The 72,089-nt window shown below is 43.6% G+C and overlaps 1 protein-coding gene across 3 annotated transcripts; it reads left to right on the plus strand.

Moving 5' to 3' along the window:
• The first annotated feature begins 7,075 nt into the window (after positions 1-7,075).
• On the plus strand, positions 7,076-49,420 carry LOC147612802 (pfkB-like carbohydrate kinase family protein). 3 transcript variants are annotated; one of them, XM_086783437.1, is made up of 8 exons: positions 7,079-7,296; positions 10,097-10,360; positions 10,494-10,565; positions 10,686-10,724; positions 10,841-10,951; positions 48,362-48,459; positions 48,629-48,740; positions 48,886-49,420. In XM_086783437.1, exons 1-8 carry the CDS (start codon positions 7,138-7,140, stop codon positions 49,192-49,194), a joined length of 1,164 nt encoding a protein of 387 aa, XP_086639563.1. In that variant the 5' UTR covers positions 7,079-7,137; the 3' UTR covers positions 49,195-49,420. The 3 variants fall into 3 exon arrangements, with proteins under 3 accessions (XP_086639564.1, XP_086639565.1, XP_086639563.1); XM_086783439.1 differs by lacking the exon at positions 48,629-48,740 and having other exon boundaries at positions 7,078-7,296; positions 48,886-49,025; XM_086783438.1 differs by lacking the exons at positions 48,362-48,459; positions 48,629-48,740 and having other exon boundaries at positions 7,076-7,296.
• Positions 49,421-72,089: the final 22,669 nt, after the last annotated feature.

Below are 72,089 nucleotides of genomic sequence, written 5' to 3' on the forward strand. Positions count from 1 at the left end.
TATGGGCCCCCACTCCCATTTCCTCACTTTCTACTTTCAGCCTACCCAAACTCTTGCAAAATTTTCTCTTAAACGTTCACTTCCTGTCCCCCATCCTTCACCCCATGGCTGAGACTTCCGACTCCTCCCTGGAGGTTCACTGGTACCCCACCCTCAAAAAGAAGCGCCTAGCAAGGGGATGCTTTGAGGAGTATGGCCACCATCCAACCCAGTTGTCACATCTCAAGGAGAACCTAATGAAGCAGGTCAACGGTCACACGGTCCACTCCCTTTTGAAGAACAATCATTAGGTGGAGCACAAGATCCTATATACAAAAATGGGCCATGCTACCAAGCTTTTGCTGCCGATCCAGCCATTGCAGCCCACCCGCCTAGTAGCAGCTTAGTCTCGGTGGGGTATTAATTTTGGAACCTTGGGGCCTCAACCTCTACAACTACCTCTACTTTACAGAAACGTATGATGCAATGAGGCCACAGGTCAGGTGCTCGATAATGATGGCTAGGTCCACACCGTAAATCTGATGAGTGTTAACCTGGTCTGAGAAGCCCTCCACCTCCCAAGAATGGAACAAACTTACATGCACCTCACCAACTCCCCATGTTTGACTCTTGGCACCTTCCAAGGCAGCACCACTAAGGACAGAGTAGAGTGGACCAACATAACCCAAGAGGAGCTTGTGATGCCAGCAGCCAAGGCCCTCTCCTTTTTACTCACAACCAGGTGGCCTCTCACAACACTAGCCAAGGTCCACCAAGGCATGCCTATAAATTGGGTGGAGTACCTTCATAAGGAGCTGCACCGAGTATGTGCCAACCCCCAAGGAAAGCTCGCAGTAACATCCCTCCTCACCAAGGTACTCTACCACATGGCTGGATGGGAGGAGCTCCCCAAGGCAATACAGCTAACATGGCATGATTCCGTGCCAATATCTCTCCCTCCCCCCCCAATCCTCTCCCACTTCTCCACCCCCAAAGGGCCATCACCCGGAACCCGGAACCCAACCAATAGGAGCAACTCCCCCCCAAATCCAACCACACAGGAGCTCAAAGTCACTGAAGCCCAACACAAAGCCGCTGAGGAGGAGGTGCAGCACCAAGCCTTCTATGATCAAAACCTCTATGAAACCCCACCAGCCGGCGGGATCCTCTCCTTACCCTCCTCATCACTCAGAAGCTAGCCCCTCATCTCCTGCCTCTTGACACAAAAATACTGTGGAAACTCTCCATTGGGCACAAACTAGAAGCTTTAGATCTCGTAAAGCCTACTCTAAGAGCATCCATGAATCACATGTGGAAGTCCTAGACTTTGCACAAGGCTTCTCCCACATGGCCCGCAAACTCATCACTCAGACAACTTGCTGCATCTATTGGCAGCGATAGGAGATCGCTACAGTGGCGCAGCAACAAATGTTGCTTACGAAGGCACATGAAAGGTAATACATGGAGGACCCTCTCCTCCCTTTTTGAGCCCTAGAACCAGCTCTACAGGCAGCACCACAGGAGGCTGAGCAGCATGCCCTCCGTGAACTCTCCCTCGCCCAGGCCGTAGCACATGACTTCCAACAAAGAGCAACAATAACTGAAGGAGCCCGCACCCAAACCACCCTCAACTTCCAGTGCTACCGCGAGGTCACAGAGGAGGCTCTACATCACAAAGTAGTGCACTTGGAAGCCGCTGAAGCACGAGCTGCCCAACCACCACCCACACCATCTGGCCCTGTCTCCAATGTGATAAAAAAGAAGGTTGACACATTGATGGACACCACCACAGTGCTCCCTCTCCTCTTCGCCATTCCTCCCTAAAGCCCATACCAACTCCTCGAGCTCCATTTTTGAACCGTCCGCCTTCAATTTACTCCATTTTCGAACCGTTTGCCTTCAATTTACTCCATTTTCGAACCGTCCGCCTTCAATTTACTCCATTTTCAAACCGTCCGCCTTCAATTTACTCCAACATGATATATTCCTCAATGATACCCTCTCCCGGACCACCCACTACTCCTATATCCTCACCAAGCTACCACTTCGTAGCATCGCCCTCCTGGCATCCTTCTTCTATCAGGGGAATATTTCATTCACCTACCCCACCATCTTATTTAACTTCAATAATCATCCCCTCCAAGCTAACCTCCTCAACTGGTCCCATCTCCTCCACTTTGGGTAGCCCACTGACCCCACACAACGACACCATCAACCTCTCCATCCCAAATGGGCTATGCCCTTACCCCTACCCCCCCCACCGAATAGCCGAAGCCCTCTGCTACCTCCACCACTGCACAGGTTGGGAGATAGTACATGCGCGACAAGCTCCCACCGTACTCAGGAGCAGGCCTCCTCATACTCTACCAACGTGCATCTATAGATGGAGGTAATATAGGCCACTGGCATCATACAATTTGATAACTCACACGTGGCATTCCCCATGGAGTTCACCCCTGAAGAAGCGACGGAGGCCAAGGCATTCTTCCACTCCCACGACCCTAACTACTCCTCAAATGGGGATGATAATGTCATGACAACAAAAAGAGGAGGAGCCCCAGGTGGCAAAGAAAGAACACCAAGATCTAGCCGGACTTTAAGCTAGTACTACAAAGGTAATGAACATGTATGTTACAAGTCTTGTTTCCTTCTTGTCATCCTATGTACAATGGACTTTTAATTACACCAAACTTGCTGGGTTTTTTCGGAGGAAAAGGGGGTTTTGCCTGGATCATAATATTATCCTGAATTGAACGTAGGTTTTTTAATTTAAAAAATAAATTTTCAACCAATTGTGGATATAAAAGTTTGATGTTCTGATGTAGGAAGGAATTCATCCCCATAGTGGTTTAGTTCTTTAAAAGAATGGAGCAAGAATCATGAAAAGAATGGAGCAAGAATTTGTTAGCCTACAACACTTATTCTTTAAACAAGAACTTGATTTATGTCTTCAAAGATGTTGAGCATTATAATAACCCAATATCTTATTATATTCACACACCATTACCAATATGTTATATATATATATATATATATATATATACATGGCACCAAAACACCATGCATTCATTGTTCTCCTTAGTAGGAATGCTTATTAAGAAGTTATATAATTCAAAGCTCGCATGCTTCTTCTTCTTCTTCTTCTTCTTTTTCTATTTTCTGAGGGGTGGGTGCACAAGGTTCTTCATCATCTTGGGCATCAGCTTCAGCGACGTGGGTACCTTGGGATGCCTGATCAATTACAGTAGGCGGTGCCTCTTCAGGGGTTGGGGCTATGGGATCCAAAAGTAATTTCTGCTTGTCTAATTGGAGGCCAAAATAATGGCTTTTAATGCTTTTATGATATTTATTTCATAGGGAAATTATGAATCAATCCATAATTGGATAATGATCCAATTAGTGTCATTCTAATCATATCAATAATATTAAACTTCATTCTTTCAATTAAATTGAGAATTATCAGTAAATAGCAAGGAGCTATGGCAAAATTTCTGTAAAATAAACACATAAAACATTTTCATTCATAATATGAAAAGAGGACTTCCTACCATATTCTAGGAATTATCATCCTAGATTAATTGAATGATTCTCATTGTAATCATGGAGAAATTGATTTTTATGTTTATGCATAATTAGTAAATTAGAAAAAAGAGAAATTTCTAGTAATTTATTTTTATGTTAAAAGAGTAATCCCCATGACATTGGAAATCCATGTATTCCAATGATTTAGAGAAAAAAATTGGAATGCTAAAATAATGTATATTTTATAAAAGATTTTAGTTAAATTTATCTTTTTGTATAGATAATTTTTTATGATGAAAAATTCCCACCATATTGAAATTCAAATATTTAAATAAGGAAAGTATAATTCCTAGTGCAAAGGAATTAATGAAGATTTTTATTAAATTTTTAAGAGAAAATATAGTTAAGTTTATCTTTTTGTATAGATAAATTTTTATGATGAAAGAGCCACCATATTGAAATTCAAATATTTAAATAAGGAAAGTATAATTCCTAGTGCAAAGGAATTAATGGAGATTTTTATTTAAATTTTAAGAGAAAAATTTAGTTAAATTTATCTTTTTGCATAGATAAGTTTAAATGATAAAAGAGGAATTCCCACTATATTGGAATTCAAATGTTTAGATGAGAAAAGTGGAATTTTAAACTTAAAGGAATTAATGGTTATTTTTATATAACTTTAAGAAGAATTTTAATAGATTTAAGTTATGGAAAAGAGAAATTCCCATGATAATTGGATTGCACACATTGAAATGAGAAAAAGAAAGATTTCAAGTTTATTCAAAAAAATAGGTATTGATATTTTAATTAAAAGATGAATTTCCATGATATTTGAGAAAAGATGGATTTGAATTAAATTCTAATGTCAAAAGATGAATTTCCATCATAATTCTACCTAATGAATTAAGGTTGAGAATTTATGTGGGAAAAAGAATATCTTGGATATTTGAATTAGTAAAAACACTAAATGGATATTTACCCAAAAACTAGATGTTTAGTTGAAAGGAATCGTGGTAGAACTAAACTGAATGAATTTAGTTAGACTATGTGAGGTCGGACAATAAACCTAATTGTCCTTCTCTCGAACTGAATGACAAAAACTTCGTGACCAATTCCAGTTACTAAATCCAAAGAATAGACTACCGAAACTAATCTAGTTTTTCCCTAACCAATCTCACCAAGAATCTAGTTGGATAAATGAATAAAATGACGAGTAGATTACCCTCACGAGAGATCAAGGATCCTCATTATGAAACTGGGAATTATTGGAAAAAGGGTCTTTGGAACCGATCTCAAACTGGAATCTCACTTGCATTGGAAACTCTGTTTTTCATTCAAAGGATTGTTTTACGCCAGAATACTGGAGGAAGTATTTGGCTTATGTTTTTCTAAGAGGAGGTTCGTTTGGAACAATTGGCAGACGGGGAGTCGTCAAGGGACATCGCCCATGGCAAAGCTTGTCGAGGTCTTGACCAGCTTTGGTACGGTTAAAATGGTGCGCTTTCGGTACGATGGGCGAGGCCCCAAGTGTGCAGGACCCCCGCCCCTCACGGGAGACCGATGCCGCTTTCGTCGGCCGGCAGGAGCCCCGGAGCGAGCGAGCGGGCGGGGACCTCACAGAGCTGGTATCAGAGCGTTGTTGAAAGCTAGTAAGGATAAACAAATTCTTATCAGAAATTGATAATAATAATCTCAGAAAAAGCATTTTTCATAATGTACTTTCATTTAGTAAGCTTCTTTACTGAAGAATTTTTAATCAAAGAAATTGTTTTTATAGATGGAAGTTCCATACTTATCTCGTATTCCCGACCTCACCCAGTCACAAGACATGACTGCATTCGCCTTTGAGCATCTCATCTCTTCTGCTTCAACTTGAACAAGTCGAGCAAGACTTGCACGCCATTTTGAGGATTTATATTTTCGTGACCTAGCGGAGAGACGGCAGCATAAGTGGTTTGCAGGGCAATATGTTCCATACTTATCTCGTATTCCCGACCTCACCCAGTCATGACTGCGTTCGCCTTTGAGCATCTCAATGATTCTCATTGTAATTAGTTGTTTCTTGATTTAACGAAATAAAATCAAAGCTTTGTGGGCTTAAAATTACCAAGAATCATGATTTAATCACAAATTCTAAGTTGTTTCTTGATTTAACGAAATAAAATCAAAGCTTTGTGGGCTTAAAATCATGCAAATTACCAAGAAAATCATGGTTTTCTCTTTCCAAGTGTGCAAATAGAATGACCTGGCTTCAAAACAAAATAAAACACAACAAAACTAACACATCCGAAGCTCCAAAACTATATGTTGAGAGTGACCTTCTAATCAATGGTTTACCACAAACATACTTTTAGAGGGTTGTATGCACTCAATTCACCTTGTCCATGCTGTCAAAATGCAAAAAGTTGGGTGCCCTATGGTGGGGGCTTCTATGGTTCGTCGCCCATGTTCTTTGCACCCAATTGTGTATGAACAAATAGGACATGGATATGAGGTGGAGGAGCCCATCTCGGAAGTGGCATGGAGTAACTCGAGTAAGGGATGACGTGGTTAAGTGTAGAGGAGTAGCTAGGGGAGTGGGTATGGGTGGAGGGAGGCAGAAGGGGGAGAGGGCATGCTTTGTGTTGGTTTGCATTTTGGGGGGGAAGATGATGACCTCCGAGGGGTGGGCATTGCCACCTGTAAAGGTCTAGGCCTTAGGCATTAATAAATGCCCATATGTGATGCTATCCTATTCGTTCTTTTTCATTTAATTAATTTGTGATGCTATCCTATTCAATTTTCAATAAAGTTTTACTAAAGTGTAGAACCTTAGTTCCTACCCTCTCCCCTAATGTGGGTCCTCGCCCAACTCTCCTCCTTGTCCTCACCCAGCTCTTCTCCCTGCCTGAGGTGGCTACACACCCCACCATGTTGAGACTATAGCCTAGTTGAGCACAATCGAGACTTGGTCGAGCAGAACAGAGAGACATGGAGTAGAGATTTGATGTTGTGGAGGGAAACATGGAGAGACACCGTGGAGAGAGACAAGCAAATAGACGTAGAGTAGACATTAGAAAGTAAGCATTGTGAGATTTAGGGAGAACAAGGAGAAGGAGACGAGATGTTTGTAAAGGAAGATGCAGATGGTCGAGAGAAGTTTGATTTTTTTAAAAAATGCAAAAATTTGTTTTTTCATTATGAGCATTAAATATGTTGGAATCCAATTAGTCATGAACATCGTGAGGTGCTACTTTTCGCAAATCCCAGCATACTCCCGGTTGGGATAGGTAGGCCCCTGCTACTTTTAGCAAATCCCATCATACTCCCGGTTGGCATAGGTAGGCCCCTTCGTCTGCTTCCCCGCCTTCTACCAAACCTCATGATTAAAAAATCTTTACAATGATAACAAAAATCCTTTTTTACCTAAGGTTTATGGCCACAAAACCATACGTCCCTCTTTTCGTTGCTAAGCTCTTCCTTAATATAGCAAAAGTAAACGTTGGGTGCTTTTTACGGTTACATTAATTAAATAAAGGGTTTTGTTTTGCAAAATGTAAAGGTTGTTTTTACAAGGCAATAATTAGGTAGCCTAGGGTCCTTGGCTAGTTGCAAGCCCACGCGATTTCAGCTTGTTTGCGAACGCGGGGAAGCGGCATGGGCGTGGAGGCCGGCTTGCAGCTGGACAACAGCAGGAGCAGGGCAGATGTAGCTCTGGTGGTTGGGCTGCAGCCTCTTGCCCTCGTGGACCAAGTTGCCAGAGTGGACTGGTCCCTCCTCAATTCCATCCCTGGCGAGCGCGGAGGCTCTCAAAGGGTAAAGTGCCACCAACATTGTGTGCCTGATTATGTTTAGGGTTTACATAGGTGTGGAGGCTCTCTCAGGGGTATTTCTCACCCCTCTTATCACGTTGTCGTCGCTGTGTTGCGTCCATGACAAGTTACAGGAAGGAAAGTTTCATTTTCCAAAGGAGGGGGGACTCAACCTCCAAACTGAAAGCCTAGAGACACTGACGTTGATGAGGTAGCCTTTCTATTGCTGAAAGCTTTTTATGTATAGTGGGGAGTTCTGGCAAGGCTGCTGGAAAACTGAAGAGATAGACCACCGGAGTCTTGAGCTAATAGGTGATGTTGTGTTAGAAATGTGTCCTGGTTATTACATCGCACGCAAGGGTTCTACATTCTCCCTCTTTCATAAACAAAAAGTAGAACTTTTTATTCGATGCCTATATGTTTGTGTGTGTATAGTCCTAGACTAATGCACAAAATGAATGGCAATTAGCCAGGATCTATGAGCACATTGGCGAGGTAGAACTTGTCAGTTTTGATATCATATCCACCAAGTTTTGAAATCTTTGCATCCCACTTCATTTTGCATTCGCCAGGACCGCAACAGTCTTCAAACTTTTTGACTACGAGCTTCCTTCACCTGAATACTATTAGCTTTGAGCTTGATGATGAGATTAGATGAATATTCTCCCCTTCATATAGAAGGGAAGGAGGAGGATCCTAAACATTCCGACGAGCCTCCGATGGAATCGAGAAGACACCCAGCAGCATTTGCATCATAAAACAGTCTGCAAGCACCAATAATGTACCACAAGAGTGCAACACCCAGCAAAGACATAAAAGACTTGAACTGAATGCTGACAACTTACTAAGGTTTGCTTTGTTTTTTGAAGAAGAGAACTGTCAGCATGATTTTGAGCATCAATTGTACCATAAACTGGAACACAATCTAGAGTAAGAGCAGCATCAACTTGATCAGGTTGATAGAGTCCCAACCATGTGGGCAGGCTCAATGGGTGCCAAACAGCAAGTAATCTTCAAGGATCCCCCTTTTCTTGACTTTGCCACGAACAGAAGCCGATTGAGAGACATGTTTCACCTTCATTTCATTTGCCTTCAGTTGAAATTGAGCTTTAACTTGAATCTTCCCGTTCACTTGAGAGACCATCAGCATGAACGAAACCATGCCAGCATACGCATGATTATCAGCAAGGTCTGCATGAATATGAGAATGATCTGCAACAGTAGATCTGGGGAACATAACAGGCACTAGGGGTGCCTGCATCAGTGGGTGAAAGGAGTCATCGATCACTCCTAACTGAATACGAAGGGCGAAAGCTGAAACTGCCTTAAGAACGCCTGCAACAAGATCCAGAGATGCCCTTTCTTCAACACATGACACTTGTCTGGGTCGAGTCAAATTTGGCAAGTGCATCAAGTTAGCATTGCCTAAAATTAGTTTGATGCCAGCAACTTGAACTGGAGCAGGGGCCTTCAAATCTGCTGCATGCCTGACCCTGTTTGCAATAGTGCTCTCAGTCTCATGCCTTGTATTCTTGCTTAAGCACTATTTAAGCAAGAGTTTGGGCATATATATATATATTCAAGCAAGCATGATATCTCTGATAACAAATTGAATATGATGGTTGCTGATTTTGATACACAGGCTTTTTCCACTCCAACAAGGGAGACTTAGAATTTAAATTGGTGGAATATTGTTTATAAGTACTTCTGCAAGGCACTTGTTTTCTGGTGTATTAGCTTCAGAGTGTTGAGTCAGACTTTTAGTCCATGAAGTCTCGTCCTTCTTGGCATTACCTTGAGGAATCTTATTTCTAAACTATTCAGGAATGTGCATTTGATCATATCTAGATGTCTTCTCAGGTGTCTTCCTGTATCTCATTTGTCTTCTCATCTTGCTCCCTCATTTCACCTTGAAGCATAATGAATGTTGTCATCCTGATTCCTCATCATAGGCTCCATGGCTAGGTAACTAGGGTGAGAATGCACTGTCCTAGGGTAGGATGAAGAATAGATAAGTTGGAAAAGGTTGTGTTGCAAGACCATGAGCTGAACTGATCATGTCTCAGCTCCGTGAACAATGCCTAGAAAACAGTTTTGAGTCTGTGTGTGTGGGTATGTGTGCTCATGTGTGTCTGTGGTTCCTGATTGAAGGGTGTCGAAAATATCGCAAGCAATCTTGTTGCTTAGCTCACTGTCTATGGTATTTCCTCATGATTTATGAATTGCCCTTAGCTCAATTGTGTAGTACCAATACTGCAGGAGCAATCGTGGAGTAAAAGTCAGCTGCCTGTGTACATTATGCACTTCAACTGGGCAGTATATAATGCTGCAAGTTAACAGGCTTAACTGTTAGCTAAACATGGTGGAGTTGAATCACTGTTTTGTCTAGGGATGCTTTGCTTTTGCTTTTGTCTGATTTTTTTTTTTGGTGCTGCAGCACTCCTTCCATGAAACTGGTCTCACACGTGCTAGCTTCTCTCGTGAATTTCTTGTGCTATGGAGCCTCAGTACATTCGTGTCACAAGATCTATTTATTTACCCCCTTCCCTCACCATCTAGCATTGCCTAACCAAACCTTATGTTATAAGTCAGGTTGGATGTGTATCCCATGTGTTTTGGTTTGTGTATTTTTTGTATCTGCTCTATTGTCTCTAGTTTTTCTTTGTGATTTTGAACTTCGTTGCTTGAGCTTCTAATGGTTTTTCTGCTTTTGGTTGGAGTGGCTTCTGTTCTGTTCGTAGAAGGTCCATTAATTGATCTAAACTACTTGTGCCATTAGTCTAATAGATGTGAGTATTTTTCAGGTGACTTCAAAGGAGTTGGAACAGATTTTGGCGGAGGTCAACTTGCACACCTTGCCCCAATGCGGTGAGGCTGTCGCTGTTCGCACTCTGGCAGGTGGTAGTGTTGCAAACACGATCAGGGGTTTAGCTGGGGGGTTCTGTGTTCCTTCTGCAATTGTTGGGACCAGAGGTGATGATGAACAAGGTCAGATGTTCAATGACAGCATGAAGTTGTCAGGAGTGCACCTTGACCACTTGAGAGTTAAAAAAGGGCCTACTGGTCAGGTGTAATTCCGGTTCTAATATTGTTATTTAACTTTTGCATCTAGTCGATCAAAAAAAGCCTGAATGTGTTCTGGTCAGAGAATGTATATTTCAAGCATGATAGGTTGCTTGGAATCCTGTGTGTATGCTACAGTGTGCTTGCTTAGTGGATGTCGAAGGTAACCGCACAATGCGGCCTTGTCTATCAGATGCCGTCAGGCTTCAAGTACCTTCCTTACCTGTTAACATTTTATCAACTCGTGTACTCAATTAGCAAAAGTTTTTATGCTTTTCAAGTTGTTATACCGTGTTAATGCAAAGACTTAATCAACCAAAATTATTGCAGGCAATTGAACTTAATCAAGATGATTTTCGAGGAGCCAAGGTATCTGATTGTCACATGAAGTGTCTTTTCTCTTTCCATGAATGAGTGGCACTTTCTCTGATTGTTCTGGCACAATTCTTTTTACTGAAGTCATTTCGTGTTAAATCGTGTCACAGTGGATCGTACTTAATGGCTATGGCTTATATGGGGAAGAGTTGGTGGAGAGAGCGGTGGAGCTTGCCAAGGAAGAGGGTGCCCAAGTGGCAATGGATCTCTCCAGCTTCGAAGTAAGTTAAGATCAGATTTGATACCTGATGGCACCCTGGTGAACTCTGATTTGTGAAATTCTTCAATTTCCCCTTTTTGAGCTGTTGCCGTGGTCCTATCATCCTTTTCTTCTTCAAATTTCTCAAGGCGGCGTCCCCCCCCTTTTTATTTTCTTCCAAATTTAAAAGCTTTTACTGAGGTTATTAACCTTAGTATTAATATTTTTATCAAACAAATAGTCGACTTATTCCAACGTTTCTATATCCAAGACGACTTTATCAACTTTACGTGCACGAAGGAATTGACGATCCGCTCCTTGCACAAGAATTAACGACCAGCTGAGAATACACTTTCATTGTGTATTTTCTCTTCTGCAAATAGTCTACGTAGCTCTACAGGGATTTGAAGGCCTGATCCCGACAACAAGCTCTGCAAACAAAAATCAACAAGTACCCTGCTTTTATTCTGCTTGCTAATTTCAGCATTGTTTTGCATTTCTTTAGTGCAATAATGGCTTCTCCAAGAGAGAGGGAAATAAGCTCTTTGTCTGCATCAGCTAGACGTATTTGGAAAGAAGCAGGTAAAGAGGTAGAAGCTAGAAATGTTGAATATAGAGAGCGGGAACTGACGATTGAGAAAGGTGAAGCCCCTGTGGAGGCTGTGGAATAAGATGAATTGGTGAGAAGCATAATAGGCGAGCGTGATGAAGAAATGAAAGAGTCTATACACTTTCTTGACCAGGAACTAGAGAGAATTGGGTTTTCCAAGCTGACCATAAAATGTTACAAACGTGACTGGAAAATTCAGAAGTCGAGTAATCTCTTTAAAAAATTTGATGGATTCCATTAATAATTTAGGTGAACCTCAAATGGAGGACATTCTACACCTAGTGTCTGAATTTCCAGACCAAAACCTGCTCAACAAATGTGTGCAGTGGAAGCAACTCTCTGGAAAAAACTTAGTACGAAGGCCTTTGTGTGAATATATGCTCTTATGTGTGTGTGTGTGTCTGTGGAGTGCGCGTGTGAGAGCATATCTTGATACAAAGTTCTACACCCACTATTGGGCATTGATGACGTTAGTGGGGATGTAGTATCTAGTCCATACTATGCATAATGGAGTTGATAGTTATATAGTCTTGTGGGTTGACTACCATGAGTATATAACATGCACGTTCCTAAAAGGTGAATTTGGGCATGTTCTTGGATTCATATAGGTGTATATATATATATAATATACATGGATTTGAAACCTCCAACTTTTGATAGGGAAGAAAAGGATATAAATAATGATACTATGTGTTGCTCGTCATCCACTATGTGGGAGTCTACTTTTGGATGTCATGATCTACTTTTAGGTTTACTACTCATCATTCGTTATGTGGGTGTCTACTTTTGGACCCCATGATCTAATAAAGACGCATGGTAAGGTCAAAGGTTAGAATGTTAGGATCATGGTAGATGGCAATGCTATACATAACTTCTTGAATTATGCATTGGTCAACAAGTTGAAGTTGCCGAAATGCCAAGTGCTTATTAGTATATAGTGTCTCTGGTAAAGGGCATTGATAGGAAGGGGTGGGACACCATGATTAATGGTGTCCATGTGAAAGTTCAAGGGTATAACAATCTTATTTAAACAACTCAATTTCTTTCGAGTTTGAAGGAAGAACAATCCAGCTCCAAGCTAACATGATGTACCGAGCTCACTTGAAAGTAGAGTGACTGATAGACACTGAGTACATAGAGGTCGTTCTTTGTGACCTTGTCATGTGCATGCACATGGACATGCCCATCCCATGCTAATCCCTGAAGGGCAGTGGAAAAAGAGAGCATTTAGGGCTTGAGTAGGGCAGAGGAGGACACTGGATTAGATTCTTTTAGATTAGGTTTTGGTCGGCCAGGTGTGAGGACCACCTTGGGCTGGTCAGCTGTATTTGTGGAATTTATGTCCACAGATGCTGGCCAACAGCAATTGGCCAGCAGATGGAGGTGTCCCATGGCCTATAAAAAGGCTCAGCCAAAGAACCATTAGATCATTCAATCCTCTAGGGATTTGGATCATAGCATAGGATTCTTTAGAGTCAAGATTACCTTTTCATGGGGAGCCTAGGGCTTGTCAAAGATTGTACCTTTTTCTACTATATTGAATATATTGAAAAGACAGCTATCTCTCTTTCTTCTCTCCATCTCTTGTTTGCGTTTTGCATCTACATGTTCTTGGAAAGGTGTTTAGGGCTGAAAGAAGACACAAAGCTTCCGCGCATGTAACATTGGTATCAGAGCTTTAGGTTCAACAATGCTAAGTACTGATGGCATCCTAGATGAAGGTGCACAGTCCAAGAAGAGTAACACATATGTCAAGATCCCTTGAAGCTGGTTGGTGTCGGGCAAACCCAAGGGGAGCGTATCATGAGATGTAAATTTCCTGTACCCACGGAATATGCGATCCATCATTTTATTGAATGTAGCCAGGGCATTTGTAAGACCAAAAGGCATAACAAGATACTCATAAAGCCCAAATGCTATCCTGAAAGTAGTTTTGTGTACATCCTGAGGCACTACACGCACTTGATGATATCCACTCTTGAGATCAATTCGGCTAACTCTTGAGATCAATTTGGCTAAAGCATGCCGATCCATCCAACTTGTCAAGGATGTCGTCTATGCGTGGAATCGGAAACCGATTCTTGATGGTAAGCTTATTCAAAGCTCTATAATCCACACACATAGGAAAGGATCCATCCTTCTTTTGAACTAAGAGGACGGGTGAACAATATGGGAGTATTCTCAGTAGAAAAATATCGCTGCTATTTTCGTTGTTGAGTAGCGATCTCGTTGTAGCAAAAATAGCAGCATTTCTAGTAGCAAAATAGGCCCGACATCTCCATACCCTTCTAGTCATAAACGTGTTACTATTTTTGTTGCTAGACCCTCATTCTGTTGTAGTAACAGTGCAAGGAATTTCCACAAGCAAAGACTTCTCTAGAGATCTATAGCGTACATGATGATCTCTGTGGTAAGATATCTACTACTAAATTAGGGGGATCTTCTTACTTTATGCTATTCGTCGATGATTATAATAGAAAGATATGGGTTTATATTTCCTTTAGGAATCTTTTGGTAAGTTTAAAAAGTGGCATGAGTTTGTGGAGAACTCATTTGAATAGAATTTGATAGCTATTGTAAGGAGAATAGTATCAAGTGTCAACTCACCACAGCTCACACACCTTAGTAAAATGGTGTTGTAAAATGTCATAATTGAAGTGTTGTGGAGACGATATGATGCATGCCAAACACCTTGTAATATGCGGAAGCTTCGGAGAAGGATCGGTACTTCAAAACTCAGAAATCAGCACTCTTTTCGCGACGGAATTAACGCACAAACTGAAAGACGATGTGCAGAAAATAGAGAGAGAAAGGGGAGATGGAGAAGGACACAGTATTGGGTCCCAATTACCCTCTGTAGGGCCCCCACCACGGATGGTGTATTTGCTTTATTAGAATGATGTAAATCTGAAACAAATACAAAGTACTTGACCTTTTCTTGGCTGGAAAACCTGCCCTTGACCTTCAGTCCTTCACCCCTTAGCTTTAGCAATGTTCTTGGCTGTCCTGGCCCTTGGTTGCTTGGAGCTCTTGGTGAATTATGAGATGAGATGAATGAGATCTTGGCTGGGCTTTTATACCCCTCCCTTCATGCAGTCGGCTGGCTTCAGGACAGCCTCACGACTGAGTTTAATCATTAAAGTGTTTTCACACTATATTAGACACTGTCCAGCCTGCGCATGCTTCTGGGCAGCACCCTGGCTGCTGGACATGCTGCGCAGAGGTGTGGGACAACTCCCTACACCTGGCCGACTAGGAGGGTAGGGTACTAGACCTGGTCGGCTGCCTGTCCAGCAGTAGTACTGCTGGCCGACAGCCCCTCCCAGCCCTTGCCTTGGCTGGTGGGCAAGGCTTGGGCCCTCCTGGCCCCTTGGGGGTGGTTCTACATCTCCCCCATGCCCATTCTACAAGTGCAAGTGCAAATCCTCACATTGGGGTAGCCCTATGGCTGGCCCCATCTCTACATGCAAACCTACATGCCTACAGAGGCCTGGCATCCAGTTGCAAACCAGATACACAGCACATCTGACATCATTCCAGAGGGAGACTCACAGCGCGGACTGGCACTGCTTCATGTGCAGGACAATGCACACCTGACCTTGGACTCATGTGCAGGACAATGCACACCTGACCTCGGACGACTGAGATGGATCCCTGGCTGACTCGTCCCGGACTGGGCTCACATGGGACCAGTTCACCATCCCAGGTCCTGCACCTACTGTACAGAAATGTCTACGTGGCATCCAAGTGCGGGATGCACGTGACATCCCCTTCTGCTTAACTTGACGGAAGCTGCATAGCACTGAATAAGTAATGACAACACATTGTCCAATTAGCTTACCAGTCTTCATAGAAGTTGTTGCAAGCGGAAGCCTTCGCGTTGGAAGCTTTAGAAGTGTTGATATCTTCGATTTGCCGCAATCCTTCGCGACAAAAGTCTTCAAGAGGATGAAGGGAACCTTGGGAAAGCTTCCCCTATGGTTCAACTTGAGAAAGGAAGGCTGAAATTAGGGTTTTCAGCAAAAAGACGAGAAATTACAGCAAAAATGAGAGCTGTTTTGCTGAATTTCAGTCATTGGGAGTGAGTAGGAGAGTGATTAGTACTTGGAAACACTCCTTCCAGGAAGCTTGGAAAACACCCTAGCAAGTTGGGTATGGCTATGGAGAGCTTGGAAATGGAGAGAAACGGTGGAAAAACAGAGTTCTCAGTCTCCAAAAATCCTCATGAAGAGAAAACACGAATTTTCTCTTAATAAGTAAGTGAATTGGGGTCCAATCAGGTGAAGGGTTATGGGGAGATGCCCATTTATGAGTAAAAAGGGAGGATCAGGTCCTGGACATTGAGTCTTGTCTGCCTCGGACTTCAGTGAGTGTGAACTTGGAAGCGGTCATAATTTTTAAGTGACTTTTGGGCGCCCAAACTTTAATGAAGTGGGAATGCACTCACTTATAAATATTGGCTAAGTTCTAAGGGCTATTTGAGCCTAGATTGGGTAATACTTACCACCTGTTCACATGCCACACAACCATGTCAGCAGACAGTTTCACACGCATGGTTCACGGGCGGGCGTCTCCTAGCCCGGAACTACACATAGGTCATGCAGGCATGAAAACAACATGCAATTTCATTTGCAGGCAAGCACATAAAGATGCTATGCAATGAAGCATTGGCATGAGCAATTTCCGTTCATGAAACCATATAAGGCTAGGTGTTTCCAGGCAAGTATATGCGATACCAGACCCAGTGGAAAGCCAATCCTCCAGGCGTTTCCGGGCATGTACACAAAGGCACAAGTCCGAGCGGAAAGCCAAGTTCTCCAGATATTCCGGGCATGATAACGTCAAGTCCCAGCGGAATATCATATCCAACTATACAGCATGACACGTGTCAATCACATGCATAGGCACATTCCATAAGCCATGGACACCAATCCAATATGTACATAGTGTGAAAGCAAGAGTGAACCATTCGGGTGGCCAAATGGTGACAGCACCACATAGGGAAATATACTAACCACACCAGGAAGAATTTCCTGAACATGGTCAGCATATACATGTCATGCTTTTGCACCACACAACTTAAAGCATTTTCTGAATTTAAATTAGCAAATTTCAGATTTATTCAAATGAGAAAAAGAATATGAGAGCACCTGGTACGGTGAGTACAATCCAGATACAACCGGTACTACTTGTAGCAGCTACAATCAAGCACTTTAGGTACTTCACACATGTGCAAGTACAACCAGCCAGGTACTATGCAGGTACCTATACTTGCAGCAGGTACAGCACGTACACCAGGGGCAGCCAGCAGGTATAGTAGGTATACCAGGGGTTGGTACAGGCAGGTACAACAGGTACTGCAAGTTCAGCAGCCAACAGGCGTGGACAGCAAGTATACAAGGGCTGGTACAGGCATGGACAACAGGTACACCAGGGGTTGGTACAGGCGTGGACAGTAAGTACACAAGGGCTGGTACAGCCGTGGACAGCCTCACGCGGATACAGGCGATGGGGAGTAAGCTGCATGCGATGGAAAGAAAGAAACCACCAACCCACCACGTGGGGAATTTTCAATAAATGTTCCATGCAAAAGCCTTATCAAAGGTTATAAAACCTAGGATTCAATTTAATACTATGGGCACCATCAAAAGGAAATGTCCAGCCCTTCTTTTAAATGTGTGTGAACACATTAGCTTATAAACATTAAAGTTAACTATAGCTTATGGATTTTACATTTTAAAAGGGGCAAAATGACAATACTTACCACCTGTTCACACGCCACACCACCAAGTCAGCAAACAGCATTCCATGGTACACTGGGGCGTCCCCGTCCAGTGTATTGGCACGGCATAATAGGCAGACACACGCAAACAAGTCATGCAAAAACAAATTTATGCATGCAGGCATAAATGCATGTGCACAAATAGTGGACGAAATCTCCCTTTCATGAAACTTGTACAAGAGGTTCTTGTTGGGCACAAAACTGGCGTGACAAATATAAATAAATATGTCCTGGTCTTCCTATGGAGTGACAGTCCCATAGGTAATACACCATCCTGGCTATATAACACGGGTGGCACCAACAGGCTCCCGTCCATACAGCACGAAGCAAATCACACAGGGGTGACACGAAGGTTCCCGTCCATGTGACGCAGCACTGGTCGCACACGGGTGGCACTGATCTGGTCCCGTCCATGTGACACCACAAAACTGGCCCTTTCACATGGGACACTGGCCTGCCCCATGTGAACATGGCACAAATCTGGCTGCTCTATGGAGTGACAATCCCATAGAAGTGGCTCCAGAAATGGAGATGGATCAAATGGTGAGATCCCCCCGGGCTTCTAAACAGTTGACCTCAACTGAAAAGCCTCAAGATATGCCTGTAGAAACTGAGGGTAGTCAGCAAAATAATCCTCATCTACTCACTTTGCATCAATTGGTAAATAATTTTTAAATTTCACAAGGTATCTCTTGGAAAGTTTCCCATGTGGTAACTTTCTCTCCTTGTGAAATACAATCTGCTCTGGCTGAAGGATCTCCTCAAGCTCATCCACTTCTGGCAGATCTTTTGCGACGGGCTCCTCTGGATCTGGCCCCACATACTTCCGCAAAAGACTCACATGAAAAGCATTGTGAATCTTCCGATGGCTGGGTAAAGCAAGCCTGAAGGACACTTCATTGATCTTGTCAATCACTTGGAAGAGTCCATAATATTGAGTAGAAAGCTTTGGATATGATCCCTCGCGTCTTGGCCTCTTCCGAAGCCTAGCTTTCTCAAATTTCAGCAATACCCAATCACCTTCCTCGACTTGCATGTCTCTCCTATGCTTGTCATTCAGCAGCCCTTTTATGCCTATCTTGTGACCTTGCAATGGTTGTCCGCACCTGAGTATAGGCTACATCCAAGCTACGCACATCAGCTGCAAAAATCTCATCCTTTGTACGAAGGATGCGTGGCAAGACCACTCTGCCATAAATAATCTCAAACGGGGCCTTTCCCGTAGAGGCATGAACTGTGTTGTTGTAGGCAAACTCTACAAGTGGAAGATACTTCTCCCATGCAGTCTTTTGATTTGCCACATAACACTTCAACAAATCCAACACGGCTGAATTTGCAGCTTCACTTTGGCCATCCGTTTGGGGATGATAAGCTGATGAAAACTCAACTTTAGTGTCCATGCTACTAAATAAAGCCCTCCAGAAGAGGCTCGTAGTCCTGGGATCTCTATCCCCGACAATGGACTTAGGAATACCATGATGCTTGAAGATGTTAGCAAGAAAAAGCTTCACCATATGATCAACTTTAATGGTTTTCTTGACGGGCAAGAAATGAGCTTGCTTGCTAAACCTGTCCACAATGGTCCGAATAGCATCATTCCCATGCTGGGATCTAGGCAAGTCCAAATAAAGTCCATAATAATGCTTTCCCATGGTTGCGAGGGAATAGGCAATGGCTGAAGCAAACCTGGAGGCTTTTGCTTGTCAAATTTCACCTTTTGGCAAGTAAGACATGCACGTACATATGTCTCAATGTCTTTACGCATGCTTGGCCAAAAGAAATCTCTCTCAATCATGCGTGTAGTAGGCATGACATCTCTATGACCAGCATAAGGTGGAGCGTGACATTCTTCCATAACCTTTGGACGCATTTCCTTCACCACACATAAGCAGTTATCCTTCATAAGATAACCCTCTTTGATCACATAAGAGGCATGCGAGTGACCAGTCATCAAATCAGTCCATATATGGCAAAAATCAGCATCCAAATAATACAAATCTTGCATGGCAGATAAGTCCCCATGAGAGGCCACTGAAACTGCAGCCACATAAGGCCTCTTGGATAATGCATGTGCCACCACATTTTTCTTTCCCGGAGTATGTATAATCTGAAAATGAAAATGGAAAGAAAGTTTGCCATTCTCATTTGCTTCTCCGAAAGCTTTGTTTGAGATAGAAAGTATCTCAAGCTTTGATGATCTGTCTTGACTACAAATTCAGCCCCAAGAAGATAATGTTTCCATATCTTTAAGGCATGAATTACAGCCAAGAGCTCTTTCTCATAGATATCCATATGAAGCTCAGCATCATGCAATCGATGGCTCTCATATGCAACTGCATGACCTTCTTGATTTAGGACACCCCCTATACAATCGCCACAAGCATCACATTCCACTATGAATGACCTTTGCAAGTCGAGAACAATCAATACGGGAAGAGTTTATGCTTCCGCAACTCTTCAAATACTGTGGCCAAATGAGTTCTATGCTCCTGCTCTCATTCTTGGAGAAAACCAAGATCCTGTGAATTTTCGATGGGGTCGGAATATCCTATCCATCATGCAATTGAATGTGGCTGGGGCATTGGTGAGACCAAAAGGCATCAGCAAAAATTCATACAATCCAAAAGCTGTCCTGAATGCAGTTTTGTGGACATCCTGTGGCATCACTCGTATCTGGTGATAACCACTCTTCAAATCAATACGGTTGAAACAAGCTGAGCCATCGAGCGTATCCAAATGTCATCAATATGCGGGATTGGAAATCTATTCTTAATGGTGAGCTTATTTAGAGCTCTATAATCCACACATATGCGAAATGACCCGTCTTTCTTTTTAACAAGAAGCACGGGAGAGCAATAAGGTGAGGAACTTGGTTGAACCAAACCTTTCTCTAAAAGCTCATTAACCTGCTTCATGATCTCTTCTTGTTGTGCGGCACTCACACGGTATGCAGGTTTGTTAGGTGGAGAAGTACCTGGCACAAGATGTGTGTCAACTATAAAAAGTTGAAGATCAAGAAATGATATCCCCTTCCTAGAGCGGATGATTTGATTGATAGGTTGTAGGGAGCTTCCTATTTTCTGAAGATTGACCTTCGTACTGGGTATTACTAGATACGGATAGCTGAGGAAGATGTCTTTAAGATGGGATTCCGCACTCGGTATGGCCATTACGAGTTTCTCGTGTTACCTTTTGGGCTCACGAATGATAGAATGTGCAGCGGAAGAAGGGAAAGTGGAAACACAGGAGGGAGAGAGAGAGAGAGAAAGATGGAGAGGAAACACAGGTGAGAACCTGCTCTCAATATCATCATCAAAAGGAATACATGTCCCAAGCAAGAGGGGAGAACCTCGTAAGTGAGGGACTGCAGCTAGACATGCTAGGCAAGCAATGCAAGCAGTAGTGAAAATATGAGGGAAGCATGCCGGCTATATATACCTCTACATGAAGGCAGCCGACTAGGGATAAATACCTCCACGACTGGGAAAAATCCCAAGACCATAAAATGGGGAATAAATATGGGTAAAATATGAGTGAGGGGTGACCAGCCCCTCTGACTAACATGGTCAGCCCTAGAGGCTAAAATAGGACACCAAATAGGAAGCCAGCAAGTAGGGGATGATGTCTAACACCCCCTCTCAGTACCGGATGCTGAGCAAACTCCAAGAAGCCAGAGACGCCGTCCTCGATCAAAGATGAAAGACTGCAGAAACAGGTACCAAGAAAGCTCCACAAGCAATCTCCTCAGCAACTCAGCTACAAAAGCAACAGAACAAGCTGCCATGTACACCGTTCCTCTGGAAGAAAACAACCATATAGGTTGCGACGTGCTGCTCCAAATAATGGTTCCAAACCCAAGTGTAAGAACACTCCCCGAAGTCGAATGTCGTGTATCCAGCCTGGAGAAGGTATGAAGAACCTCAAAACCAACCAAGATCAGATCCTGTATATAATCAATCCTGGGAGAAGCAAACTGCTCCTCACTGGAACCCTCAAAAGAAATAGAGTGAATCTGCTCCAACTCTGTACCAAGAGTAGCCAAATGCTGTATAAAAGCATCCTCTGAAAAGGTCGGCATCGCAAGATGTAAAGACTCTGTAGTAGAAAATATGAGGTCCATCTGCTCAAACTCCATAACATGAGTTGCCCAATGCTGTACATAAGTACACGCCATTGAGGTGGGCATCGCAAGATGAAAGGACTCCATATCTCCCTCTGAAAAATGATATCGTCGGACTGGTACAAGCCCAACCTGATTCTGATCCAAATCCAAAAAACTCTGGAAGTACCACTGTGCCCCAGGCACGGTTAGCAACCACAGATCCAACGCATCCCATCGGGTCCAAAAAACCATCCTCCAAAACAACAAGCCATCAGAACTGGCAGGGGGAGGGGCATCCTCAGAAGCATCACAAAGAGAGGCAGAGGTAGACTCCTCACAATAAGGAAGGGAAGCAGGAATATAAACTGCAGTGGCAACAAAGTCCTCAAAAGCATCACAGATAGCAGAAGACTGTTCCAGAAGTAGAACCAAATCCCAAGAATCAGCAACAGATAAAAGATCCATGTGAAAGGATCACACCGCAAAAGGGAAAAACACCCTCCTTGTTCTGCAAATACTGCAAAGAACACAAGCTCGGACAAAATAAACTCTGCTCAGGATCTTTGAAAAGATCACTGCTCTCCTCCAAATAACTGTAAACTCCTGTCAAAGAAGAATGTCTCCACAGGTACAGCACAGCTCCCGAAAGTGATCCTCAAGTGAAGTAGCTGGAGAAAGGTCCCCTCTGAGTGTAGAAAACTCCTATGGGAAGCAAAACGCAGCCAAAACACTGCTATCCAGCAAAAGTAGCACTCCACCGCCAACCGAAGGCAAGGAACATGTAGAAACTGGGAAACCGTGTAGGCCAGGAACAAAACACAGGTATAGATGCTCCAAAATCAGCAAAACGCTGACTGAAATCTGAAATTCAGAATCCTCCTCAAGTACCAAACTGCCTCCAAAGCCACAATCCAATCAAGAAACCCCCTCTGCAAGTGATCTGTGTCCACTGGAGAAGAAAACGCAGCCAAACAAGGGCTACAAACCTGAAAATTCAGGCCAACCAGTGTCCACACCTCCTATGAGGAAAAACGCTGAAGAGAAGGTACCTTCGGGTCCAACAGATGAAGCCCAGTTGAAGGTAGAGCTACCAGCAAGATCGGTTCAGAAAAAACGCAGCAACCATGGCTGCAAATCTGAAAAACGCAGAGGTATAAGGGGCTGTAGAACGGGCTGAATCTGGAAACGCAGAAGAAATAGGTACACCCAAGCCTCAGATCAGCAAATCAGCATCAGAAACCTGTAGGAGAAAAAAATGCAGCAAATATGCTGCTACTGGCCTGTACAAAACAGGCGACCAGCACTACAGGGGGGGTATGAACGCTGAGAACTGCTGCAAACTGCTGTAGACAGCCACCTGAAGAAAAACGCAGCAACCTATGTGCTGCTGTCCTTGCTGAAAACGCAAAAACGCAGGTCTGTCCAGGGGCAGAAAAAACGCAGATATGAAGAGGTATAGGAGGGAGCATCCAACGCTGAAACTCACCGGCGCTCTGATACCATGATAGAATGTGCAGCGGAAGAAGGGAAAGTGGAAACACAGGAGGGAGAGAGAGAGAGAGAAAGATGGAGAGGAAACACAGGTGAGAACCTGCTCTCAATATCATCATCAAAAGGAATACATGTCCCAAGCAAGAGGGGAGAACCTCGTAAGTGAGGGACTGCAGCTAGACATGCTAGGCAAGCAATGCAAGCAGTAGTGAAAATATGAGGGAGGCATGCCGGCTATATATACCTCTACATGAAGGCAGCCGACTAGGGATAAATACCTCCACGACTGGGAAAAATCCCAAGACCATAAAATGGGGAATAAATATGGGTAAAATATGAGTGAGGGGTGACCAGCCCCTCTGACTAACATGGTCAGCCCTAGAGGCTAAAATAGGACACCAAATAGGAAGCCAGCAAGTAGGGGATGATGTCTAACAACGAATGCTCCTGCTACTTTCCAACAGATGATGAATGATCTCTTTAGAGATTAGTAAGGGGAATTGTTTTATTTGTTTTCTTCATATTTTGGATTTGTTTGGTGCCATTCTGTGGAGTGTTTACTCTTTGGCACCCGTTCTCTTGTGCTGGACCATTCTGTTGGTAATAAAGATACCTCGACCGAAAGAGGGAGGGGGGAGGACTTCAGCCCCTAGTGCTGTAAGAGAAGGGCATTTGTAACATGGGAATCTTATCAATCATGAAAAACTGAATAAACACATAAGCATGCCAGATAAAAGAAAGATGTCAGCTCTGCACAGTACGCCACACTAGGGGCCAGAAGATGGGCTGAACCCCCCTCCTTTCCCTCCTTTATGGTTAGATTACCAAAAAGGAGTCTGCTTCCGAATACAACTTTGCGGGTGCCCAGGGATTCTCCATTGGTTAGCACCTATTTCTTCCAGTACAGTATGAAAACAAAACAAAACAAATGCTGAATTTTGATGTCAATCTTCACCACCAGAGAGCATTCCGAGCATTAAGCACATGTAGGACAACCATGGACAGCCCATAGAACTCCCACATCAGCCCAGGACAGCCTTGCATCTTCATCTTCCTCCTGTCTGGATCACACAGCAAGTCGATCAGCTCTTAGAAGCCACAAGGGAAGTTGACCAGCAGCAGTTCACAAGCCAAATGGTCTCCGATCAATAGAGGATGTCTCTCCCCCACAAATCGGCCAGCACTTCCTTGCCTCCGGATGCTCTAACCAGCAGCTTCTTAGGGTTGTAAACAGTCAACCAACATCAAAAACAATCACCAGATGAAGTTGACCAGCCTTGGCCACACCCTATGTCACCAATTGACCGACCATTTGGTCCATCTTCAGTTTTTGTGTCTCGTTCACTTGAGGCCAGGCCGGTGTCTCATGTGAAGAGGCCAGTATTTTGCTGACATGGACGGGAGCCAGACTGGTGCCACCCGTGTGTTAGCAGGATGGTGTCGTATGGACGGGAGCCAAACTGGTGCCACCCGTGTATGACCTGGACTGTGTTCGATCCATGGGATTGTCACGCCATGGAAGGGCCAGTATTTGTGCCGTGTCTTACTTATGGGACTGTCACTCCATAGGGAGGCTCGTGCTTGGAACTGTGTCTAACCTATGGGACTGTCACTCCATAGGAAGACCAGGATTTATGTTTTACGTTGTGCCATTTTTGTGCCGACAGATATTTTGTACTTGTTCCATGAACAGGAGATATGTCCATGATACTATTTGCACATGCACTCATGTTCTGCATGTTTGAAACTGTTTTCGCATGACTTGTATTTTTGTGTTTGCCTGCTTGACGTGTCACTTACTGAGCGGGGACGCCTGCCAGTGAGTCGTGAAGTCTGCTCTGTCTTCTGACAAGTTTTGGTGCATGTGAACAGGTGGTAAGTATATTGCACATGCTAGTTTAATACTTTAATCTCTAACCTTTTGATTTATAAGGTTATATGTTCACACACTTAAAAGTGGGCACCCCCTTTGGGCACCCACTTAGGGGCCAAGGTGGGGAGCCCCACTTAAGTGTGTGTGTGTGGGGGTGGGTGCATGGTCACCTACCCACACCCCCTTGGAACTGGCCACCCACATGCAAACGTGGGGAGCCAGCCAACACTATAGTTCTAACTCCCTCTCCAAACCTTACAAAAAAGAAGCTCCACGACCACCCTTGGACAGATGATTTTGTGCGCCTCCATCACCCTCAGTTTTGCTGCGCTCCAACTCTTGCTGACGGCTGAGCCATTTCAAAGGCGGCTGTGCTCTGCATACAGCCGGCGCATGCTCTCGAGTGGTGCTATCTCCTCCATCGCTGCTGGCGGCTGTACATGCTACAGGTGGCTGTGCTAGTCCTCCAATGGGCGGCTGTACTCTCTGCACTACAAGCAAGCGCAGGCTGCAGGCGACTCCTATCATCTGGCTGCACTTCAGTAACCTCTGCTCGCGACTGAACTTGCTGCAGGCGGCTGCCATCTCCTACTATACTGCTGCGCATGCTCTCTCCCAGGCCTGCGTTTCCCCCCACTGCAGGTGATTGTACGCTTCATCACCTGCAGGTTGTGCTTCGCAGCCAGGCGGCTGTCCCTTCTCCATCTCATGCAGGCAGCGCTCCAACTTCTGCAAGCGACTGTCCACTGTGTGTCTTCTCCCACAAACTGTGCGCTACAGGCCGGTGGCTGCCTGCAAGCTGCCATCCCTTCTCCACTGTAGCCGGGCAACCATACAGGCTGTGTGTCACCTCCATACAGCAACTACTCCTCTCGACATGCAGTGTCTCGGTGTCTCTCTCAAGTAACTACACACAGACACCATGAGTGTTGGTCTTCCATATGCCATTCTCAAGTAAGTGAATTTTTCAGATTTAAGTATTTTGTGATAAATCTGATAAGGAACTCTGTCCACGGCAACACCCGTTCGGTGCCGGGTAGTCCAAGCTATTGGAGGACCTCGGTCCAAAGGTGCTGAGATCGGGAGAGCCAGGCGTTAGTACGAGAGCGCCTGTTTGTGCGTGGTCTTGGAACACCAGTTGGGCGCTCTCCGTGGAGTCGAGTGAAAGCACAGGACCGTAGAGATTGAACCATGCTAGTGGTCGTTCTACTTCGAATATCTACTTCGAGCCTATTTGTTTGGTACTGTATTCATCTTGTACATGGACATCATGTGGTTCTTGGAACCCATGGAGCATTGTATTTGTTAAATACTCCCAATAAATATATCATATATTGAGGGGGGGGGGTCGGCCCGTTCCGGCCCCAGCGCTGGTGTCCATTTATCTCATTTCATTTCATTTCAATTTCAAGTTGTTATTAAGTTGTCCATTTCAAATTGTGGTATTAAGTTGTGCTATTACGTGTGTGGGTGTCCAACGGAGTCTTTCCCACTTGACGGGATCGGTTTCACCCTTGGTTGAATTCTGTCGCGGTAGGTAGTGGTAGATGGTTGTAGGAGGTTGTAGAACTAGTTGACCTGCTCCTCCTATGCACGAGAAAGCAGGCACGTCTCCAAAACTGGAGTTCTCCCCCTTTAATAGAGTTCCATTCTTGTAATAGAGTTCCACTGCTGAAAATAGCCCAGGCGTGTTCTTTTCTAGTCCAGAAGGGGGCACCTACAACAGATTGGTCCAAATCTTGTCCAGTGTCCATCTATTGGCCGCCATGTGTAATAAATTGGTCCTACCCAGTGTGAATAACTTATAATTTGTTTGGTCACTTATAAGTGAATGTGGACCTGCACCCATAATTATTAGTATGTGAAATCATAAAGTTGTAAATTGGTTTTTTGGTGACACTTACCACCTGCAAAACACATGTAGACCACCTGTCAGTTCCAAAAAGGTGTGCACATATATGTCCACAGGGTGCCTAGGCATCCCCGGTCCATGGACAGCACAGGCAATAATCTCAGGCATTGTCCAAGCAAACAAAACAAGTCATCCAAATATAAAATCAAAGTCAATGCACACACGAGTGCAGCTAGATTATTGGAAGAAACACCCATCTACTTAGTTGTATCAGTTAAAATGTCTAGGGCTCATGATTCTTCCAGAACATAAATACATAATATCTATAGGATAGCTAGTCCGAGAGAATCACATCATGTCAGGTTCCATGAGCCATACATGTACACCATGTCAAGCCCCACAAGTCACACATTTACTATCATGTCAGGCTTCATGAGCCATACACGTACTCTCATGTCAGGCTCCATATGCCATATAGACGCACCATGTTAGGCTCCACCAGCCATACATGTATGTCATGTCAGGCTCCATATGCCACACGTGATCCGTAGAAAACAGAAGATGTGAGAAAGTTTGTGACATTGGCCTTCTATGCCACACATGATTAGTAGAAAATAGAAGCTGTGAGGAAGTTTGTGACATTTCCTCCGGGCTTCTAAGCAGTTGACCGCAACTGAAAAGCTTCTAGATAGGCCTTTAGAAGCTCCGGATAATCCTCTAAATAATCCGCGTCCACTTGTTTTGCATGCATAGTCCAGGAGTTTTAAAACTTCACAAGATACCTGCGTACTAGCTTGCCACCTGCATGCTATGCTCCTTATGAAAAACTATCTGCTCAGGTTGCAATACCTCCCCGGGTTCATCCACCTCTGGTGGATCTTCCAAAAGTGGTTCCATTAGAGGTGGTCCCACATATGACCTCAACAAGCTGACATGAAATGCATTATGTATTTTACAGTGATTGGGCAATACCAATCTATAAGCCACTTCATTTATCTTCTGCAAGATCTGGAATGGTCCATAATACCTGTTTGAAAGCTTAGGAAATTGGCCTTCTTTACCTTGCCGCTTTTGAAGTCGTGCTTTCTCAAACTTAAGTAACACTCAATCACCTTCCTTGAAAATAAGCTCTCGCCTGTACTTGTCAGCTGTCTTTTTTTGCTTAGCCTGAGATCTTTCTATCGCTGTCCGAACATGTGCAAATGTAGTATTTAAATCTCGGACATACTCATCTGTTGCAAAGATTTCATCTTTTGTTTGTAAGATAGGTGGAAGAACTACCTTGCCATAGACTATCTCAAATGGAGCCTTATTAGTTGAAGAATGCCTTAGACTATCTCAAATGGAGCCTTATTAGTTGAAGAATGCATAGAGTTATTGTAAGCAAACTCAACCAATAGCAAATACTTTTTCCAATCTGACTTCTGCTTAGATACATAACACTTCAGCAAATCAACTACGGCTGAATTGGCAATTTCACTTTGACCATCCGTTTGAGGTTGATAAGTTGATGAAAAACCCAGCTTTGTGCCCATATTATCAAACAATGCTCGCCAAAATAAACTAGTGGTCCGAGGATCTCTATCCCTCACAATAGATTTGGGCATGCCATGATGTTTGAAAATTTGAGCCAAAAACAACTTTGCCATGTGCTCTGGCTTGATGGTTTTCATCACAGGAATAAAATGTGCCTGTTTGCTAAAACAGTCCATATTGCATTATTACCATGTGCCGATCTCGGCAAATCCATAATGAAATCCATGGCAATACTTTCCCATGGTTCCTGTGGAATGGGTAAGGGCTGAAGCAAACCAGGTGTCCTTTGCCTGTCAAACTTGACTTTTTGACACACTAGGTACTCACAAACATAAGCTTTAATATCCTTGCATTATGCATATAGCTGGTCAAAAGAAATATCTTTCCAAAGTCTATGTAGTAGCCAGAATACCACAATGACCTGCATATGGAACTCTTCCATAACCTTTTGGCACAATTCTTGGACCACACAAATACGGTTTTGTTCATCAGAATACCATCTTGAATCAAATAAGATGGGACAACAGTTGTAATGATTTGGTCCTCCATGCTCTTTTCACATGATAGAACTCATGCCCGGACACATGGACATGATGATGGACACATGGAAACATGGTTCCTAATGCTGGCATTGGAAAAAGCATCAGTCTTGGTCAAAAAACAGGGAAAAAGCAAAAGTCAAACTCTGTTGACCAAAAGCTAAGGGCACCATTGGGCATCAAACTGAATCAAAAAGCTAAAAGTCGCTTTTGCAAAAAGCTGCTCCAAGGCCAAAAAGCAAGGCCCTAAAGATTCTAAAAGCATAAATAAAGAACTTTGACTATTATTAAAACAAAAGCAAGGAGGCAAAGCAAAAGCTAGAAAATAAAACAAAAGCCAAGTGGTAAAAGCAAGAGCAAAAGCAAAACATGGCAAAAGCAAGCACCCCTTTAAGTATATAAAGAAGCATGCACCCTGTTTTGGAGGTTCATAGAAGAAGTACGTGTGGAGAACTCCCTCGGGAAAAGCAAGAACATCATCATTATCCTTCTTGTGCACTACCCCTACAGCCATACACCGCCGCCACCTTGGGAAGCTACCATCGGTGCTCTGCCCAACACCGCCCTCCTCAGCCAGCGCTCCCTACAGCAGCACTCAACAGATCAGTCGCCAACATCATCGGTTGAGACACTCTTGCAAAGAAGAAACCTGAGCTATTTTGGATCCAGCCTCCTCTATCAACATCACTACCTTCGCAGTTGGGCGGTCAATTCGACTAGATGGTCTAGATGACTGTATTGGATTTCGTAGTCGGGTGGTCATTGCGACTAGATGGTCCATATGATTGTATTGGATCTCATAGTCAGGCGGTGACTGCGACCAGATGGCCCAAATGACTATGGAAGAACTCTCGGGCGGTTCTAGTGACGAAACGGCCTTGAGGATAGTCTGAGAGGTCCTAGTGGCCAGATGGTTGCGATATAAGAGGGAGGGAATGTAACTATTTGGCCCTCCTAGCTCTTTTCACATGATAGAACTCATGCCCGGACACATGGACAAGTTGATGGACACATGGGAATAGGGTTCCTAAAGTTGGCATTGGAAAAAGCACCATTCTTGGTCAAAGAGCAGGAAAAAGTAAAAAATCAAATAGGTTTGATTGCGAGCCAAGGGCACCACTAGAAAGACCGGACCAAAAAGCTAAAAGACACTTTCTCAAAAAGCAGCTCTAAGGCCAAAAAGCAAGGCCTTAAAGCCAGAAAAGCAAAGCACCAAAACTTGAGTAATATTTTATTATTAAAGGTCAAAAAGACAACAGCAAAGTCAAAAAGATAAAAGCAAAGTGAAAAAGAGAAAAACAAAAGCTTAGCCAAGCTTTTTGAAAAAAAGCAAGACCTCCCTTGGGTATAAAGCTAGCATGAAGTTATGAACCCCTCCCTTTTCATCATCATGGGGCTCTTCATCAACCTCACCATAAATGGTGGAACTCTTCATCATAAAGAAGACTTTGGGAGAGTGAAGTTTTTTTTTTTTTTCCGAGAAAAGATCCTTTCATTAGTTATATAAAAACGCCCGTAGGGCTACAAAAGATCTCTCCTGCTCCTAAGAGAGATAGAGCAGCGAATACATCATGGCAGCCTGGGAGACTCTCCCTAGGTGCTGCAGAATACAAACATCAGTACAAAGAACTGAGCGGCTAAATCATACAATAGGGGGGGGGGAAGCCACACAGGTGGCCTGTAGTGCCAGCGGGGGGATCCCGTGTGTAAGGTGTAGAAAGGGCCACAGCGCCAAGTGGTGTGAAAGGCCTGGCGCTGTAAGATCGCCTCAACCGAGTCTCCCCGGATGCGGTCGTACTGTCCTCGCAGGGTGTGAATCAACTCCTGCCAAATCCCCCGTACAGTCTCTGCTGGTGGCTCCAATCTCCCCTCAAAGGCCGTAAAGCACCGGGCCCTCCAGGTGAACCAGATGGTGAGGCTGTTGAGGAGCTCCCATCGTAAATCCCTCCTGAGTCCAGCTGGCGGACGAGAAATCCGGTGCCGGAACCAGGCGAGGCTGGCCCCTAATAAATCTGATGGCCTGACTGCCCTGCTCCATCTCATAGCCCATAGCAGGCCCTGACGAAGTCGACCAAGCAGCGGCACCCTACGTAAACATACCCTTTGAAGAGAGGGGAGCCAGAATACGCAGCATCCGCAGATAAATCTGCTGTGCCTGAGGGCAGTCCTAAAGGCAATGTCTCTGTGTCTCCATAGGGTGGCCGCATCGGACGCATGCCGCCGGAAGACCGCTGTAAACAAGCCAAGTGCCAACTGTTGAGCCCCTGTGGTGGGCGACCAGCCACTGAAAAGCCGAGATCCTGCGGGCCTGTCGACTAGCCCAGAGCGGAGCCCAGAAATCCTCAAGGAACTCCTGTGAGAGTCCCTGGAGATGCCAATGCCCCGCTGCCGCTGGAGAAACCGTCCTCCTCGCCGTCAAAATATGCCGCCCCAGCCGAACAGTATACTGGAAAAAGGTGATCTCTGTGGCCTCAAGGGATGCATAAGGATCATGCCACTCGTACTCCCCGGGGTCCCACTGTAGCCGGGCCAAGGGGCGCGCTGCATATGCCCATATGCGCCAATCCGGGAGCACATCAGCAGGGTCGGGGTCAATATGCCACTTCCGAGAAGCGGCGGCCACTACCCGAATCCTCTGAAAGGTGCACTCTGCAACCAAAGGCGACTCCACCTCCACTCTCTGGAGTCTGCCCTCATCCTGGATCTCATAGTAGAGGCATCTGCCATCCTCAGTGCTAGCTCTGACTGCAATCAGGATCTCCAACTGTGTAAAGGCTCCCATCCACCGTGCGGCCACTGGCTCGAGAGGCGTGAACCACTCCTCTGTGAGTGCCTCCTGTATATCATCCCTCATAATCAAACCCCCTCTGAAGTGACTCAGCCTCTCCACCTGGATCTCCTCTGGTAGACTGCAGAAAGCCTGCCAGTCTCCAAAACTACGAGCTGGGCCTGCCGCTAAAGGTCCCCAGGCTAGACGAGGCCGAGAACCCAGCATATGACCCTGCTCCGTGCGAACCGCTGGGCTCCAGATGAGCGGCTGTCGGGCCCGCTCCTCAACACAAGAAGGAGGCCGCTGAGAGAGCCCCGGTCTCAGCAGCTCCCAAGCTCTTAGGATGCTCAAAGCAAATCTGTCCTCCCATCCTCTACTGAGGCTTGTCCTCCTCATCTCTATGAAGATCCAACGAATCTCTGGTGCCCAAGTACCCCCTGCTGGGGGCGCCCGAGCCTGTAGTCGCTGCAAGAGAAGCTCTTTCCAAGGCTCAGCGCCTGGAAGCAACCCCCGAACAATAAGCTTCCCCAATAAGGCTCTACTCTGATCGACTGGATCTATAATGCCTAAACCGCCCTGAGCCAGCGGAAGTGTAATAACTGCCCATGCAACCTTTGCCCGAGCTGGCTGACCGTCCCTCCCGGACCACAGAAAGTTCCTGATCAGCCTCTGTACCTGGCTGATGCAAGAGCTCGAGAAAATCCAGCAAGACGTAATGTACCACATGGTCGCTAATAGCACCTGATTTGCCACCACTACCCTCCCAGCCAAGGATAGTCGAGCTGTACTCCAATACAATAGCTTCTTCCGAATGCTCAGAAGAAGCGGGGCAATCTGCTGCTCAGGTGACAAATCAAGGCCAATCTGGCATCCCAAATACCGCACTGCTGTGCCTGGAGGAATCCATCTAAAACCGGGGTCCGGGCTCCATGCCGGAGTGGGAGCACTACTGATCCAAAAGGCCACTGTCTTGCGCCAATTGATCAGTGCTCCCGAAGCTGCACTAAAAACCTGGAGCGACTGCTCAGCCCGGATAAGATTGGCCTCATGGCCATGCAAAAATAAGCCCGTGTCGTCTGCAAACTCAGCATCAAGCAGGTCCTCCCCCCGGACTGGGAGCTGCAGTCCTCTCAAACCAACCTCTTCTGCCGTCAAATACATACTCATAGCCTCCGCAAAGAAGAGAAAAAGGAAAGGGGCGAGAGGACACTCCTGACGGACTGATCTGGTCAGCTCAAAACTCGGCCCCCGTCCTCCTGCAATCAGCACCTGGCTGCGAGCTGTGGAATACAGAGCTGCCACCCCTCTGATCCATCCTGGCTCAAAGCCCAGGCGAAGCATAGTGCCCTCTAAGAACCCCCAATCAACTCTATCGTATGCCTTACTCAAAATCGAGAAGCATCACGACCAAGTCCTCGCCAAGAAATCTAGCTCGGGCCGTCGCCTCCCAGAAAGTAAAGATGTTGTCAAGGATATTGCGCTCCTTGACAAATCCTGTCTGAGTAGCATGAATCAACTCCCCCAAGAAGGGCTGGATCCTCAAACTCAAGGCCTTTGCCAAGACCTTGTAGACAGTGTTGAGGATCGTAATAGGCCTCCAATGCCGAATGTCATCTGTTACTCCCTCCCCCTTGGGGATAAGATAGATCAAGCCCTCTGAAAAGCTCTGCGGCATCACCCCAGTGTCCAAAACATGCTGAAAGCCCCTGCGGAGGCCTGGCCCCAAAAGGTCCCAATAGCGCATAAAAAAGGCCGGCGTCAGTCCGTCCTCCCCTGGGCAACTATGTCGCGGCAGGACCCTCAAGGCCTCGGCAAGCTCAATCTCTGACAGAGGCGCACCTAAAACTGTACGCATATGGTCTGTGACCCTCCTCTGCACATGGGCCCACACAGTCTGTCTGCAAACATCTCGATCCTCAGTGGCTGGCTCCGCTGAAAGCAGGTCACTATAAAATGCAGTAGCAATGGCTCTGATCTCCCCGAGCTCAGTAGCTACCGATCCGTCCGGTCTACCCAGCTGGCGGACTCCTGCTCGCGCATGTCGGGGTCCAGTGATCTCAAAAAACTCTCCAGTCACTCTATCACCAAGCTGCGTCCACTGAGAGGCCTGACGACGATAGTAAAACTCATGTCTCTGCTCCTCTACCTCTCTAACCTCCTGACGTGCCTGGCTCAGCTGGGACGCCACCCACTCACATGCAGGCTGCTGCTCCTGAAGGCGCTGTAGCGAAGCAAGGCTGCGTCTCAGCCGTTGCTCCCGCTCGCGAATCTCTCCCAGTCGTGTCAAAGCTGCAGCGTGTAGAAAAGAGCTAAGATCAATGAGTCCCTGGGCACACTGGCCCGCTGCATCCTGGTCAGAGCACTGACTATCATGCCAGATCCTCTCAATGTCCTCAGCGAGACTGGGATCTGTAAGTACCCTCTCTGGGATCCTCAACTGCAAGCTGGGCTCCCGGGTCCCCTCCTCCAATGCCAATATAACTGGCGCATGATCTGAAAATGAGGTGCCAGCGAGAATGCGGACGGAGCCCCCTCGCTCCCCTAACCAGTCGCCCACATAAAAGCGATCAATCCGTGATAGATTAGTCCCTCCCTGCCGGCGATCCGACCGAGAGAAACTAAGGCTGTCCTGAGACCGGGAGAAAGCCCCATGCTGCCATGCATCAGTGATCCTCAGTGACATGCAAAACCGGTCCCAAGCTGCAAGCTCCGTGCCGTGCACTGTAACATGACTGCCTCCCACCCTATCTGCCTGGTCCTCAAGCATGTTGAAGTCTCCCCCAACACACCAATGTGCGGCCTCTGGCAATGCATCTGTAACCTGAGTCCAGAACTCTGCTCTGGCACTAGCATGATTGGGCGCATAGATGTTGAGCACACCCAATAGCTCATCATGCATCCTCAGAATGACATACTGTGCTCTACCAGGCACAATGATCCCTCGATCCACAATGGCCTGCCGCCATACATCTGCAATAACCATGCATACTCCTCCCTGTCCACCCAAAGGACCAAACCCTGCAGACCAAAAAGTGTCCCATCTACCAGGCATCACCGAACCATATCTCCGGATCCTGCTCTCACCCAAGTGGTGCTCCTGCATCATCAAAATATCAATGCTGCCACCAACCAGGCATCTCTGAAGCTCCTGCCTCAAGCAGCCTCGATAGCGTATAAAGTGTGCCTCGCCAAGGCCCTGTACATTCCATGAGATGATCCTCATGGATGCCCTGCTGAGGTGGATGCTGTCTCAGCCGTACGGCGGGCCTTCGCAAGCGGCTTGGATGGAGAGTAGTCCCCATCCGAACGGCTGCGAATCTGCCCACCCGGTGTACTGCAAGAATCCCGGATCAGGCGCCAGTGGCTGTGGCCCATGGCGACTGCCTCCTGCTCTGACAGAGCAACCTCGTGTATACTAACATATCCGGGGTCGCGTGCCAAGTCTGCCACTATGCGCACGACCAAATGACGAATCCCTGAGGTATCCACACTCCCGGGATCCAAGAAAAAATGAGCCAACTCCCAAAGTCGGCCTATCACATCTGTCACCTCCAGATCGCTCATGTGGTGCGAAAACTCAACTGCCTGAGTCTTCAAAGTGCTGAGAGCGAGCTCTAGAGTCCACTCCTGGTCACAAGGTCCACAAAGAGGGAACGAGAAGGCCACCGCTGAGTCTAGTGCCTCCTCCCCGCGGGCCGGAGGTATCACTACATGAACGCGAATGGGTGCTGGCTCATGGGGGCCCTCTGCTCCAAAAAGCCGTGTGAAAGTATAATCAAAAGCCTCCGAGCGCTGTCTAATGCCAAGGCGACTCAGCCGACTGCGGATAGATGAAATCCGTGAGGCCCTAATCGGCATAGGTCTCCTCTGTGATGCTCGAGCGAGGTCAGTGCTCAGCGCTCTCCGGACTGCAGGTGAGCGCCAGGGAACTGCCAGGGCCTCCCGGGAAGGTGAGGCGGGCGGAGGGGGAGGAGGGGGAGGCGAGGGAGCCGTTGCCGAAGCCGGAGCGGAGGCGGGAGGAGGCGATGGTGGAAGCAAGGCGGAGGGAGGGGACGGGGGTGGGGGGGGTGAAGGAGGGGGAGCTGGCATCTCCTGGTCCTCAGTCGCTGCAGGGGTCTCCTCCTGTAGGGGAGCAAAGCTGTTCCTCACGGGAACCCAGTGAGGCTGAGACTGTGGCTGCTGCTGCAGCGGTCTCTGGGCGTGCTGCTGTGGCTGTCTCCCTCGGCGGCGCCCCTGTCCAGGCTGCCACTCCGAGGTCTTTGTGGCCTGAGCAGGTGTCCCGGAGGCAGCCTGCCGAGCCGAATCTGTGGGCGGGCCATCAGTGGCCTGCTGCTGTGGTGCGGGTCGAGGTCTCCTGCGAGGGCAGGCCTTGGCCAGATGACTGACCTGCCTGCAAATGAAGCACTGGTTCGGGAGCCCCGAGAACTCCACTCTCTGATCTATCCACCCCCCCCCTATCCTAGGTAGCTGAATGACCTTAGGAAGGGAGGAGATGTCAGACACCAACACTCTGACCGAAGGTAGCCCCGCTGCTCTGGCCACCACTAAAGCAGCTGAGGGGCCCGTCTCTAGTACCGAGCCCACCAATGCTCCGAGCCTGGAAAGGAGCGGAAGATACTCCCGACGGAGACCAGGGAAACAAACTGTAACATGGAAGAGGCGCTCTCCCTGCTCCGCCGCCGCTGCTGGGTCAAATCCATGCTGCCAAGGTCTGAAGAAAGCCCGAGCACCCCTGATGTCAAGGGGACTCATGGCAAGGACCTTGGCAACGCTCTGGGCGGCCTCGAACTCGATCTGATAATGTCCCCGGCCTAGAAGCTGTACATCCAGGATCTTGCCCACATCTGCAAGAAGGCGGGCCTGAAGAAGATCCCTGATCTCCCCTCTGCTGGGGCGAGTGCCGACTATACGGCAGATGGTGGAATGAGCCTGGAGGCGTTCCACCTCTGCGGTGAGGCTTGCTTCCTCTTCCGGCGAAAGAGAAAGCCTGATGGGGGTGACCTCGGGGGCGGGCGAGGGGGCTGCGGATGAGTCCCTCTGAGGCGGGGCGGGAGGAGCCTCCATCAGAGTCTGAAGCTGCGGCGAAGGCGGAAACCTGCTGGAAACGAACTGCACACAGAGAGGCGGGATACGGAGCGAAAAAAGAGAAACAAAACCCCAAGAGGGGGGGGGGGGGGGGGGGGGCGGAAGCTAGAAGGAGAAGGCGAATGATAAAAAAGAAAAAAAAAACCCCAAAAAAGGGGAAGGCGGGTGCTGCGCGCAACTGGGAAATGGAGGAAGCGAGCGGATGGGGGAGGATGAGGCGCAGCAGAGTGGGGGCGCGAAGGCAAGGGGGAGGCGCGAGGAGATGAAGCGAAGCGGATCAGAAAAAAAAAAAAAAAAAAAACAAAAAGGGGGGGGGAGGCGCAACAGCGGAAGCAGGCGAGGGGGGCTAGAGAAAACCCCGCGGCGGGCAATGAAGGCGGAGGGGGGGGAGGAACGATGGGCAGGCGGGAGGGCGAGCAGGTAGGCGGGGGCGACAAGCGCAATGCAGAACCACGGGCAGGGGCGACGGGAGCTTCAGCGAGCGCTTAGAAAGAATGCAATCTTGCAGCAAGCATTCTGAGATCAGCAGAGTTTGGGAGAGTGAAGTTTGTCATCATCATCAACAAAGGCGTGAAGAGCTTTATAATCACCAAGGTTGTTGCTCTTTGTATCACCTAACATACATCAATCAGACCGCCGCCATCAGCTGCCATTTGTTGCCGTCTTCAGTTGGGCTGCGCCACCTATCTGCACTAATTTGTGCCAGTTTTTGCTGCCTGCTTGTCTGCTGTTTGCGCCACCCGCCAGCACTGCAGCTAGCACCACCAGTTGCTGCCAGTAGCTGCCGCCAACCAGCACTACTGCTGACTGTACCAGCCGACAACGTCCCTTGTACCAACCATCTGAGCTGTCCAGGTCAGCCACCTACGCTGCATGTGCCAGCGCTGCCTGCTGCTGCTGCCAAAGGTGTTGCCTCTGCCTCTATTGCCAGTGCTGCCCCTGTTGACTACCTGCTGCAGCCACCTTGCGCCAACAATACTGTCTGGCTACTGCGCCTATTGGTCGCCATCAGCCACTTGAAGCCTGAAGTGCTGCCCCATCATCTAAACCGCCTGCAGCCATCATCACTTTGCTACCGTTCAGAGCCGCTTACAGCTACACTGCCTTCTGCCGGCTGCTACCATCACTGCCTGCCTTCTAGCCGTGCTATACTGCTTGCCGGTGCCGCCTTATAGAAGAGCCATCATCCTTGCCAGTCCTAGCACAACCCACCTTCTGAACCAAGCCGCCAGAGCTTGTTGCCATCGTCAGCCCGCACCGCTTGTTGCTGGCTGTCCTACGCCATCATACGGCTATAAAGAATTCTACCGGCTGCCATACTGCCATATAGACTTGTCTTGGTGCATCCATCTCTGTGCAAGCTTTCTTGTGGGTTGTCTCTATTTGTAGATTGGACAACAGAATTTACAGTTTGGTCAACAAATACTTCGTCAACTATACACATCTCCTGTGTATTTCGTGTACGAGCTTGGACATATAACTTGGGCATGGAGCTTGGACATGAACATGGAACTTGTACATAGAGCTTGGACATGGAACATAAAGCTTAGACATGGAGCTCGGATTTTGGATTTGGATTTGGATTTGGATCTGGATCTGGACTTGGATTCATTGGATTTGGATCTAGATATTGGATTTGGTACTAGCCCGATGAGAGATTCTTGTGGGTCATCCTTGTGGTGTGCTCGGCAACAGAGATCTTGTGCCTCTACATTGACATCGACTTGCATATCCTACTTCGGCATATCTGTTTGTTTTGTATTCATTGTTTGTATTGATCCTGGCTAGCGTGTCTGTGGATTGTTCTTGAATAGATTCCTGAAAGGGGGCAAGGCCTGTTCCCCTCTCAATGTGGTGTACCATGCAAGATTCTCCCTCTTCCCTCTCTCTCTATATCTTTATATCTTGGACACGTGGTTGAGTTTGTCATTGCACGTCCCGCTGGGCTTACAGCAGTACCATCATTCAAATCAGCCCAAATAAACTGAAAATCTGTGTCTACATGATACATATCCCGCATCCTTGGCAAGTTCTGATGATAGGCAATAGTCACTCACTGCATGCACTTTAGGCCTGCATGACAAAGCATCCGCCACCAAATTCTTCTTGCTCGGAGTATGCAAAATCTGAAAATGAAACATGGACAAGAAATTTGCCCACCTTAAATGCTTTTCTGAGAGTTTAGACTGTGTGAGAAAGTACTGTAAACTTCGATGATCTATTTTAACCATAAATTCAGCCCCCAAAAGATAATGTTTCCATGTTTGTAGGGCATGAATAACGACCAACAACTCTTTCTCATAAACTTGCAAATACAATTTTGCATGTTGCGCGGCGGCTTTCAAAAGCCACTGCATGTCTCTCTTGATTCAAAACAGCCCTCAAACAATCCCCACATGCATCACACTCGACCACAAAAGGTCTATGAAAGTCTGGAATAATGAGAACAGGCCTTAAGATGATGGCGTCCTTCAACTTTTGGAAAGCTGTCCTTTCTGAATTGGACCAATGGAATGCAACTTTCTTCTTTGTCAAATCATGCAACGGAGAAGCCAAGAAAGCAAGTGTTGAATAAATCCATGAATAAATCGATGACAGTAAGAACATAGACCAATGAAGCTCCTGACTTGATGAACATTTTGAGGCTTTGGCCAATCCTTAATAGCTTGAATCTTTGCGGGATCCATGCATACGCCATCTTTTGAAACAATATGCCCCGAATAACGGATCTCTGACAAGAAGAATTCACTCTTCTTTCCATTGATGAAAAGCTTGTGTTTCCGAAGCTCTTCAAAAACAATGGTGAGATGTTCTTTATGCTCAGTCTCACTCTTTGAAAAGATAATAATATCATTAAAAAAAGTTCTTCTGAACTTGCGGTGAGGTCTAAAAATTCTGTCTATCATTCTATTGAAAGTGGTGGGAGCATTTGTAAGACCAAATGGCACCACCAAATATTCATACAGTTCAAATGAGGTTCTGAAAGCTGTTTTGTGCACATCTTGAGGTACCACTCTAATTTAATGGTAGTCACTCTTAAGATCAATGCGATTGAAACAAGCAGCTCTGTCAAGTTTGTCAAGAATATCATCGATTCTAGGAGTCGGAAACTTGTTCTTCATGGTAATCTTGTTAAGGGCCTTGTAATCAACACACATTGTGTATGTCCCATCCTTTTTTTGCACAAGCAAAACTGGAGAACAATAAGGCGAAGAACTTGGCCTTATTAATCCCTTTTCAAGCAAATCATTCACTTGAGTCATAATTTTCTCATGTTGGGCAGCACTCACCCTATAAGGAGGTCGGTTAGGAGGAGAGCTACCAAGGATTATGTCAATAGAATGATCCTCCGGCCTCTCTGGGGGTAACTGTCTGTTAGAAGTCATCTCCTGTCCAGTTTTATACACCAGGGCCTTTGTTGTGGGTGTGCCCGCCCTTATGAGGTGTTTTATCATTTTTCCCTACTCTCCGTATTTTTCCCCTATTTTTTCCCATTTTTCTGAGGCTTGGGAGGGCTGCGAGAGGGTGCCAAGAGCAGTACAGTGCTGGCCGACTGGTTGTTTATCAGTTGTGGGCACTCTTGCTGCTGGCCGACTGGTTTTCATCAGTCGTGGGCACTAGTTTTCTGGCCGACTGCATTTATGCAGTCGTGGGACCTCTTTCTTCAGTTGTGGGCACTTTAGTGCTGGCCGACTGCCCTCCAGGGAGGTATATATAGGTCCTCAGCCCCATACCTTATTTGTATCATATTCGGGATCTTCTTGTGTATATAGAGCAGAGTTACACGCCTACATCTCTCTCTCTCTTGTGCTGTTTTTTTGCCTGCGTTTTTGCTTGTGTGTTCCCAGATTTGGTCATCATCTCCGCTGCATATTCTGACATGGTATCAGAGCCTAGGCTCTAGATAGGTCTTGGGATTTGTGTGAGCAAGAGGGGGACTGTTTTTTGTGGCTGATTGGTGGACTGTTTTGGGCTGATCGGGAAGAGGAGAAGCAAGAGGAAGGCGGGCTGATTTGCTGGACAGCCACTTGTAGGTTTTATTCCTTCTTTGTTCCCACCCACCCACCCTTTTCAGTGTACATCCCCGCTATGGCAGATCTGTTTGAGATGGCCGAGAGACATGTGAAGATCCCGACACTCCCCACGTTCCCGGTGGACCGTCAGTTGGATGGGAGCAACTACGGCATATGGAAGGTGATGATGGAATCTGTTCTGGAGTCTTACGACCTAGCCGATTTCGTCGTTGTTGGTGTTCCACGGCCGGAAGTAGAGGAAGGGGAGTTACCTTCAACCCGAAAGGACCGGGAGGCTCAGACACAGATGTGGGATCGTGTCAACGCCAGGGTCCGTTCGTTTATTTTCCTCAACTGCACACCACAGGTAATCAATCATGTAAAGCATATGACGCTGGCCAGAGGTATATGGCAGCATTTGGCCTCACTTTACAACAGGGTATCGCCCATGAAGAGGATTTCCTTGGAAGTACAGATGCGGGTTATGAGCCCTGCAAAGTCGTCGACGATGCGGGAGCATATTAACAAGATGCAGGCTCTTCAGCAGGAAGTTCTTGAGGCTGGGAAGGAGATATCGTCAGAGGACATGGCCATCACATTGCTGTCACATTTGCCCTCTTCGTACTTAGCATTTTACTTGTCATTGATTACCAATGGCAGGCTCAGCACCATCATGTGGGAGGAGCTTGTGCCTATGGTCCTGGACCAGGAGGAACGATTCACGAACCCTCCTCAGGGTGGAGGTTCGGAGGCCTTTACTGGCCAACGGTCGAAAGGCCGTAACTCGGGCAAAGGCAAGGCTTCATCGGAGAAGTCTTCTGAGAAGAAGTCCGACGCTGACCGCGAGAAACTGAAGGCAGAGAGGACCTGTAATGATTGTGGTGAGAAAGGCCACTACTGGAGGCAGTGTCCCAAGCGGAAGACCGCGAAGGGTGAAGACTCCTCAGCAGCAATCATGAAGACTCCGCTTTTGTGCACCTGGAGGTGATGGACACCGATGCTTCATTTTCTTCAGGCAGGGAGGAGATTGGAGGACTCTCCGCAACGGATACTCGGGAGTGGATTCTCGATAGTGGTGCTTCCAGGCACATGACTCCTTCCCGTTCCGGTTTACAGGATCTCTGCAGGCTTTCTGGTCATATTCTTACTGGGGATACGTCCACTATCCCAGTTCACAGTGAGGACAGGATGGAGATAGTTCTCGATGGCAGAGGGGGGAAGCATTCCTCCCAAGTGTTGTATGTTCCGGCACTTGGTTTTCATCTGTTGTCAGTGCATCAGGTTTGCAAGACTGGCGTACGGGTGGAGTTTGATGAGCATTTTGTTGCTCTCCGGGACAAAGCAACAGGCTGAGTGGTTTGGGAAGGCGGAGTGGAGAATGGAGTTTACAGGCTTTCAGCACTCTCTCTCCCAGGTCCTCAGGTTTGTGATGAGTGGCAGTCTGGTAATGGCTACTCAAGTGTGGATACGTTGCAGGTGCGGGCTTTCCGGGACCAGATGGTGGATAGCTTACCAGTAGATGGCAGCAGTTGGCAGGAACTTTCCAGTACTGAGGTTGGTAGTTCTTGTGTTCGTGAGTCAGAGGAAGCTGAACAGGTCACTTATGCTCTGATGTCTCGTAGTGTTCGGGACATAGAACCTCCAGTAGATAAGGATGTTCTTTCCACGGGGACCTTTCGGAAAGCCAGGCAGGTGACAGGTGCTTACTTGCAGAAGGAGGTGGTTTCTCCAGGCTTTGTGGTTCCGGATTCAGAGGGGGATGGTTGACAGGTTTCATCAGGTTTCCAGGACTTGTTTGTGCACCGTAACAGGTGGTGATCCTTGTGAGCAGTGTGATGTCTCTGTGACTCAGAAGCTGTATGGTTCATTGATCTGGTTGATGGACACCAGATTGGACGGGAGCTTCCTGATGAGGCAGTTGAGCTCATGGTTGCAGATGTCTCTTTCGGAGGCAGGATTGCGTTTCCTGTGGTTTTTGCGGCATGCGAAGGATCATGGACTCTTGTACACAGGAGGGGGATTGTTGGATGGAGTCCGACTCCACGTCTAGAGTGACTCGGTTTGGGGAGGAGATCCGGACACGAGGGGATCTACTTATTGCCCAGGAGCAGTTTTACGGAGCAGGAGGAGGTTACATTGCAGGTTTGGGCTTCCACTGGAGGAACCCATGGTCATCCCAAGGCACTTTGTTCGTGAACAGATCGTTGTTGCTGATGACATCTTGCTGGAGTTCTGTTCGACGGAGGAAAGTACGGTGGACCTCTTCACGAAGTCGCTCTCTCAGGATTTGCTCAGGCGGCACCCCAGCTCCCAGTGGTTGGTTACACAGCCAGGAGCTGAGAGGGGGTGTTAGAAGTCATCTCCTGTCTAGTTTTATACACCAGGGCCTTTGTTGTGGGTGTGCCCGCCCTTATGACGTGTTTTATCATTTTTCCCTACTCTCCGTATTTTTCCCCTATTTTTTTCCATTTTTCTGAGGCTTGGGAGGGCTGCGAGAGGGTGCCAAGAGCAGTACAGTGCTGGCCGACTGGTTGTTTATCAGTTGTGGGCACTCTTGCTGCTGGCCGACTGGTTTTCATCAGTCGTGGGCACCAGTTTTCTGGCCGACTGCATTTATGCAGTCGTGGGACCTCTTTCTTCAGTCGTGGGCACTTTACTGCTGGCCGACTGCCCTCCAGGGAGGTATATATAGGTCCTCAGCCCCATACCTTATTTGTATCATATTCGGGATCTTCTTGTGTATATAGAGCAGAGTTACACGCCTACATCTCTCTCTCTCTCTTGTTCTGTTTTTCTGCCTGCGTTTTTGCTCGTGTTCCCAGATTTGGTCATCATCTCCGCTGCATATTCTGACACTGTCCAGGTAGAGAGTCAGCAAAACAATCAGCATAATCACTTAAGAAATCAATCTTATCTTGATCTACGGGATTTGGAGCATCATGCTCAACATTATCACGTACAAACACCAAGTAAGAACAAGTTGATTTCTTTATTGCCTTGGAAATCGAAATGTGGCTTACAAAACGGGTATGGTACTTCCGATAGTATCCACATCAATACAAACTTCCCTACCCCTATGAGTAAACATAACTTTCTTCTCTTTGTGCAAAATCTTGGGATCCAAACGATAATGCCATGACATCCCAAGTATCACATCACATCCCTTAAGTGGTGCTACGAGGAAGTCTTCATGATCCAAATATCCTTGAATCTGTATGCGAAGCTTCTCGATGATGGGAGTGACCTTGACTTCCTTGCCCTCAAAGGCAGCATCTGCATGAAAGTCCATGCCCCATTCCTTGGACTTTAGCCCAAGAGTAGCGGCCATCTGAATGGATATAAAGCTATGGGTAGAGGCATTATCAAAAAGGAATAAAGCTGTTTGATCCTTTAGCATGTCCAAAGCTTTGCATAAAATTCTGCTCTTTGGCTCATGTGCAGTATTACCGTGTACATCGGGTATAACATTCACACTTGGTTTTGCATCTTGCACAATATTCTTTTTGGGATTATAGGGGCATTGAGATTTCATGTGATCCTTACTCCCACATAAGAAACACTTCCCCTCTCTCACGCAATCAAAAATGTGCTATCTGGACAGCTTAGGATCATCCCTTTTACCCCTCGGCTTCTTTTCCGAGCCCCTTTTTGCATCCTTGGACTCATTGGGCATCAACTTAGGTGGCTTTTTCTGCTCATTTCTAGCTCTGAATTTTCCCTTAAATGAGCTGAATTCTTGTCTTTTTTGATGCTCCCTTGACATGTAGCTCCTCAGAAATAGTAGCTGAATATATGAGCTCCTGTAAAGTGTTGTGAGGATACACTGGAAGGCTCTTCTGAATGATTCTTTGCAGCCCTGTCTCAAACTTTCTTTTCTTCTCGTCCTCACTAATCGTCATGAAAGGTGTGACCTTGAGAAGAATCCGCCAAAACTTTGAAGAGGAAACGGACTCGCCTTCATCCTATGTTAGTCAATTTCATTCCTTTCGTATATCCTTTTCGAAGTGAGGAGAAAGGAATTGATCATTGAATTGCTCTTTGAAAACACTCCATGTATGAGCAACTGTCCTATCCAAGAGCTTTGCCATCCACCAATCACTTGCAGTCTCTTTAAGATGCATACCCACATGCTTGAGCATAGATTTCTCGGTGAAGTCCTTAGTGCAAAAGGCTATTTCGAATTGCCTTATGAAAGCAAGTGCCTTGGTGGTATCCAACTTTCCATTATAGCTCTCGAATTTGATGTCCTTATCCCTTGACTTGAACTCTTTGGCCTTCTTGTTGCGACGAGCATCCCGACGCTCTAAAACATCATCCTCTTCGTCATGTCTACGATGGCAATGGTGCCTAGGTCTAGGGCTGATTTCCCGTGCAACACCCTCCACTCTGGATGGAACTCTGGGAGTAGGAACATACCTAGAAGGTGGAGATATCACCGACAGTGCATGAAGATCTTCTGCATCTCTCATATGGGTAGAAAACTCCTCATCATCCGCTCGAGCTGCATGTCGATGTACACCATCTCCTTGGGTTGCATGCCCTCTCACCTCAGTTGCACGGGTTGCATGCCCCCTCATAACATCTGTCCGGGTTGAATGCCCACTTACATCACTTGCTCGGGTTGCATGCCCTCTCACATCACTGGTGCAGGCTGCATGCCCTCTTACAACATCATCAGAATTCCCTTCACGCGATAACCTGCGAGGTTGCCGTGTGAAGGGCCACGGCTTTTCAAATAAGCAACAGCCAACTCTCGAGGTTTGTCGATTCCCATCTGTTGGACAATTGCATCAAAAGTGACCACATCAGCCTTAACTTGAGACTATGATTCAATAACCCTCTGTACATCTGGGTCCCTTTGCAAAGCACGGAGCTCTTCAAGCTCATTCGTCAAAGCATCAAGATCTTCTTGATCCTCAGCCCTAGCAGACAACGGTGGATCGTTATTTGTCAATGCCCCAACATGGTCTCTATCTTTATCCTCTTCCCGCATGTGGCTAATACAGGTGATAGAGTCCTCCACATAATGATTTGACTGGCTGACCATAATGTATCTACCAGATTTTCAGAAAGAAAAGAATTTCCGTACCCCGGAATTGCATCTACCAGTTTCCCAAGTATGATACTGAATAGACTACAAGGGTGAAACAGTGCCCCTACAAAGACAGGAGGATCACGAAGTCTTTCCACACGCTCAGTGCCGCTTAAACCAGAAGTAACCTCTTTCGAGGCGCGACAGTAACACGAGGGCTACCTAAGAATCGCAACCTTCTCTCATGGCAAATGACTCCTTACAGCCATATCTAGCATCATATAAGGCACAAGCTTTGTAGAAAGCCAAGCTCTGACACCAATGTAATGGAAGGGTAGCTGTAACATGGAAATCTTATCAATCATGAAAAACTGAATAAACACATAAGCATGCCAGTTAAAAGAAAGATGTCAGCTCTACACAGTACAACACACCAGGGGCCATTCTCCATTGGCTAGCACCTATTTCTTCCAGTACAGTATGAAAACAAAACAAAACAAATGCTGAATTTTGATGTCAATCTTCAGCACCAGAGAGCATTGCCAGCATTAAGCACATATTGGACAGCCCATAGCACTCCCACATCAGCCCTGCATCTTCATCTTCCTCTTGCGTGGATCACAGAGCAAGTCGATCAACTCTCAGAAGCCACAAGGGAAGTTGACCAGCAGAAGTTCACAAGCCAGATGTTCTCCGATCAATAGAGGATGTCTCTCCCCCACAAATCAGCCAACACTTCCTTGCCTGTGGATGCTCTGACCAGCAGCTTCTTAGGGCTGTAAACAGTTGGCCAGCTTAAAAAACAGCCACCAGATGAAGTTGACAAGCCTTGGCCACACCCGTGTTTGAATTCCGTCGTGGTTGATAGTGGTAAATGGCTGTAGGAGGTTGAAGAACTAGTCGACCAGCTCCTCCTATGCACCAGAAAGCAGGCGCCTTTCCAAAACTGGAGTCTCCCCCCCTTTAATATATTAGAGTTCCACCGCTGAAAATAGCTAGGCGTGTGCTTTTCTAGTCCAGAAGGGGAAGAGTACTATCATGTCAAGCTCCATATGCCATACAGACACCATGCCAAGCTCCAGCAGCCATACATGTATGTCATGTCAAGCTTCATATGCCACACATGATCGATAGAAAACAGAAGCTGTGAGGAAGTTTGTGACATTGGCTCCATATGCCACACATGATCAGTAGAAAACAAAAGCTGTGAGGAAGTTTGTGACAAGTGCTGTCTTTTGCAGGTTTCTCATATTGTGGTTTCAGTGGTTACAAAGCATGATTATGTATTGTCAAATGCTTCTGTATTGCAAATACTTATGTATTATGCCATGATGTTATGTATGGGATAAGATTTTCTGTGTACACGCTTCCGTATTTGTGACACCCGTTGTACTTAGTAGTACTTGCTGCACTAACTGTTGTACTTGCTGAAAGCTCATACTTGCTGAAAACTCTACTGTACCTGCTGTACTTACACTAGTACTTGTTGGACCAATTGCTGTACTTGTTGGAAACCCCACTGTACTTACAGTAGTACTTGCTGCACCAGTTGTACTAGCCGTACCATCTGGACCGCTTGTACACCAGCTGTACATCTGCTTGTACCTGCTGAGTATCACATTACATCTACTATACCAGATGTAGCTGTGAACTGGCTCTGCGTGTACCTGATTGAGTACCTGCTATTGGAACCGCGTACTAGTACGTGTTCGTGTTACTTGTACTTATTCGTGTGCATGTACCAGTTTGTGTATTTGCACAAGGGAGGCTTGGTCTTTGCGAGTGTGAGTCAGGCTCTAGTATGAGAGTGCATGTTCGTGTGTGGTCTCGGTATGACAGATTCACGTTGACTCTTTCACTGAGTCCGGCTTCGACAATCTACTCTGACACACTCTTGTTTGGGTAACTTGTCTTCATATTTGCATTTGCATTGGATTATCTGGCTGGAAAGCCCTTGGAATCTTGTACACACAGATTAAAATACTCCAATAATCTACTTCAGTGTTGAGGGGGGAGGGTGGGGGGTTCGGCCTGTTCATGGCCCCAGCTGTGGTGTACTGGGTGGTGCTTGTCTCTTGGAGATTATCTTGTGCAGTGATGTTTGTCTCAATTTTTTGTGCATTGTGGCTATTACATTTAAGTGTCAGATGGTGCCCAAGGCCATTCTCACCAGCCGGTGTAGATTAAGAATTTCATAATGCTTGATTATGTGGTGTTGCTGGATGCAAAAAGTAGTTCCATCTATGGTTAAAATACTGAAGCTTCAATGATATAATTATCACTCCCACTCCTTGGGCGCTTTTGAGAGCTTCATTGCATTGAGGTGTTAGGTGTGGGAGTAGCCATTATACATGTACACTAGCCTGATGTGCCCTGTTATAATGAAAGAAAGCATTTTTAAGTTGGGATATATATGAACACAAGCTCACAGTTTCATGATCTAATCCAAGTTCTTACACTAATTCAAGCATTTTTTTTCCCAAAGTTTTTAGTTATTCAAAAACTTCAATCTTACAAAAAAAACAAGGCCTGTGGATTTTAGCTGCTTTGTGCCATTTTTGTTTTGGAAACAGCAACTGTTTCCATTCCTAGCGACTGTGGTCTGAGAGTCTGTATGTCTCATGAAAGGGAGTGTAAGAGTTCTCTTTTCTGGTCTGTTTGCTTAACGAGTAAAAGCAACCACTCCAAAATCTTGTCTTCTTGGTAAAAGTTGCGAATCTGAAAGGCCTTACTTTCTTTTGGGGCAGGTTATCCGGAACTTCCGGTCACGTGTGATAAAGTTATTGGAATCAGGAAAAATAGATCTATGTTTTGCGAATGAAGATGAAGCAAGGGAACTCATGAGGTGAGACAAAGAGAATGATGTTGGAGTGTACAATGCTTTGGGTGCTAAGTTGAACCCTCTTGATCCAAATATCTCAATAGTTTTTGTGAATCGTGAAACTTCTAGCCAGCTGTGACTTGTTTTTATGATTTGAGCATGCATTTACAATCAAGTTAAAAACGTACTTCAGGGGAGCCCATAAGCATGATCCAGAACAGGGACTTGCCTTCTTGGCCAAGTATTGTTCTTGGGCGGTGGTGATGCTTGGTTCCAAGGGCTGCATAGCAAGCCATGGAAACGAGGTGTGTTGCTACCGCTTTTAGTCTTAGCTTGCTCTAATCTTGAGTACTGCATTGTTGGATGAAAGGATGTGAAAATTGTGCAGACGCGGCTGAACTGTTCAATTAACTGGAATAACCAAGTATGTTTGATGACGTATGTTCACAGGTTGTGAGAGTCTCTGCTATCGATGCCGAAGAGGTGGTAGACACAACAGGTGCAGGAGACCTATTTGCAAGTGGGTTCCTTTATGGAATGATAAATCAGCTAGCTCTAGAGGACTGCTGCAAGATAGGATGCTGTGCTGGGGCTGCAGTAGTACGAGCCCTTGGAGGGGAGATAACTAAAGAAAATTTACAGTGGATGCATCAACAGTTAGACTCCAGGAATCTTCCATTTATGTGGGTTTCTAACATGTTCTCTCTGAAAAATCTCTGTGCCATCTCTTCAGAGGAGTCGGTGTGCTCCTTCATTTAACATTCAGCAAGGCAAGATATGGCCGCTGTCAAAGCTGTGGTTTGCATGAAGCAGGCATGAAATCTGTTTTGTGCCATTTTTATAACTCATCTTTTAGGTTTTTCACCAGTAGCAGTTATTAATGCCCTGCTTGCAAATAAAGGTGAGTGTTTAAGGTTCCTTCCAACTCGTTATGCAGATGGTTACTTGGCATTGACTGGATAAGCATCTCAGAGTTTAGAGCTTTCTTTTAGCTTGATGGATTGGGTAGTGCACATGCATATCTGAGCTTTTTACACCTTCTTGACAAGCAAGGAATGCCCTTAGGTCTGCATTTGTCACATTTGACCTTTGGCATACATGGTAAGTTGGTAATCCTTCTCTACTTTTCTGCTTCCCATACCTCTTGATTATCAGTCTGTCAACCCTTCCCATAGTTTGCTTCAGCATCTTATACGGATCATGAATCACATGGTTTGCTCTGTAATTTCTTTGGAATATGAGCGCCTGGAATTTAACTATTGGAAGGTCTTGTAGCACTGCAAAAGAGCAGTGTCATTGAATGTGGTGCTTGTGTTATGAGAGAGAAGCAAGGTAATAATAGAAGAATTCCTGGGAAGTTATCTATGAAGCTGCTGGTCTCAAAATTTAAGACATCATGTAGAAGGGCATCAACTAATGTCGCAAGAAACTCCTTATCATATGTAGACTATCTGAGATTAGCATCTGAGAGGTTCTTGCTGCTCTGACATGATGCGATGACAATGCTACCACTACATATCGTAGAGAGCTCCGTGGGATTGCCATGCCACTGCAACATGGCCCTAAACTGCTGCCACTGGCTTTTACGTCATTGGGTAGGAGGGGCTTCTTCTGATGTTCTTACAGCCATGTCCTGACAGATGTTGGGCTTCCAGTGAATATTGAAAGAAAGCAAAGATCAAATATTGATTGTTCCCATGCCTACGTGCACTCGGAGGAAACTAAGTTCTGTGGCCTTGAGATAGAAAGGAATTTGCTCTTGAAATTTTGCAATTGTCTTAGAAGCATTCTAGAGAGTGAGCTTGGCGGTTTATGATCTATGCTTCTTACATTACATTTATCAAGCCATGTTTCCACTTAAAAAGCTTGTGCACAGTGCTTTAGCCTGGCACTGGAATAAGCATCTCTTTCTTTGTGCTTGAATGGATGTGCCTTTTCTCTTGGTCCCTTTGGTAACTTGTGACTTTACTGCTCCAGTGTTGACTTTGGTAACTTGTAAGATCTTGCGAACAGTGACTTTTCACTCCCTGTCAACATCACCAAGTTCGAAAGGATTAGATCTATGGGCATCTAACAAGGATGCAAGCCTCCAACTTGAGTGTTTTTGGAAAATTGCAATGGCCTTCAAGCTCAGTGTGAATGTTGTCCTCACATAATTTTGAATGTGAGCACTCCTCTTTTTTTTTTTTTTTCTTTCTCTGTGGCGTTTTCTCTTTTCAAGCTTTAGAAGAAGTGTGTTCATACTCGTGCTGCCCAAAGAGGTGCACTTGAAGGCTAGTGATATATGCAAATTTGACATGTGTCACCCGAGTTGACCTTCGTAGATAAGCATTTCCACTCTTATCTTATTTCTCCAGTATGACATCCTCTTTATAGCCTCATGCTGATAAGACAAATCCATCCAGTGGTGATTCCATTAATTTTAACCCAAGCATCCGAGGGCACTATAAGGTAGTCAGTATAAGTAGTATCTACAATATAAGTTCTTCAGTACATGTAGTATCTTCAACCTAACACTAGAACACTTGCAACTCCTGTCACAAACACCATGATGATAATAAACCTTAGTCACAAGCACCATGACCTGTACGCACACTTTCATCCAACCCAAACACTTTCTCTACCTGTCACCTAAGCATTTCGTCTCATACGTTAGAAGAAGGCCTCAAACTTAGCCTTCAAAACCATACACAAGGAGTGCTGAATCGCATTACTTTACATTGAAGCTAAGCAACAAGGTTTAGGCATCAATGTACACAAGGTAGCTCTTTGCACACCAACTATGTAGCATAAACCATAGCACAAGAGTAGAGCAATGCAACGAAGCTAGTACACATGGGAAGAAGAAATGTCCAAGTCATGTACATTAGTTCAATAATATACCTCCATCTGAATAAGTGGCCGTTGACATTGGGAGACTTACACACCAAAACTTAGTCTTGAACTAATTGTTAACACATCAATTACATACTGAGCATACTCGTGCGCCATCCTTGGCCGCTTGCCCACCGTTAAACACGTTATGTAAATGCATGTACGAAGCATACAGCTTAGAGTGCTTGGAACAAAACCTAAAGCAATGTTGCGGTACTGCTTCCGTACTTTGTCAAGGAAGCCATTGGGCATCTTTACTAGCATTGGTCAATGCAACATCGGTTTCCAGTCGGCGCTATTCTAATATCCATCCATGCACTTTTGCAAAATGGTCTATCAGAGTAGCCAGGCTTCACAAAAAACGACTCTAATGACTATTTATCTGGCATACATGGTTATATAAGTCACCAGGTTTACCTTGGGCTCTCAAATATGTTTACAAGACATACGGACACACACAACCACAAAAACATCGACAACGAATGAGATCTTGAAGGTTTTTAAAGGATAACTAACAAAAAACTAAAAATCCGACGCATTATGTAGTTGAACACTCGATCCTGTTTGATGAATTTATCACCATCACTAGCTATAGCCAAAAACAAACTATTGTGACTAATTTTTCTCACGAGAAAAGAGACTTCTATTAAGTAAAATTATACCTTACGAAGGGCCATCTCAAACCAAAAGGTAGGGATATCTCAATCAATCGGGGCACATAACCCCCCTTCCTCCTCCCCCCCCCCCTTTCCAAAAGAGTGGAGGAGATGAAAGTACCATAGTTCCACTATGTCATATATATATTTTTTGCAGTTTGTTTGTGCATCTCTAGAAGATCCTTGTATGTGGGCTTAGGTGTCCAAAAGAGTGTGAAATATGTCACTCCATATATTGCAAACACATTGGATGTCAAAAACTTGAATACCCTCGAAGACCTCTAAGCATCTGGTCTTCCAAATGTGCCATGTTGTGATACTAGTAATAATCTCGCAGGTGGTGCCAATACCCAGCGAAGGTTGCATGTATTGTAATTGGGGGATATCCTGAAGCAGACATCTCTGAGATATGCCCCTAAAGACAAGTATAATAGGTTCTGCTCTAATGTCCTAAAAAAGAAGTTGTAGGCCCAAGACTAAGTTAACCATGCAATAGCACCCCACGTAATATAGATAGAATCACTCCTCAATTTGCCCAAGAACTCTGCATTCCCATAAGCAATGATACACTATCTCAGATAGAGCTGGGCATCTATGACAAGAGGGGTCCACACTAAAATAGATCTCCACTGATTGGTGGGCAACCCACCATGTAGAAACAACTAGAAGAAGTAGAATACTTGTCTCCTCTTGTAGGAGTGTCAGATGCTTTGCCAAAATCTCCTATGAATGTAAGGTGTAATTGCATTCGCCTTGCAATTAGGGCCAATAGTGGGAACTCTCTCGGTCTATCCAAGCATGAGCAACATGGCATTACACATGTGTAACTAAAGAAAGGTATGCTTATCATAGGGGGATCCACTATATGACCATATGCACCATGAAGCATGAGTAACCATTACTAGGGAAAGGGTCAATTTACAACATTTCTTAGAGTGCCCTACCCACTACTTGTTAAATCATGGATATCATTTCATGTGCAAAGTGATTAGTACTAATCTTACATTAGTTTGGTGATTAAACTAATCTAAGGTGGATGACATCTAAGCATATCCATAATGATAAAGGTTACAAAATTGAGACTTGTCCTCATATAGAGGCTTAAGAGCTTGCTTCATGTTTCATTGCTTGAAATGACCCCTTTTTATATGGGTGAGGTACAACTTTGCTTTGCTAGCTCATGTGGAATGATTAAGCTTTGCTTATGTGGTTTCTTGATGGACAATATCTTCTTTGGCTTACGCAACTCACTCTCTATCTCTTTCTTATGCTCAATGGCACCACATTTCTCAACACCTCCCCTTGGTGCTATTTTCTTAGGCTACTACAAGGTGGCCAAATGCAAGGTTTACAAATACTTCACCCTCCCTTAATGTAGGTGGTAGATGGATTTTAGACTTGGACATGGAACATCTCCCCCCCTAGGTGCTTGATTAGCTACTCTTAGTGGTGAGGAATGTTTTACATTTGCATCACTTCCTCTAGATACTCTCTGGCTACTCTTAGGTGATAAAGTGTGCTTATAAATACATAGATTTTCCTACTCATTTGGTGGCTTACAACATATGAATTGATTAGGTTAGGGTAGTGGTTGGTAGCTCCTTTGTTGCTTAGTGCTGCTGCTTGCTTGAGATCTCCTTGCTTTTGCTTGCTTGTTGACTTTATGCTTTATGTCGATGTTGTGTCCTTCTTTGCATTGTTGAATGTTCCTTGGCTCTTAGTCTTTGCTCTTTGGTTTGACTCTTGGCTCTTTGACTGCTTGTCCTTGTTTGTCTTTGCGTCCACCTTTTGGTGCTGTCAGACTTTGTTTCGATGCTTCTTTCGATGCTTTGGTTTTTATTTTCTTATGTGCCTTTGATGCATTTAGTGTTTGTGGATGCCATGCTGTGTGTTGTGGTTATCTCATGCACTTGTACTTTGGGCATGTTTAGGATAGTATTTAATACACCTTTTCTTTGCTTTTGATGCTTATTGAAAGAAGGAGGCCCACTCATTACATGGAGTAAACAACAAGGGTGTAGGTCACCATCCTAGAATCTCATGAAGGGAGAAGCTCGCCATGGAAGCTTGTGCCATAGGCATCAAGGTAATGTGTATTCATAAAAAATATCAAATATTAGTACAAACTATCCCATATGTGACATATAGTCACTTATTCCTAGGACCTTTCAGACATGGACTGCCCATAAACCCAAGTCCTATGCCCCATAGCAGGTGCTTAGGCCTTCATCCTACATGTGCATGTGTAGTACAACCAAGCACATAATTTCCTACATTACAAACCATCCCCTCCTACAAGGATTTTATCCTCGAAATCAAAGGGTGGTCGTGCAAAACAAACCAAACCATAGTAAGTGCCAATAGTCCATGATCTTGCATCATAAGCCGAGTCACCGCGGCGGCCATCATCAAATGGAAACACTTGAATATCGATGCACAAGCAACATCAACATCAAAATATTCTCTCGTAATCTCCTGGATCGAATGGAAAACTCCATGGACCACCTCCCAAGCTGTAGAACATGATGCCGCCCCCCGAGTCCAAAAGATGATGTAGCCATGCTGCCCTCCTGGGTCAAATGGAAATCCAAAGAACCAATGGTCCATATGCAAACATGCATAATCACATATACTGAAGGAAGCTCCATCCAGTAATCTACCAAAATGATGATCCACATGACCGCTGGGATCAAATGGAAAATGTAAAGGGACATCATCTATGATGAAGATAGTCATGTGCTCTCCATCAAAATTACATTCCAAATGGCACAAAACACATCCAAAAATGAATGCCCCAACTGCATAAACCATCATCTCATGTCGGCATCCACAAAGTCCAAAAATACACACCTCATAACTGATATCCGTATTGGCATAGGTGTGATCATCCAAATACGCATGCTCATTGTACATATGGAAATCTCCTCCATCAAGCATAGAGTATACATCATAATAGTGGCTCTCTGCATCATCAAAACTATCATCACATGCTCCGCCATCAAGCATACATGCATCATCATAATCATCCATGTCCTCAGATAGGTGGTAGTACAATGATCATCTTACAAACCCTTCAAAGGTACGACTCTCTCTCTCTCATCCTCTATGCAATGAGCATAGCACCTGTCCATTAATGTTCCATGTACAAGGAGAGTCGCCATACACATTTAGGAAACAAAAAACATCTCTAATAGGTGTGTGTAAGGCATCACTGTAATGCACAACACTCTGATCAATACATGTCAAATTATCATGTGCATAACCATCACCACGTGTAATCTGCCCAAGTGTCCAAGGTAGAATCCTCAAGACCATCATAAGCATGATCCTCATCAACACTAGACTCCAATAAGGCATCCACACATGAATTGGTCTCATAGAGCTCACAATCATAAACTTTCCACTCCGAACTCGGAAAATAATCATAAATTGGATTCACAAATGTAGTCCATGGACGATAAAGCATCCATAGGTGAATCCCTAGTATGGCTGTCCACACCAATCAATGCATGTGTAACACCTACCATATGTGGATTAAAAACAAAGCTGTCCGCACTATGAGTATCACATATGTCCACATCATGAGCATCACACAAAATAGATGCACAACTTTCCAATCTCTTGTGAACATAGGCATCCATCTCTTCCACAAAGTCACCATACCCATGGATACATGCATCAATACAAGGCATAGTGCCCAAAGCAAAACCATCCACCATAACACATATGGACTCCATCATCTCATGCACATCAATATCTCTTTAAGACGACTCCAAGTCAACCCCAAGAAATTCCATCCCCATTCAAGCATGAAGTGTAGCCAAGAATGGGTACCACCAACTCATTCATTTCTATCTTGCTTAGTTCAACAAACTTGCCCTTGTGATTAACCCTTTGGGTATGCATGTGGACAAGTCCCACCAACAAAAGACCAATGTTTTTATCAATTTGCACAATGCTTTGCGATACTTACGTGAAGTCTTTGTCTAATCTTTGCACCAAACCCTCTATACTTTCCTTCTCTTTGATGTCGGGAATAAAGAAGGAAAGGTACCAATATCTCTCCATATAGCTAGATAGAGAGTCCTCATGTGAGAATACCATGCATCAATATCTAAAGAACTTTTGCTCTTGGGTGGTCACAACGTATTGCACAACATCATATGCCAAATTCTGCCAATCCCAATTACACGTGCATTTCCTTCAACCACCAAGATCTAGCTCTTCCTTTGAAATGAAAAGTCACTTTCTTCACTTTGGCAAGCTCACCACAAGGAAAGGCATGAAAATAGGCATCCTAGTTACGAATCCAACCCTTGAGTGTCCCATGCAAGTGACTCCTTCACCATTGAATGTAAACAATATTTGTGCAAATGGCTCTCGTGTTTTGAACCATAAACTATCACTTGAGTAGTAACATATACTCAAGAAAAACTTGCACTTTCATTGATTCCAATAGCCTTGTATGCAAAAGTCCATACATCATAGAAAATATGAATCTTGCTTTTGCATCATAATGTTTCATAATCCTTATGTCTTAAAAAGCATATTGTCCTTTGTCTTGACTCTCAATTGATAAAGGCCTTTGATAGGCATTTCCATCCATTGCCCTTGAAAATGAAGAGTCTCCGGGTGGCCTTGCTTGAGAAAAGCCTTGTCCTTATACCATATATGCTTGAAGAAGGTTTCTTTGATAAAAATATTGTTTCTTACTTGCATGTCATCAAAATCCTCTTCATCACTATCCTCATCATTTGAGTTCATAAGGTCACTCTCAATTGGGTTCCAATCACCATTGCTAAGAGTGACCTCATAGGAAGAATGAGCCACCTTGAGTTGAGATTTAACTTCACTTTCATGGATCCAATCATCATTGCTACTATGAGTGGAAGAATCATAGACAACTTGATTCTTATAGGCATAAGTATCAAAATCAAATCAAAATCCATACCTCTAGTATGCCCTTGATGATCATACTCATAGTCTTCATCACATTGATCGCATGAATGATCCTATGCAAGCATAAGGTTATGAATGTGTCTACTCGGTCAACTTGCGGATGAATGTGTTTTTTGGGGGAGCTTGGTGGAGGGAGCTTTTGTTGGAAACCCTTCTCTCTTAAAAATGTGGACATTATCTCTCCAATCCCTCCACCACTACCTCCTCCCATTTCCTCCAACTACCTCCACCACCACCTCTTAGCCCACCAGCCCACTTTTTCCTCTCTAACTCCTCCATTCTCTCTCTCTCTCTCTCTCTCTCTCTCTCTCTCTCTCTCTCTCTCTTTCTTTCCTCCTCTCTCTTTCTTTCCTCCTCTCCTCCTCTCTCTCTCTCTCTCTCTCTCTCTCTCTCTCTCTCTCTCACTTTCTAGAGATGAAATGTTCCACCCTTGTCAACCTATTCACAGACACACATGACCTATCCCAATGTTTCTTTGTGTGTCCTGGCCTCCCATCCTCCCTCACCCTCACCCTCTTCCCTCTCTCTCTCTCTCTCTCTCTCTCTCCCCCCCGCCCTCTTCCCTCTCTCCTTCCTTTCTCTCCTAGCCACCCACCCTCTCTCTCCCCCTCCCCACTCCCACTCTCTTCCCTTTCTCTCTCCTTCTCCCTCTCCCACCCTCTTCCTTCTCCCTCCCACCCTCCCTCTCACTTTGTCTCTCTCCCTCCCACTTTGTCAAGGGTATCTCTCTCTTCCTCCCTCTCTTTGCATCTCTCTCTCTCTCTCTCTCTCTCTCTCTCTCTCTCTCTCTCCCCCCCCGCCCCCTTGTCTACTATCTTACTCTCCCTCTTTTAATATGTTTGCTTTTATTATTCCTTTGCATGTGTTGGCATGTCATTATCTCTCATTACCTCTCACCTCATCTTTAACCATGCCTCCGTCCCTTTCTCCCTCTATCTCTCTTATCTCATATTACTTTCTCTCTCTCTCTCTCTCTCTCTCTCTCTCTCTCTCTCTCTCTCTCTCTCTCTCTATTACCTTATCTTTACATGCGTTTGCATAGCATTACATATCATTGCATGATGCCTCTGCATGTCATGCGCTTGCATTTTTTTGCATTTGCATGACATTGCCTGCCCTTTATTATCCTTTTGAACTTCAATGTATGTGCATGCCATTACATTGCATTGCATGGCATGGCATCTGATTTTCATGTTATTACATGTGCATGTCATTGCATTACATTTCATGGTACTGCTTGCCCTTTATTATCCCTTAGATGATGCGCTTTCATGTCCTTGCATGACTGTTTCTACCCTTTTTAAATCTTTACATGTGCTTGCGTAGCCTTGCATGTCATTTAATGCTGCATGTTCTTTAATTCTATTTGCATGTATTTACATATTGTTGCATGTCATTGCATGCCTTTGCATGTGATTACATATCATTACATGCCCATGCAAGTGATTCCATGTTGATTTTTCAAGCCTTTTTATGTGATTGCATGCCCTTGCACGTGATTGCATATCTTTTCATGTGATTTCATGCCCTTCTTACTCTTTGCATGCTTTTACATGTAGCTGCATACGCTTTATATCATTAAAGATTTATGAAAATCAAAACTTAAAATTCTACTTTCCAATAATAATGAAAAATGAACAATGAACATGTAAAATTGACAAGGTGAATGATATGCACAATTATACGTACAGTAATTACATCAAGATTTTCCAAGCCTTTTTACGTGATTGCATGCCCTTGTATGTGATTGCATACCTTTTCATGTGATTGCATGCCTTTTTTACTCTTTGCATCTTTTGCATGCTAGTTGCTTACACTTTATATCATTAAAGATTTATGAAAATCAAAATTTAAAAATTCTACTTTCCAATAACAATGAAAAATGAACAATGAACAATGTAAAATTGACAAGGTGAATAATATGCACAATTATACATATAAGATAATTACGTCAGGCTTACATACTGTTTTATAAAAAAAAGAATAATGTAAAATTGATAAGGCTAATAATATAGACAATTATGGGTAAAAGATAATTTTATTCCAAAAAAGATATTACATCAACCTTACATACTGTTGTCTAATAAACAATGTAAAATTGACAAGGTGAATAACAGTTACAATTATAATTAAAAGATAATTTTATTCCAAAAAAGTTATTACATCAGCCTTACAAATTGTAAGCTGTTGGCAGGAGAGAGTTCTAAGGGTCCCTACACCTAAGTACTTTTAAGGGCTACTATATTCTTTAGCTCCTCTTGGTGGAGTTAGGGCAGCTACATTGGTGAAAAAAAGGAGGAGATCTTCATGTTCTGCACATATAGATCTTCTAAGTCAATGGGCTCATCTGCTAGAAGCTTGTCCCAAAGATTACGGGGCTCTATTATAATTTTAAGATGCTCTTTCACATCTCTACTCGATTTCTTACACAAATTCTTGCACATAGCTTCACTCAAGGGTATCCTTGAGAGTAGAGTTTGGGGCATTTGATGAAGTCATGATTTGATAAGTGAGGGTAAGGATAATGAGAGTTAGAGAAAGATAGAGAATGAGGAAGAGGGTGAGAATGAGGGTGGGTGAGGTATAGAATGATGGTGAGAGAGAGAAGAAAAGAGGGAGGGAGATAATTATGGTGAGATGAGAGAGAGAGAAATAGAATAAGGTAGAGGGAGATTATGATGGTCAAGAAGAGAATGATAGTGAGAGAGGAGAAGACAATGAGAGATGGGAGTGAGGGTGAGAGCGAGAGCCAGGGGGTCATATATATAGATAGAATGGGCTAAAAGCAAAAAAGTGATTTGCATAAGTTAAAAAAGTAATTACATGGATAAATGCTATATCTAGAAAAAGATATTCCAACCATTGATAGTATATAAAATGAAGATGTTGAAATCAATATTTCAAAAAAGTTAATATATAAAATGAAGATATTCCATTGACATTAACAAAAATAAATAAATTTGTCATTTCCATTTGAAGCATTGTGATACAACCATATTGATTGTCTCAGAAAGATATAGAAAAGTGAAAAGTACATATACCTTCATAGAGAGTCGATAGTGACATGATATCGAGAACATTATATACTAGCAATATCAAGGACATTATATACTTTTATGTGAGTTTAACAATATGTAGCTCTTTCTCATGTAAATTGACAAAAACAAACACTCTAAAAATATAACCTTCTCATTAATATTATCATTTAACTTAGATATTAACTAAAAACTCCTTTTTAGATTGTTCACCTACTACTGTTGCTGCACATTCTGATTGCACATTCTGATTATGTTCTTTTTTTAAAGAGTGGGTTGATGTATAAACATATTATGTTTCGTATCTAACCAAAAAATATGCAATATACAAAATGTAGGTGCTTGTATGCATAATATGATCTACCTGCCCCAACCCTAATTTAAAAATCCAGACATGTGCATTCTTTCCCATAGTCACCCTATATTTTTCACTATATAGTAGTGATTCCTCTGAATTATAAACACTTCCATTTGTCCGGTCTTAATGACCAAATTCTCAAAGATAGTAGCTATATTCAAAATTATTGAATCTATCCTCTTAGCCACCACATCCAATATGGCACTTCTATACCTTGCTAAGACCGATGGGTTTCTTCATTTGCTTCTTGGTGTGATCCCTTTTGCAACACAAATCCTCCAATCTCCACCAATGCTCACATGTCATCCAAAGTAAGGTTTGTACCTCTTCCATGTGGCCATACAACTGGGGGTCTTGCAAGTGATTAACAGATAGTATTACATACTTTCCATGTTTGATCTACGCTATTGTTACGAAAACACACAAACTGATGCCTCTACCCTCCTGATCACTTTCTCGTACCATAGAAGAAGGACTAAAACACCTGCCCCATAGTTTTTGATGTTCTTCTTACACTTGCCATCTTGGCCACCTAGCCATCCTTGGCAAGTGACCTTGTTATTTAGAGGTGTTTGATGTAAAAAAACTTAGATATTAACTTAAAAACTCCTTTTTAGATTGTTCACCTACTACTGTTGTGCTGAACATTCTGATAAATATATTATGGTTTGTATCTAACCAAAAAATATGCAAATATACAAAATGTAGGTGCTTGTATGCATAATATGATCTAGCTGTCCCAACCCTAATTTGAAAATCGAGACATGTGCATTCTTTCGCATAGTCACCCTATATTTTTTACTATATAGTAGTGATTCCTCTGAATTATAAACACTTCCATTTATCTGGTCTTAATGACCAAATTCCGCTGACCGATGGGCTTCTTCATTTCCTTCTTGGTGTAATCCCTTTTGCAACACAAATACTTCACTCTCTAATGCTCACATGTCATGCAAAAGCAAGGTTTGTACCTCTTCCATGTGGCCATACAACCGGGGGTCTTGCAAGTGATTAACAGATAGTATTACATACTTTCCATGTTTGATCTATGCTATTGTTAGAAAACCACACAAACTGATGCCTCTACCCTCTTGATCACTTTATCGTACCATAGAAAGAAGGAGCTAGAACACCTGCCCCCCCATAGTTTTTGATGTTCTTCTTACACTTGCCATCTTGGCCACCTAACCATCCTTGGCAGGTGACCTTGTTATTTAGAGATGTTTGATGTAAAAAAACATAGATATTAACTAGATAACTCCTTTTTAGATTGTTCACCTACAACTATTGCTGAACATTCTGATTAGGTTCTTTTTTAAAAGAGTGGGTTGATGCATAAACATATTATGGTTCGTATCTAACCAAAAAATATGCAAATATACAAAATGTAGGTGCTTGTATGCATAATATGATCTACCTGCCCCAACACTAATTTAAAAATCGAGACATGTGCATTCTTTCGCATAGTCACCCTATATTTTTCACTATATAGTAGTGATTCCTCTGAATTATAAACACTTCCATTTGTCTGGTCTTAATGACCAAATTCTCAAAGATAGTAGCTATATTCAAAATTATTGAATCTATTCTCTTAGCCGCCATATCTGATATGGCACTTCTATACCTTGCTGACCGATGGGCTTCTTCATTTGCTTCTTGGTGTAATCCCTTTTGCAACACAGAGCCTCCAAACTCCAGTGCTCACATGTCATCCAAAGTAAGGTTTATACCTCTTCCATGTGGCTATACAACCGGGGGTCTTGCAAGTGATGATAGTATTACATACTTTCCATGTTTGATCTACGCTATTGTTACAAAGCCACACAAACTGATGCCTCTACCCTCCTGATCACTTTCTCGTACCATAGAAAGAAGAAGCTAGAACACCTGCCCCATAGTTTTTGATGTTCTTCTTACACTTGCCATCTTGGCCACCTAACCATCCTTGGCAGGTGACCTTGTTATTTAGAGGTGTTTGATGTAAAAAAACTTAGATATAATCTAAAAAACTTCTTTTTAGATTATTCACCTACTACTGCTGAACATTCTGATTAGGTTCTTCTTTAAAATAGTGGGTTGATGTATAAACATATTAAGATTCGTATCCCCAAAAAATATGCAAATATACAAAATGTAGGTGCTTGTATGCATAATCTACTTGCCCCAACCCTAATTTAAAAATCCAGACGTACATTCCTTCCCATAGTCACCCTATATTTTTCACTATATAGTAGTGATGATTCCTCTGAATTATAAACACTTCCATTTGTCGAGTCTTAATGACCAATTTCTCAAAGATAGTAGATATATTCAAAACTATTGAATCTATCCTCTTAGCCGTCATATCTGATATGTTACTTCTATAACTTGCTGAGACTGATGGGCTTCTTCATTTGCTTCTTGGTGTAATCCCTTTTGCAACACAAATCCTCCAATCTCCAATGCTCACATGTCATCCAAAGTAAGGTTTGTACCTCTTCCATGAGGCCATACAACCGGGGTCTTGCAAGTGATTAACAGATAGTATCACATACTTTCCATGTTTGATCTATGCTATTATTACAAAACCACACAAACTGATGCCTCTACCCTTCTGATCACTTTCTCATACCATCGAAAGGAGATAGAACACCTGCCTTTAGTTTTTGATGTTCTTCTTACACTTGCCATCTTGGCCACCTAGCCATCCTTGGCAGGTGACCTTGTTATTTAGAGGTGTTTGATGTAAAAAAAACTTAGATATTAACTAAAAAACTCCTTTTTAGATTGTTCACCTACTACTGTTGTTTGCAGAACATTCTGATGAGATTCTTTTTCTAAAGAGTGGGTTGATGTATAAACATATTATGGCTCGTATCTAACCAAAAAATATGCAAATATACAAGCACCTACATTTTGTATATTTGCATATTTTTTGGTTAGATACGAACCATAATATGTTTATACATCAATCCACTCTTTAAAAAAAGAACCTAATCAAAATGTTCAGCGCAACAGTAGTAGGTGAACAATCTAAAAAGAAGTTTTTAAGTTAATATCTAAATTTTTTTACATCAAACACCTCTAAATAACAAGGTCACTTGCCAAGGATGGCTAGGTGGCCAAGATGGCAAGTGTAAGAAGAACATTAAAAACTATGGGGCAGGTTTTTGTAGCTCCTTCTTTCTATGGTACGAGAAAGTGATCAGGAGGGTAGAGGCATCAATTTGTGTGTTTTTGTAACAATAGCGTAGATCAAACATGGAAAGTATGTAATACAATGTGTTAATCACTTGCAAGACCCCCGGTTGTATGACCACATGGAAGAGGTACAAACCTTACTTTAGATGACATGTGAGCACTAGAGGTTGGAGGATTTGTGTTCTAAAAGGGATAACACCAAGAAGCAAATGAAGAAGCCCATCGGTCAGCAAGGTATAGAAGTGCCATATCGGATATGTTGGCCAAGAGGATAGATTCAATAATTTTGAATATAGCTACTATCTTTGAGAATTTGGTCACTAAGACCGAACAAATGTAAGTGTTTGCATATTTTTTGGTTAGATACAAACATAATATGTTTATACATCAACCCACTCTTTAAAAAAAGAACCTAATCAAAATGTTCAGCAATAGTAGTAGGTGAACAATCTAAAAAGGAGTTTTTTAGTTAATATCTAACTTTTTTTGCATCAAACGCCTCTAAATAACAAGGTCACCTACCAAGGATGGTTAGGTGGCCAAGATGGCAAGTGTAAGAAGAACATCATAAACTATGGGGCAGGTGTTCTAGCTCCTTCTTTCTATGGTACGAGAAAGTGATCAGGAGGGTAGAGGCATCAGTTTGTGTGGTTTTGTAACAATAGCGTAGATCAAACATGGAAAGTATGTAATACTATATGTTAATCACTTGCAAGAACCCCGGTTGTGTGGCCACATGGAAGAGGTACAAACCATACTTTGGATGACATGTGAGCATTGGAGATTGGAGGATTTGTGTTACAAAAAGGATTACACCAATAAGCAAATGAAGAAGCCCATCGGTCAGCAAGGTATAGAAGTGCCATATCGGATAGAAGTACCCTCCTTATCACTTTCTCCTACAAAGAACGAAGGAGCTAGAATACCTGCAAGAGAAATTTTGATGTTCTTCTTACACTTGCCATCTTGGCCACCTAACCATCCTTGGCAGGTGACCTTGTTATTTAGAGGTGTTTGATGTAAATAAACTTAGATATTAACTACAAAGCTCATTTTTAGATTGTTCACCTACTACTGTTGCATTCTGATTCTATTCTCTTTTTTTAAAAAGTGGGTTGATGTATAAACATATTATGGTTCGTAATTAACTAAAAAATATGCAAATATACAAAATGTAGGTGCTTGTATGCATAATATGATCTACCTGTCCCAACCCTAATTTAAAAATCCACACATGTGCATTCTTTCCCATAGTCACCCTATATTTTTCACTATATAGTAGTGATTCCTCTCAATTATAAACACTTCCATTTGTCCGGTCTTATACAAAACCACACAAACTGATGCCTCTACCCTCCTGATCACTTTCTCGTACCATAGAAAGAAGGAGCTAGAACACCTGCCCCATAGTTTATGATGTTCTTCTTACACTTGCCATCTTGGCCACCTAACCATCCTTGGCAGGTGACCTTGTTATTTAGAGGTGTTTGATGTAAAAAAACTTAGATATTAAATAAAAACTCCTTTTTAGATTGTTCACCTACTACTGTTGCTGAACATTCTAATTAGGTTCTTTTTTAAAAAGAGTGGGTTGATGAATAAACATATTATGGTTCATGTCTAACCAAAAAATATGCAAATATACAAAATGTAGGTGCTTGTATGCATAATATGATCTACCTGCCCCAACCCTAATTTAAAAATCTAGACATGTGCATTCTTTCCCATAGTCACCCCATATTTTTCACTATATAGTAGTGATTCCTTTGAATTATAAACACTTCTCTTTGTTCGGTCTTAATGACCAAATTATCAAAGATAGTAGATATATTCAAAATTATTGAATCTATCCCCTTAGCCGCCATATCCGATATGGCACCTCTATACCTTGCTGACCGATGGGGTTCTTCATTTGCTTCTTGGTGTAATCCCTTTTGCAACACAAATCCTCCAATCTCCAGTGCTCATCACATGTCATCCAAAGTAAGGTTTGTACCTCTTCCATGTGGCCATACAACTGGGGGCCTTGCAAGTGATTAACAGATAGTATCACTACATACTTTCCATGTTTGATCTGCGCTATTGTTACAAAACCACACAACCTGATGCCTCTACCCTCCTGATGATCACTTTCTCGTACCAGAGAAAGAAGGAGCTAGAACACCTGCACCATAGTTTTTGATGTTCTTCTTACACTTGCCATCTTGGCCACGTAACCATCCTTGGCAGGTGACCTTGTTAGTTAGAGGTGTTTAATGTAAAAAAACTTAGATATTAACTAAGAAACTCCTTTTTAGATTGTTCACCTACTACTGTTGTTGAGCATTCTGATTAGGTTCTTTTTTTAAAGAGTGGGTTGATGTATAAACATATTATGGTTTGTATCTAACCAAAAAATATGCAAATATACAAAATGTAGGTGCTTGTATGGATAATATGATCTACCTGCCCCAACCCTAATTTAAAAATCTAGACATGTGCATTTCTTCCCATAGTCACCCTATATTTTTCAGTGCTCACATGTCATCCAAATTAAGGTTTGTACCTCTTCGATGTGGCCATACAATCGGGGGTCTTGCAAGTGATTAACAAATAGTATTACATACTTTCCATGTTTGATCTATGCTATTGTTACAAAACCACACAAATTGGTGCTTTTACCCTCCTTTTCACTTTCTCCTACAAAGAAGGAAGGAGCTAGAACACCTGCCCATAGTTTTTGATGTTCTTCTTTCACTTGCCATCTTGGCCACCTAACCTTCCTTGGCAGGTGACCTTGTTTTTTAGAGGTGTTTGATGTAAAAAAACTTATATATTAACTAAAAAACTCATTTGTAGATTATTCACCTACTACTGTTGTTGAACATTCTGATTAGATTCTTTTTTGATAGAGTGGGTTAATGTATAAACATATTATGGTTCGTATCTAACTAAAAAATATGCAAATATACAAAATGTAGGTGCTTGTATGCATAATATGATCTACTTGCCCCCCCAACCCTAATTTAAAAATCAAGACATGTGCATTCTTTCCCATAGTCACCCTATATTTTTCACTATATAGTAGTGATTCCTTTGAATTATAAACACTTCCATTTGTTCGGTCTTAATGACCAAATTATCAAAGATAGTAGATGTATTCAAAATTATTGAATCTATCCTCTTAGCCGCCATATCCGATATGGCACCTCTATACCTTGCTGACCGATGGGGTTCTTCATTTGCTTCTTGGTGTAATCCCTTTTGCAACACAAATCCTCCAATCTCCAGTGCTCACATGTCATCTAAAGTAAGGTTTGTACCTCTTCCATGTGGCCATACAACCGAGGGTCTTGCAAGTGATTAATAGATAGTATTACTACATACTTTCCATGTTTGATCTACGCTATTGTTACAAAACCACACAACCTGATGCCTCTACCCTCCTGATGATCTCTTTCTAATACCAAAAAAAGAAGGAGCTAGAACACCTGCACCATAGTTTTTGATGTTCTTCTTACATTTGCCATCTTGGCCACCTAACCATCCTTGGCAGGTGACCTTGTTATTTAGAGGTGTTTGATGTAAAAAAACTTAGATATTAACTAAGAAACTCCTTTTTAGATTGTTCACCTACTACTCTTGTTGAGCATTCTGATTAGGTTCTTTTTTTAAAGAGTGTGTTGATGTATAAACATATTATGGTTTGTATCTAACCAAAAAATATGCAAATATACAAAATGTAGGTGCTTGTATGCATAATATCATCCAGCTGCCCCAACCCTAATTTAGAAATCCAGACATGTGTATTCCTTTCCATAGTCACGCTATATTTTTCACTATATAGTAGTGATGATTCCTCTGAATTATAAACACTTCCATTTGTCCGGTCTTAAACTTCTCAAAGATAGTAGCTATATTCAAAAATATTGAATCTATCCTCAGCCGCCATATCTGATATGGCACTTCTATACCTTGCTAACCGATGGGTTTCTTCATTTGCTTCTTGGTGTAATCCCTTTTACAACACAAATCCTCCAATCTCCAGTGCTCACATGTCATCCAAAGTAAGGTTTGTACCTCTTCCATGTCGCCATACAACCGGGGGTCTTGCAAGTGATTAACATATAGTATTACATACTTTCCATGTTTGATCTAGGCTATTGTTACAAAACCACACAAACTGATGCCTCTACCCTGATCACTTTCTCATACCATAGAAAGAAGAAGCTAGAACACCTGCCACCCCCCATAGTTTTTGATGTTCTTCTTACACTTGCCATCTTGGCCACCTAAGCATCCTTGGCAGGTGACCTTGTTATTTAGAGGTGTTTGATGTAAAAAAACTTAGATATTAACTAAAAAACTCCTTTTTAGATTCTTTACCTACTATTGTTGGCTGATTAGTTTCTTTTTTTATAAAGAGTGGGTTGATGTATAAACATATTATGGTTTGTAATCTAACCAAAAATATGCAAATATACAAAATGTAGGTGCTTGTACGCATAATATGATCTACTTACCCCAACCCTAATTTAAAAATCGAGACATGTGCATTCCTTCCCATAGTCACCCTATATTTTTTACTATATAGTAGTGATGATTCCTCTGCATTATAAACACTTCCATTTGTCTGGTCTTAATGACCAAATTCTCAAAGATAGTGGCTATATTCAAAATTATTGAATCTATCCTCTTATAGACATCATATCCGATATGGCACTTCTATACCTTGCTGAGACTGATGGGCTTCTCCATTTGCTTCTTGGTGTAATCCCTTTTGCAACACAAATCTCCAATCTCCAATTCTCAGATGTCATCCAAAGTAAGGTTTGTACCTCTTCCATGAGGCCATACAACCGGGGTCTTGCAAGTGATTAACAAATAGTATTACATACTTTCCATGTTTGATCTACGCTATTGTTACAAAATCACACAAACTGATGCCTCTACCGTCTTGATCACTTTCTCGTACCATAGAAAGAAAGAGCTAGAACACCTGCCTCATAGTGTTTGATGTTCCTCTTACACTTTCCATCTTGGCCACCTAGCCATCCTTGGCAGGTGACCTTGTTTTTTAGAGGTGTTTGATGTAAAAAAACTTAGATATTAAATTTTAAACTCCTTTTTAGATTGTTCACCTACTACTGTTTGCAGAACATTCTGATTAGGTTCTTTTTCTAAAAAGTGGGTTGATGTACAAACATATTATGGTACGTCATCTTACCAAAAAATATGCAAATATACAAAATGTAGGTGCTTGTATGCATAATATGATCTACTTGGCCCCCAACCCTAATTTAAAAATCCAGACATGTGCATTCTTTCCCACCCTATATTTTTCACTATATAGTAGTGATTCCTCTGAATTATAAACACTTCTCGGGGGGGTCACTCGTATAAATATGTAAGTATCACGTGGGTTCAACAGAAGGACATTTTAAATATTTAAAACTTACAGAAATATATTTACAGAGGGGATTTATTTATTGTATTTTAAAAAAAATTTACAGATTTGAATAGGAAAGGATACATTATATTCACTAAAAAATTCACAGATAAGGGACTTTTTAAATAGGCCTTGAACGCACGTGATATAGAGGATTTACATATAGTGACCCCCCCGAGAAACACTTCCATTTGTCCAGTTTTAATGACCAAATTCTCAAAGATAGTAGCTATATTCAAAATTATTGAATCTATCCTTTTAACCGTCATATCTGACATGGCACCTCTATACCTTGCTGACCAATGGGCTTCTTCATTTGCATCTTGGTGAAATCCCTTTTGCAACACAAATCCTCCAATCTCCAATGGTCACATGTCATCCAAAGTAAGGTTTGTACCTCTTCCATGTGGCCATACAACCGGGGGTCTTGCAAGTGATTAACATATAGTATTACATACTTTCCATGTTTGATCTACGCTATTGTTACAAAACCACAGAAACTGATGCCTCTACCCTCCTGATCACTTTCTCGTACCATAGAAAGAAGGAGCTAGAACACCTGCCCCATAGTTCTTGATGTTCTTCTTACACTTGCCATCTTGGCCACCTAACCATCCTTGGGAGGTGACCTTGTTATTTAGAGGTGTTTGATTTAAAAAAACTCAGATAATAACTAAAAAAACTCCTTTTTAGATTGTTCACCCACTACTGTTTTGCTGAACATTCTGATTAGGTTCTTTTTTTAAAAGAGTGGGTTGATGTATAAACATATTATGGTTTGTAATCTAACCAAAAAATATGCAAATATACAAAATTTAGGTGCTTGTATGCATAATATGATCCACCTACACGAACCCTAATTTAAAAATCCAGACATGTTCATTCCTTCACATAGTCACCCTATATTTTTCACTATATAGTAGTGATGATTCCATGAGGCCATACAACCGGGGTCTTGCAAGTGATTAACAAATAGTATTACATACTTTCCATGTTTGATCTACGCTATTGTTACAAAATCACACAAAATGATGCCTCTACCTTCTTGATCACTTTCTCGTACCATAGAAAGAAGGAGCTAGAACACGTGCCCCATAGTGTTTGATGTTCCTCTTACACTTGCCATCTTGGCCACCTAGCCATCCTTGGCAGGTGACCTTGTTTTTTAGAGGTGTTTGATGTAAAAAAACTTAGATATTAACTATTAAACTCCTTTTTAGATTGTTCACCTACTACTGTTGCAGAACATTCTGATTAGGTTCTCTTTCTAAAAAGTGGGTTGATGTACAAACATATTATGGTTCGTCATCTTACCAAAAAATATGCAAATATACAAAATGTAGGTGCTTGTATGCATAATATGATCTACTTGGCCCCCAACCCTAATTTAAAAATCCAGACATGTGCATTCTTTCCCACCCTATATTTTTCACTATATAGTAGTGATTCCTCTGAATTATAAACACTTCTATTTGTCTAGTTTTAATGACCAAATTCTCAAAGATAGTAGCTATATTCAAAATTATTGAATCTATCCTTTTAACCGTCATATGTGACATGGCACCTCTATACCTTGCTGACCAATGGGCTTCTTCATTTGCATCTTGGTGTAATCCCTTTTGTAACACAAATCCTCCAATCTCCAATGGTCACATGTCATCCAAAGTAAGGTTTGTACCTCTTCCATGTGGCCATACAATTGGGGGTCTTGCAAGTGATTAACATATAGTATTACATACTTTCCATGTTTGATCTACGCTATTGTTACAAAACCACAGAAACTGATGCCTCTACCCTCCTGATCACTTTCTCGTACCATAGAAAGAAGGAGCTAGAACACCTGCCCCATAGTTCTTGATGTTCTTCTTACACTTGCCATCTTGGCCACCTAACCATCCTTGGGAGGTGACCTTGTTATTTAGAGGTGTTTGATTTAAAAAAACTCAGATAATAACTAAAAAAACTCCTTTTTAGATTGTTCACCCACTACTGTTTTGCTGAACATTCTGATTAGGTTCTTTTTTAAAAAGAGTGGGTTGATGTATAAACATATTATGGTTTGTAATCTAACCAAAAAATATGCAAATATACAAAATGTAGGTGCTTGTATGCATAATATGATTCACCTACCCCAACCCTAATTTAAAAATCTAGACATGTTCATTCCTTCACATAGTCACCCTATATTTTTCACTATATAGTAGTGATGATTCCTCTGAATTATAAACACTTCCATTTGTCCGGTCTTAATGACCAAATTCTCAAAGATATTAGCTATATTCAAAATTATTGAATCTATCCTCTTAGCCATTATATCCGATATGGCACTTCTATACCTTGCTGAGACCAATGGCTTCTTCATTTGCTTCTTGGTGTAATCCCTTTTGTAACATAAATCCTCCAATCTCCAATGCTCAGATGTCATCCAAAGTAAGGTTTGTACCTCTTCCATGAGGCCATACAACCGGGGTCTTGCAAGTGATTAACAGATAGTATTACATACTTTCCATGTTTGATCTATGCTATTGTTACAACCCCACACAAACTGATGCCTCTACCCTCATGATCACTTTCTCTTACCATAGAAAGAAGGAGCTAGAACACCTGCCCCATAGTTTTTGATGTTATTTTTACACCTGCCATCTTGGCCACCTAGCCATCCTTGGTAGGTCACCTTGTTATTTAGAGGTGTTTGATGTAAAAAAACTTAGATATTAACTAAAAAACTCCTTTTTAGATTGTTCACCTACTACTGTTGCAAAACATTCTGATTAGGTTCTATTTCTAAAGAGTGGGTTGATGTATCAACATATTATGGTTCGTCATCTTACCAAAATTTGTACCATAGAAAGAAGGAGCTAGAACACCTGCCCCCCCCCATAGTTTTTGATGTTCTTCTTACACTTGCCATCTTGGCCACCTAACCATCCTTGGTAGGTGACCTTGTTATTTAGAGGTGTTTGATGTAAAAACGTTTAGATATTAACTAGAAAAACTCCTTTTTAGATTGTTCACCTACTACTGTTGCTGATTAGGTTCTTTTTTTAAAGAGTGGGTTGATGTATAAACATACTATGGTTTGTAATCTAACCAAAAAATATGCAAATATACAAAATGTAGGTGCTTGTATGCATAATATGATCTACCTGCCCCAACCCTAATTT

This window comes from Cibotium barometz, chromosome 45 (assembly GCF_041138505.1).
Source record: "Cibotium barometz isolate CiBa-2024 chromosome 45, ASM4113850v1, whole genome shotgun sequence".
Classification (NCBI taxonomy): domain Eukaryota; kingdom Viridiplantae; phylum Streptophyta; class Polypodiopsida; order Cyatheales; family Cibotiaceae; genus Cibotium; species Cibotium barometz.

What these genes read in the sequence shown, in the direction of transcription:
- LOC147612802 (XM_086783437.1), top strand. Translation starts at nt 7,138, where the DNA reads ATGGGCGTGGAGGCCGGCTTGCAGCTGGACAACAGCAGGAGCAGGGCA. An exon ending in AGCGCGGAGGCTCTCAAAGG is followed by an intron (nt 7,297 to 10,096) that starts GTAAAGTGCCAC and finishes AGTATTTTTCAG; the next exon opens with GTGACTTCAAAGGAGTTGGA. An exon ending in AAAAAGGGCCTACTGGTCAG is followed by an intron (nt 10,361 to 10,493) that starts GTGTAATTCCGG and finishes TGTATGCTACAG; the next exon opens with TGTGCTTGCTTAGTGGATGT.